Here is a 55,850-nt window from a genome sequence, read left to right on the forward strand (position 1 = left end):
GAAACATTTTGGGGAAAAACAAGGACTCCCGTTTTGTTCTGGCAAAGGAACAGCTAGACTTAATCAGACCACCTAATCTTTCTCAAGCTTGTCCACTGTCAGCTTTACAATAGTAACTGGTATCAGACACAATTTTGTAGAATCACTGAATGGTTTGCATTGGAAGGGAACTTTAAAGATCATTTAGTTTCAACTCCCCTGCCATGGGCAGGAACACCTTCCACTAGACAAGGTTGCTCAAAACCCTGTCCAACTTGGCCTTTAACACTTCTAGGGAATGAGGCAGCCACAGCTTCTCTGGGCAGCCTGCGCCAGTGCCTCACCATCCTCATAGTAAAGATTCTTTTCTTTAATGTCAATCTACCTTCTTTCAGTATAAAGCCATCCCCCTTGTCCTATCCCTACATGCCCTTGTAAAAAGTCCCTCGCCAGATTTCTTGCAGGCCCCCTTCAAGTACTGAAAGGTTGCTCTAAGGTCTCCCTGGAGCCTTCTGTTCTCCAGGCTGAGCAAGCCCAGCTTTCTTAACTGTCTCCACAGGAGAGGTGCTGCAGCCCTCTGATCATCTTCGTGGCCCTCCTCTGCACTCACTCCAACAGGTCCACATCTCTCTTGGGTTATGGTTGGAGTTCAGAGTTGAACGCAGTACTGTAGGTGCGTCTCATGAAAGCTGAGTAGAGGGGGAGAAACTTACACACAGCTTACACATCTTAACGATATGAATTAGCGATATTGTCTCTCCACTTTCCCATACGAGCATATTTTTTCCTGATAATTGCATTAATATTTTTTCCACCTAGAAATCTGTAAATGTGTCATGGAATTACTTCCAGGAAGGCAGTATCTCCCTTTGTTAGCTGAAGTTGTATTTTCAAAGATATGTTCAGGATCTCTACATCAAATCATCTGCCACTGGTCATGAGCTAGACCTCTGCATCAGCTGACTAAAAAGAAATGGGATTAAGTTCCATCCTTTTTTATTCATTATTTTTTGAAGTAGATCAAAGCTGAGGTAAGCTGAGGATAAGGCACCTGTCAAGAAAACATTACTACAGGATGTGATACTTGTGATTTGACAGGGTAGAGGAGGAGCACAGCTTGGTATTGGGACATACTGTGCTTCTGGAGTTGGTACCTATTGGAAGGCAAGCAGATGGGAACCTTGGCAAGTTGTGCCCATGACTGTCATGCCAAGTATTTTTAGGAATGTGGCTGGTTTAGTTACTGTAGCTAAATTTGTAGATAATGAAGTCCTGTAGACTAAATTCCCCCAAATCTCTTTTGGATAAATACATTTAATATTTTTTTAATGTTGCTAGTGTGCTATTCTACCTCAGCTATAGCTGTTTTTAGATAATGAGTATCTGAAATGTGTGTATGCATTCAGGAAACCATTTGGAATTCATGTGCATGATAAGACAGAAATGGTATGGTATTGATGTCAATGGTTTGAGGTTAATAGCAAAGCTTTTTTTTTTATAGTACTAGTAAAGAAAGAAAATTTGTTTTCAAAACTAATATTAAATATTTTGATTCAGTCTTTTAATCACTTGTTATGGCATATTTGAATTAGGAGATCTGTGAACAGTAGTATTAATGAAGCAAAACTTTCCTCTTGACCCTAGGTTCTGTCCCATGGGTACCTGAAGACCTGGTAGTTTGTTTCATTTCCTCATGGAGCATTTGAAAAACCAAAACAAAGCCCAAAACCAACAGACAAACTTCAGGAAAGATTGTAATAATAGACAGAACTGTACTGCAGGCTTTCCATACAGTTAGGGCATATCAGTGTTCATTCATAGAATCATAGAATCATAGAATCATAGAATAGTTAGGGTTGGAAAGGACCTTAAGATCATTTAGTTCCAACCCCCCTGCCATGGGCAGGGACACCTCACACCATCTCACCCAAGGCTCTGTCCAACCTGGCCTTGAACACCACCAGGGATGGAGCATTCACAACCTCCCTGGGCAACCCATTCCAGTGCCTCACCACCCTTACAGTAAAGAAATTCCTCCTTATATCCAATGTAAACTTCCCCTGTTTAAGTTTTAACCCGTTACCCCTTGTCCTATCACTACAGTCCCTAGTGAAGAGTCTCTCTCCAGCATTCTTGTAGGCCGCCTTCAGATACTGGAAGGCTGCTATGAGGTCTCCACGCAGCCTTCTCTTCTCCAGGCTGAACAGCCCCAACTTCCTCAGCCTGTCTTCATACAGGAGGTGCTCCAGTCCCCTGATCATCCTCGTGGCCCTCCTCTGGACTTGTTCCAACAGTTCCATGTCCTTTTTATGTTGAGGACACCAGAACTGCACACAATACTCCAGGTGAGGTCTCACGAGAGCAGAGGGGCCGGATCACCTCCTTTGACCTGCTGGTCACGCTCCTTTTGGTGCAGCCCAGGATATGGTTGGCTTTCTGGGCTGCGAGCACACACTGAAGGAGGCTCATGTTCAGTTTCTTATTGACCAACACCCCCAAGTCCTTCTCCGCAGGGCTGCTCTGAATCTCTTCTCTGCCCAACCTGTAGCTGTGCCTGGGATTGCTCTGACCCAGGTGTAGGACCTTGCACTTGTCATGGTTAAACTTCATAAGGTTGGCATCTGCCCACCTCACAAGCATGTCAAGGTCCCTCTGGATGGCATTCCTTCCCTCCAGGGTATCAACCAAACCACACAGCTTGGTGTCATTGATAAACTTGCTGGGGGCACACTCAATCACCAACAAAGATGTTGAACAAGACCGCTCCCAACACCGATCCCTGAGGGACACCACTTGTTACCAGTCTCCAGATGGACATTGAGCCATTGACCACAACTCTCTGTGTGCGGCCATCCAGTCCATTCTATGCTTGGCTGTCTGTGTTTCACAATATTTGCAGGAAATTAAGCATCATTCTGACTTAATCTGTGCTTGAGATTTGTCAGGGACTTGGAAAAAAATTCTTGAAGATGGAGACGCCTGCATGCTTAAAGACTGTGACTGCACTTGGTTCTTTTGAAATCAGTTTAAAAATACAAAACCAAAAAATGCATTTTTCCTTAGCGCTTTTGGTTGTTTTTTCCTTTTTTTTTTTAATTACTGAAAATCAAAAGCAATTCAAATTATAAAAAGATCTCACCTCTCACTTCTGTTACAGAAGGGAAAGGCTGTAGTAACTTTTTTTAATTATTCTGTTCTAAAAATTAGAGAGACTTAATTTGGTACATACATTCAAGAGAGTCCACATCATTCTTTGCTCAGAAAGGCTGAGCTGTTCATGTATTTTCTGTAACACAGCATGAAAATCTTATTCACAAAAAGGACTCCTTGAAATTATTTTTAAGTAAAAATCCCGAAGTAACCCTTCCTAAGTTCTTGTTTCCTGCCCCTGTTAAATAAAAAGTATCTTATCACAGGATGCTCACACTCAAAATTGCTTTAAGCTTCAGAGAGCTTTACCTGTAGTATTTAGCAAACAAGCTTAAAGCAATTTTAAGTGTGAGCATCCTGCAATAAGATACTTTTTTCTTAGACAAATGGTTTGAATAGTGGGTATTGCACCCCCTCAAACTGCCCCATTCTTTTTCAGTGTTATATGATATAACATGCATCAGTGGTATATGACATATCAGTACTATATGTTATACTGCTTTTCTTCATCTCTTTTTTTTCTTGTCTCTCTTGTTACTCTCACTTCAGTTCATCAGACTCAGTGGATTCTTTTGTTGTTTTTTTTTGTTTGTTTGTTTTTGTTTTGTTTTGTTTTGGTTTGGTTTTTTGTTTTTTGTTTTTTTTTTTTAAGGCCAAATAACTTTATAAATCTACTGTAAGAAACAGCTGTATAAGCTCTTTCCCCATCACCACGGGTGTAGAAGTGGCTGAAGTATAGCTCTTCAACCAGCAGTGTCACTGCAGGACTAGTGATGGGGAGGCGCGCTCAAGCATTTGCTGAAGAAAGGATAAAGTTTTACAAGCATTTAACCCTGCATCTGCACACTGTTCTGGTAGCTGGACAGATTAGGCTGTAGTCAGATGCTGGACAAACGCAGGATGATATTTTTGTCCCAGTTTGCAAAGGAAATTAAAACTTGTGCCAGATTTATGCTGATTTTATGTAAGACCGCCAGTACAAATTTAACCTGTCAAGAGTACTTAATAGATTTGAACTGCAGAACCTCACACTCCTATTGCAGTTGTGTCTTTCTCCAGTCTCTCTGCAAGATGGAGACCACTGGCTCCTACCACTGCTGCCATCTGCACTGCACAGCCTTAGCCTCATGCTGGTCTCCATTTCCCCTGATCTGTTCCTAGTACTGCTTCTGCATGTTAAGACATTTTCACCTTTCCTTTATGAGTTTCATGGCAGATTCCAGGTGAGGCATGGCATTCTCTAGCTCTGTGCTTTAAGCAATGCAGCATTTTAAAATGAATGATGATCCACACTGGAACCCCTCTGCTTGGGCAGAGGTCTTCTCTGTCCGTGGCAGCAGCAGTGAAATGGCATCATGTACACAGAGAGGAGGACAAAGTCCCCCCAGACAGTAGTATCCCTAGCTTTTCCATTTTCTTCACTGAAAAGCATGAATAAGTCAGTGTTCCTAGGAAAGGCAGGATACTTCTTGACTTGTGAGTACAGAAATGGTTCAAGATTGTACCATCCCCAGCAAATGATGCACAGCACCGACACACATGAAGGTTTAATTTTCTTTTACTGCTAGTTCCTCTCATCCCCTCTCAGCATAGAGGAGGAAGCAGTCCTGTTTTCAGCAGCAATCAAGGCAAGCTGCTTTCCCGGGCTCTGGGAGGTGCTGGTTTCACAAGTTCTGTGAGGAGAGAAGAAAACCCTGCAGGGGTCAGAGCATGCTGCTGTCCAAACCTCATCTGCTCTGCTTGCCTCTATTTTGATTCTTGTAAAGACAGTTCACCTTCGGGCTCTAAGCTCTGTTCCTCCATCCCTAACGAGGCTCCCCACTGCGAGCCCTGGGTTGAGGAGGCCGCAGGCCGCGCTGTTCACTTCCCGTTGCCAGGGGAACGGCGGCACCGCGGCTGCTGCCATGAGCGGCACCAGGGCAGGCCGGCAGCGGCGGCCCCAGAGCGGCCTCTCCGGCTAAAGGGGGCAGCGGCGCGGCGGCGGCAAAGGTACGGCTGCCGTGGAGACAGCGGAGGTTTCTGCGGGTGGGAGGCTGCAGCTCCGGCACCGCGTCCCCGGGAAAGAAAGAAGAGGAAGGCAGCCTGGACAAGGAGAAGGGGGTAGCTCCGGCGGCCGGGCCTGGCGGGCTGCCGCCGGCAGGGCCGCGTCAGGGCGCCCGCGGTCTCCCATGAGAGCCGTGGGGCTTGCGCCCCCGCTGCCCGGCATAGGGCAGACCTGGGCACTTATAGGGGTGCGGCGCAGGAGACAGAAAGGGTCTAGAGTTTTGTCAGGGTTGGGTTTTTTTTGCAGTTCTCCTACTATGGAATAAAACCCTGATTTTGCAAAAATACCCCCGTCCCTACTCTTGGCCTTCGGTAGCTGCCTGTAGGGTGTTTCTGTGGAGGCTGACTGCCATTGAGGCTGGCTATAACCCCCCCTTGCAAGTTATCTTTTCCATTTTAAATTTAATTTCACCTTTTTAAAACACCCCACACCTCCTGCAGCTGCAGAGCTCTACCTGATGGTAGGCATGTGCTTCAGTTGCAGCTCAGTGAGCTTCAGCTGATTATTATAGCTTATCTGTACAAATTCAAGGACAAAAGTTTTTACTTAAGTGCTGCAGAAGGGAGTTATCTTTCATGAAGCAGGAATTTATAGTTATCTAAGAATTTCTTCTTTGCACTTCCTTTGAAACTGGTTTGCTGGCTTTGATAGGAATTTAAAGGAGGTGCTTGAGCATATTGCTCAGAAGGATCAAACTATTTTGTACTATAGATATTGTAGAAAACTTGTAGCAGTTTTGTATTCCCAAGGGTAAATAATTCATTAGCGTGTGGACGGCTTGGTATCTCCTTAACAGCTGAACATCAATTTTGTCATTATGCTAATTTGTAGTTACCACAGAATTTTGTTAGTTTGTCATGGCAACTTTTTTGACCCATTAAAAAGTTTGTTAGCAGTGCTTAGCTACAGAGTTGACAGCAACCTGTTCCTTGTCCTAGTGACCTGAAATCAAGCAGTATGTGAATGTTACTTTTGGACTCAGAATCAGATTAGAAACTATGTGTTTATCAAATGTGGGTTACAAATGTTAAATCAAACTACAGCACTAGTCAGTCTGAATTATCTGTATACCAACAGACTTAAATATATCTGAAATATTTGTCTTTCACTGACTAGTATAGTAGGCACTGTAGACAAATTTTGCAAGAGTATTGGCGTTACTTTGTTGGTTGTTTTTTAAGCCTCTCATTTAATCTATTCTCTTACAAAAGTTATTTAACTCTATTCAGCACTGATAAAACCAGCAGAACAATGAGTAGGTTGCAAAAATCCCTGCATAAGTACTTAATTTTGTTACATTTTCCCCCTAAATTTTGCCTTAGCCTTGTTATTATTTTGAGATTAAACACAGCAGCACTTTCTTGTTATTCATTTTGGAAAAGCTGTGAGACAAAGCGTCAGGGGAGATCCAAGTTCCATAATTTTGCCATACAGCCAAAGTAAAATAAAAGACATGCAAAGTAATATTTACAGTAGGTGTTGTGTCTCCATAATTGCCTTGAGATGACTGCTGTCTTTCATTATATTAAATGCATTCATTGTATTTAGATGCAAAGTCACCTCATTATAACAGAGAGGAAAATGAAAGATGAAAATGCTTCAACTGCAGCTTGTAGTAGTAGAGGGTAAGACTAACATTATGATTGTCATGAAATTTTCGTTCGGGCCTACTAATCAAGCTTGAAATTGGCTGCTTCAGTAGACGAACAGCACCAGAGAATGATTTTTATCTTTCAGTAATACCTTTCAATGATTACTGCAAAAGGAGGGAGGGTAGAGCTAAGCAGTACCCTTCTGAAAGGAATTTAGAAAATCCCTTAGGTGATTTATTTGAGCTGTTTGGAACACTTGGTGCACTGTTCCAGAAATACTAATGCATAAAACCCTCCACAGTCATATAACAACAACAGAAAAATAACTTCAGAGTTACACGCACAAGCTGCAAGCAATGAGTTGGGCATAGTAACCAGCAGAAATCAGAGAGGTGAAAGAGGAATTCACTGAGCGAGAAGTGATCAAAAGTAATTGGGTATTGGGAAAGAGGAATTCAGTGAATGAGAAGTTATCAAAAGCAACTGCGTATTTCTGGCATTTTAAAATGTGGAAGGGGAACTGACAGGACTGAAATGGTTTTGAAATGTTACTTGCAAATTTTGATTTATGTTAATAAAGCATTGCCAATACATTCTGAGATCTCTGACAGACAAATTGGGCAAACTGTTATGTAGAAAGAAGACAACTTTACCAAAAATATACATGCAGGCTGGCTAATATGTGAACAGGTTTTTTCCCTCCAAAGTGACTCTGATTCACTTTAGTCTGCTTTCACACATTTAACAAAACCTGACTTACTGTGTAACAGTGGCTCACCCTTCTCACACTCATCGGTGTGTAGCTGCTGTGGCTATTCTGAAAGTGATGTGCACACTGGCTGGCTAGCTGCTGCTACCAAGAAAAATCTGCAATAGCCAAGTGCTACCTGCCTTCCCTCTCTTTGACTCAGAAAATATCTCTAAAAACTGTTCAGCGCCTGATTTTCATGAAACTTATAGTTATTTTTATAATATTTGCTTTTTAACCTGTTGATTTTATGAAAAGCAATACATTATAAAATTTATATTTTGTTATACTAGAATAGATTATTTTGCAAAATACAATAAAAATTTAATATCCTCTGCATGCTGAATAGAATTTCCTTTTAAAATCTATTTGCACAAGGTAGTTTTTCAAATGGCTTTGTAAGAACACGTCTTGATTGTTTAATCAGATTAAGCTAGTTAGGTTGTGGATGGCAACACACTTTTAACATCAAATTTCTAGCCCTAGTTAGAATAGTTACAAACAAAACATTATGTTTAAGCTCCCTTTCTCAGGAGTTCAGCCCATACACAAATTCCTCTTCATCCCTGTTGTCCTGAAAGGCACAGTATTCTGCTTTTATGCCTTTCTTTGTTGATGGTAACCTATAACACAGTTTAGTAAAGCAGTTCTGTGAAAAGTTACTGTCATGTGTCATCATACTGCCTCATACTGTTTAATTTTATACCTCTCTTTCCCTCTTCCCTCATTTGTTTTGTAGAAACAAAGGGAGAATGTAATCTACAAAGGTTTGTGAGTCATTATTTTTGGTAGGCCAACCCTAATGTGCTTAGACACTTTGGAAATGGAAAGAAGTAGTGTCCCTCTGCTATGGACAAGAGGCAATACATTGAGAAGTTACTCAGGGTAGTGCTCAGTGTTTAAATGCTTACTGACAGCTTTCTGTTTCATTAGAGTTTTTTTTAACATATATTTTGGGAAAGGGAGGCAGTAGTAGCAGCATTTGTCAGGGTTGAAATAAGAAATGTAGGCAGGAAATAAAAGTAAAGCTTTCAAGAGCAGAATGGGAGTGAGTGACTTAACAGTTGGCCAATTTCAAAGTACATGATGAGGTCTAAAACTACTGAATGTTGTTGGAGTTCTGTAAGCGCCGAGGAGAAGCAGACAGGCCAACCCAACATGGGTGATAAGCAAACTTCTACCCTATTTGTGACGCAGTTCACATATATATATAGGACTGGTATTCAGCCACTCCTCCTTGGCACAACAGTATTGGTTAGCCCCCACACAGCTTCCTCCACATTCTCCTCCCATGTCCGGTTTCCGGTTACCTGTGGGGGCCACCCCCTGCCTTGCTTGCACAGTCCTCCAGGGCTCTATGGTCCTGCTCTTAGGGTCATTCTGCAACAGAGTTCTGTTGTTTCCAAATCAGGTGAAGATTGCCAACTCTAGGCCAGATTACAGGGAGATGAAAGTAGTTACTTGGTAAAAGCTCAGAACAAAATCCCCCACAATAACAACATAAACCTTATGTTGTTAATCTTCTAAAGGAATCTTATTGCTAATAAAGCCACAGGTACAAATAGATATTACTGTTAAGTATTGAAAATATATATTCAGCTTCTTTATAGCTAAAATATAGATTTAGTTTCTTTAGATTTTAGCTAAATGCATTTGAAGTGAAATAGACACTTCATTTTCTTGCAAGTAAGTGGAAAGCGATCATGAAGTTAACAACGTCAACACTCAAAACCTTAATTATTTAGAGCTGATTGAGTGATAATATAATAAGGCTTTCCCTGTGTACTGCCTCTTATGAACTACACAGTACTCATGAAACATTACAAATCTGAATTTTTCTGGAGATACAAAAGTGCCACATCTGCATTACAAATTTCACCCCTATAGCAGAGTCATGCCAAATTAACTGCATTGCTATAAGTATGATTAATGATCAGACTTGTAAATGGCTGCTGGCAAAACATAGAAAACTACTTTCTTAAATATTAAATCGCGCACATTCCCTGACAAAAGTATGATAATCATACCAACTTCCCTTGTATCTGCTTCTGTAAATCTCACTAAGACAGTAAATGAGTGAAATGGTAATTCCCATTGACTTTTAAACCTGGCTTCATTTAAACCTCTTTTAAATGCTTCTAGGTATGTTTCTGCATCTTTGAAGTGCCCATCATTTTAAAATCTAAATTTGTATGACAATGTAGGTTTTGGAAGTTCCAGCTTTTTTCTTCAGCTATAATCTGAAGTATTTTTGAGATGTATTCTTTCTTTCTGTAAAATCATAAGTGGTTGTGTTTAGGGAAGAAAACATACGTCAATACAGTAATATAAATATAACAACATACGTAAATAACATACACAGTGGTAACTTTGCAAGCTCTATCCATGGCTTTGGAGCCCTGGTGTATTCCAGAATGAAAAAAAACAACAAACCTGTCAAAGAATTTCATGTGGTTGTACAATGTGAAACAAGTGGGATAAAGCAAAAAGTAAGACAAAGTAGCAAAGAGATGGCACATGTCTTCCCTCTCTCACTCAGAATGGTGATAAAGTGTTGAAAAAATTAGCAGCCCTTTTATCTGTGAGATTGTGCACTATGTTGTATGCGGTTGTGAGCTGTACTACATGTATCAGTTTGGCTTGATGAGTGGCAACTCCTTTGTGAAGGAGCACAGCTGAGTGTCTTTGAAGGAGATGAATGCGATTACACTTGATGGGTCTAATCCAGTGTGTACTTGAAGAAAGATTAAAGAAAAGTGTTGACAGTATTATAGAAACTAATCCAAGGTAATCTGTTTTCTGCTACAATCTGCAGTCTGAACCAGTAGTTTTGCCTTATTCCCCAGGGATTTCTGTGTGTGTTTCTTGGTAGAGGCTTATTTTACTGGATGTTCGCTTATTTAGAGAGGTCCTTGTGTGTTTTTTTTTTCTCTCTTTTTTTTTTCCTATTTAGAATGGATAGGAGCTGAACTTGTCATTCATCTTAGCCTGGAAGCCAATGCTGATGTAGAATAGTATGAAGTGAAGACATCTTGTCGCTGTCTGTTTCAACAGCAGTCATTAGCTAGGGGAGATTTGCATTTTGTAATACACACCTAAATGGTTGAGGTTTTGTTTCAGTCCTGTGTGGGAGCTGATGGAATACAAATCTCATGTTGTGTCCACTGCAGTATGTGTGCCCAGCATCACCTAAACACGATTCTGTTCTGAAGATGTTAAATTTCATAATTTCATCATTCTGTAGCCACTATTGATTGGGAAAAAAAAAGAAAAAGGTTTTAAGAAAACTTCTATGAAGACCTGAGGTCTGAATTTCCATACTGAAAGATTTAAGTAACAAAGACCAAGAAATTCAATGCATTTCTGCTCTACTATAGATAAGCAAAACCACACAATAGAAGAGAAAGCTTACTATGAAGAGTCTAAAAGGCACAGCTAAAAGAATTGCACAAGTAGTGTGAAGGAGACTGTGCTAGAAGCATAGAGCCAGTGCTTGCCATCGTTCAGAAGGGCTTGAAAAAGGGTGAAAAGAGTCAGTATGGTGATTGCTGGGAATAAGGAAGTACCGTTCAGAAAGCTGAAGTTATGTCCAAGTGAAGGAGTTTAAAAGGACCTTTAGCCTTGGCAGGTTATAAGTAACAGTCCAAATGGGCAAGCCAGAAAGCTACCTTAGAAGTGGGTAGGAGTGTCAGAGTAAGCATGGACTCTTTAATCTGGTAGGGAGACTGTGGAGGTGAGATGTGACAGAAATCTGCAAAACCATGAGTGGCATAGGGAAGACTGAGAGCCATTTCGTCCAAAATGAAAATGAGGAGGCATGTAAATGTAACTAAAGGCCAGGTTCAAGGCCAGGTTCGATGTGGTTTTGAGCAACCTGCTGTACTGGAAGTTGTCTCTGCCTATAGCAGGGGGGTTGGAACTAGGTGATCTTTAAGGTCCCTTCAACACAAACCATTATATGAAGTCTAAAAGCCAAAGCTGTTGTTTGCATAAGGAACACCTGAGCACTCTCTTTTGCTTAAAGTTTACATCAGTTGAAGAAGTGACAGGATAAGTTTGTAGAAGAGGGGCCTTTTGAATTTTGCTAAACCACATAGAAATTACTGGAAATAACCCGAAAATGGTGGGAGGCCAAGAGATTGTTGAGAAGGGTGTATCTTGCATGCTGATATACCTTAGCACTGGTGTTGGTGGCTGAACTTGCAGATGAAAGTGGTGACTGGTATAAAAGTGACTGTTTATCCTATTTTTCAGTAAGAATCTGAGAGAAAGTTACTCTGGGAATAACAGGTTTGGAACAAGTGCCCTTGAGCATCTTAATCAAGTGAAAAAGCACTGAAGGAAAAATGTTCAAAAAAAAAAGAAATGCGATGTCTAATGGTTTTGTTTTCATGCTGCCTTCCCAGGAATCTCATGATCACGTTCTGTTGGATATTCTTGTCACTGGAGAGCAGATGAATCACTATTGGGCTGCAGCTGAAACTGCTCAAAGTGAACTTGCAGCACTTTCAGTGAAGTATGGTTGTGCCCAGTCAGAGGTACATTTAAAAATACTTCCAAATCGTTCTCCAAACCTAAGGATTCTTTATGATCACTTTCTGCAAAGAATAGAAACCTTTGTTTAAATACAGAATGTCTTGTTTCTCATAACATTCTTTTTAGAATTTCAGTGTGAATTTCCCTCTCCTGGCTTCTGTGTTAATGAAATGATTATGAGTTCATACTAAAAATTAAAAAAGGCCCTATCAATGAAACAAAATTTCTTTAATTTTGGGAAACAGCAAGAACATGTAATATTGTAGGAGAATGAATTGTTACTACAGTATTCAGCCAGGACTATAGGGATAAGTGTCCATTGTCTGAGCTTGAATTTGACCAGTTGATCCTGGAATTACTGCAGAGTTCCCCTCCATTTAATAGTTACACAGGACCAGTACTTTAAATTTCAGTTTTATAAAGCCAGAGAGAATCCTGTGTTCTCATAGAAAGAATGCATTACTGGAAATGCTGAATGGCTTTTTTGCCAGCATGACTGATTGATTTATAGATTCTTCCAGCACTGTGCTTGCAAAAGCAAAAGGATAGTTAAGAAAGCAGCTTCATGCTCTTGTTAATAAAGACCTTCGTGACCCAGCTGAGGTCAGAGCCTTGTTCTGCTGAGTGCTCTGTAAAACTTATGATATGGGATTATTCTTGCTTTTTCTGCAGTTGGAACTGACCACAAGGACAATGGACAGAGGAAAAAATATCACATTTTGCAGATGGGGAGTTGAACCACAGAGAAATTTTAAGGTTATGGACACTTTAAGCTACCATAGCTTGGTCCAGCTGCCAAGCAAAGCAATCCTTTTGTTCCTTTAGCTGCTAATTTCCTTCCCTACACTGCCCCATCCCTAGTGCTGGCACAGATATATGTGTAGTTTTACAGTGCCCTTTTTTGTTGAGGAACTGATGCAACTGAAAAATAAAGTCTTCCTTATGGGTTGTTTTTTACCCAGACCAGTTTCCCAGTCTTGTTTCACCTTATGGCCATATCAATACCTCTGCTAGCACAAAGAGGGTGAAATATAGAAACAAAACCCATCAGGCTGGGAAAAGGCAGAGCTAATTTTCTTGAAGTCAGTGCTCCTTTATGTCAGCTCCAAAGTGTCTCTTGAACCAATGCTTGCAGGTGAAGCTTTTTGGAGATTATGTTGCTGCTGCAAGAGTGGTCCTCTTGCCTGACTCCTTGATGCTAGCCTTTTCCCTGTGGCGTGGCCAGCTCCCCTTCCTCTTCTTCCTCTGTAGAAAATGAATTCTTTTCTGCCAGCTGTGTTTTAAGTTGTTTGTGAAGGAGTCAGACAAATACCGGAGCTGGTGCAAGGGAGAGGACAAGCGTGTGGGCTGGGAGCAGGAGGAGCAGGAATTCTCTTTTCCAAGGCACTTGGCTCACTGGCTTCCTGGAATTTCTCTAAGTATCTTTGGTTTGGTCACATTGGAAGCCTCTGGCAGAGCCATGAATTTCCTGACATCCTGAATTGCAGCTTAATATCTTAAATATTTATTGCCTTAAAATATTTGCCATGAGTTAAAAGCCCTAGCACACGTCATAAGGAACAGTTAATGTGGCTTAATTATTTGTCTATAAATTTTACCTAGTAGGAGGTTAATGTTTCGTATTGCATCTTGCTGCTTTCTTCTGCAATCCAAAGCATTCAGGAAAGCTGAAACATGCATTAACCCTTACCGTGGAAAAAAAAAAAATCCGTTTTAAATGACTTGTTCATTTAAGCAAAATAAAACACACTGAAATTTTGTGTCCCTGGTGTGTCTGCCTCAAGCTCAGTCTTTCTGAAAAGCTTATAGCAGAAATAAGGCAGAAAATTGGTATTTTTAGCTAAAAGAGGGAGAGGAAAGTAAAAAACTCCACAAACTGTTGGGAAGTTCTAGCATCATCTCTGCAAGAGGTCCTTGACATTTGGTGGTGATGTCCCTCCTCCTACCCTTCCTTAAAAGGCTCTCTTGCTGTTTCTGTGTAAATCCAGCTGCATTTGATTGGATATTAGATCAAAAAATAACCGTGTGCCAAAGATAAGCCTACCACGTGTCTACAGCACAGATCTCCAAAAATTTGTTTGAATATGCTGCAAGCATCAACAGGCTCCACCCTCATACAACAGGATACTGTGCTGTTACAGCTCCCTCCAGGTATAGATTATCTCTGGAATTGTGCACCGGAACTGGGAGGAGGCAGGCAGAAAAGGGGGAATAGTGGTGTCAATATTTAATGTAGATGCATAAGGTAGGTGAGTTAAGGTGGACTGTTTTAAATTTTGAATTTGTAAATAAATTTATCTGCAAGAGATTACCTTGAAAATTTGTATTACACAACAGCAGCACTTGCTTATACAAACCTCTCCTATTGCTTTTTTCCTAGGTATATGAAAATAAAGTTGTGTACCTCCACTCAATCCTGTAGGGAGAGAAGACTCTGAGTCTTTCATTCCAATGTGCTTCTTGTCATATTATTAAACTTGTAGTTCAGTCACATATTTCAATCTTGGCAAAATTCTTCTTTCTTTCTTTTTTTAATGACATTTCTTCTTTTCTATCTGTAGCTTCTTAAACTCAGGTCCAGAATGGTCTCTAAAGAAGCCTCTTTTCAAGAGCTGAAGTCTGAAGCTGAAAGCTACAAGGAAAACAATGCTAGACAGATGTCTCGCCTCCTGTCTTTGCAAGCCCGAATTCAGGAGATGGAAGAAGAAGTGTATGTGCTTGCCAGTTCTAAAAACCAGTCTGAGCTGAAAGCTCAGGTGGCATTAAAGGAAAACTTGGAGCTGAAGGAGGAGCTTCATGAGCAAAATGCCAAACTTAAGTAAGATTCATGTGAGATAAGAAACAATTTTTGTTTGGGATGACAGAATCGTGCTGTTGCCAGGACAGAAAAATACATTGGTGGACAGGCTTTATTGCAGATCTGAATTCAGTTACAGTGTCTTGCACAACCATTGTACCTGAAAGCGTGGAAGGTATTGGAACTTGAATTTTGGTTTGAGTTGTTAGCCCATAAATGGCGTTTTGCATTGAGGCAGACCTTGTGCCTTTCATAGCACACTCACAATGAGCAGTACCTGGAAATACTGTGTAGTGCCCTGGTCCAGCTTTATCAAATGGCATCTTTTGCAGATGTTTACTTGTCACTTAACATGCTGCGTGGGCTGTGCAGTGGTGAGCGACTGTGCTGCTGCATTGCTCTGGTCTATTTTCCCCTCTTCTGCGTCACAGCTGGAACCAGAACAGTGTCAAGTATATTTCTTCCTTAATGTAAACCTGTCCATTAGGAGCAGAGTAATAAAGAAAACATGGTGTAATTCCTAGCTGTTAGCATCCTGAAGGGAGCGTGTTAATGTTTGTTAACATTACTGTGCAGCTTTCAGTAATGTTAGCTTTCTCTGACTTCTGCTTACTTCTGGACATTGTGTGCATTTTTTATTTTTTTAAACATGTATACTGATTGCATAAAACTTTTATTAAAATATAGTATCCTTAACTATGCTGTTGTTAGCATAGTGTGTCAGAGCACTGATATGTCAGTTCTGCATAAATACTAATATTTCAGGTCTGTGGGATGGAGACTGATAACAATGTTAGTCACAAAGAAAACTGAGTGGTATAAAAATATTCTGAGCTCTAAAATTCCAAAATCAGTGTCAGTCATATTATATTGACACCTTGTATACTTCTATAATGGATTTTTTTCCACCATTACAAGGCTTATATCCATTTCTCTCTCGATACTGTCTATTTAACAGCAAGGTGAGTGTTTACCAGATGTCTGCATTTCCCAACTCAGTACTCTGCACAGCTCTTTCAGGCTTTGTACATTAGAAGTGGATAATGAAGTTATTTTAAAATCTAGAGAAATCCATTGCAGTGCACTTGTCTATTACCAGATGATTTGACAAAAGCCCTGCATGGAGAGTAATGATGTTGATCACCAAAGATTTTAGGTATGACCCAAATATAAGTGAGGAGATAGTTAAGCCAAGAAGTGTATTATGCATCCTAGCAACATAGAGAATATCACAGTCTCTGACATATGGTTAAGGTTCTTTAAAGTGCTACTTCTTGCAGTAAAATAAATAGCTTAATTTCCAGCTCTGCAAATCCCAGGTCCAATTCACTGTGCACCTGGCAAAGAGTGCTGGCAAAAGGGAAAGAGAGGGTGAATGCACTCTGTTGGAAGGAACAAACATGTTGCACTGGCTGTAAATCCACAGTGTATGCTCTCAAAGGTTTTTCTCATCATCAGCTAATGGTTATATGTGCCACTTAATGCTAGTCAATATATGACTTAATGAGCTTTAGTCGCTTGGTCTGGCAAACGTAGTAGTACCTGGCACATGCCAAGTCCTGATTAGGTATTCAAGAAAGGCTTTCACTGAAAACCATTAATAAAAGGGAAGAGCAAGCCAGTAGGCATGAAATTCATGTTTACATCCTATACCTAGAGACATAGCAAAAAAAATGTTTAATGAATTGTGTGATTGGTTTCCAGGATTGTGTGATTGGTTTCAACACCTCTCCTGTTGAAAATAGTGCTTTTTTACTTAACAGGTCTATTGCCAAGGTATATTTAGAGCCTGAACTGTGAAAAGCTTTTTTTTTTTTTTGTCTCCCTTTCCTCCCTTTGTCTGTGCTCATTAGTTCTGAAGAGCTAGCAAAACTGTGAAAGTCCTGCCTTTCTACTTTTTTTGTACCTGATTCCCTATTTTCTAGGTGCTCACATCTTTATGGCCCTACTGAAGATAATTAGGTTATTTGTAGGGTTGTCAAGTATGTTCTTTGTACTTCAGATTGTTTATTTTTAGAAGGAGGCATGGTTCTGTGTGTGGTGTGCCTCAGTTTTTCAGAGCCACATAACAGCTTGCAGGGTTGGTGGTCAATCTTGTACAATATTCTAACATACAGGCATGCATGTTAGATGTTCTTGGAACCTTATAGCTTTTCACTTCCGACATACCCCTCATCAGGACAGCAGTTAAGTGGCATGTCACAGCTTAGTTTGGCTGGGACTACACAGGAGAGGAAGGTGCTCAGAGGTGAGGAAGCTGTGAGGCTCTTGTTTTCTGAGGGCCAGTGCCTGCTACAGAAGGCAGAGCTCTTTTGGCTCACCATGTGTGCCATGCAGTAGCACATGGAACTATCTTTGTCCTGTCAAGAGCAGTAATTGATGTTTTCCATTCCTCTCTGTTGTTATTCCACCTTCCTCCACTGGGCAGCATTGGAACAATTGTGCTGATCTTCCTCCTAAGGCAATAGCTTAATTTTTTTCATGGACCATCTCTTCTGCTCACTGTTCTATAGCTATTTAAAGTACTATGTATACACTCAATGTGCATTTTCTATAGGAGTCTCATGCTGCTTTTTGATTATGGAGTGATGCTCTGTTGATTGTTTGATTGCCAACCTAGAGAGTTAAAAATCAGATATGGAAAAGAATTAGTACAGAAATGACAAGCACACCCACCTTGAAAACTGACAATAATGCTATGTTCTTGATAAGCAAATGAGTTTCAATGAAATATTTGCTTCATGTGTTTGGTGATATCTCACATCTCTTTTTATTCTAGTGGTCAAATCTTTGTGAAGAACTTGCTTTAGAAAGTACCTTGTTTCTCAACTAGAAGCTCAGTAGTTTTGTCTCTTGCACTCTACCACTGATTACCTCTCTCATGGGTATTATCTGAGAGGTATTGGAGTTGATATCTGGGTTATCCTAATAGTCACTTTGAGCTTTGTTTGGCCTTTTTTGTTAACCTGTTTCTCTGTAGTTTTTCAGAATCAGAGAATCATAGAGTCAACTACATTGGAAAAGACCTTTCAGATTATCAATCCAACCTTTACCCCAGGATTACTAAGTCCATCACTAAACCATGTCACTGAGGGCCTCATCTGCACGGTGTTTGAATGCTTCCAGGGACAGCGATCTCACCACTTCCCTGGGCAGCCTGTTCCAATGCCTGATTACCTTTTCAGTGAAGAAATTTTTCCTAATATCCAGTCTAAACCTCTCCTGGCGCAGCTTGAAGTGATGCTCAGTGTTTCAGCATCATGAACAAGATTTTAATTTATATGTTTGCTACTCATGCAGACAGTGGCAATGCTTGTTTGCTGGGCTTGTCTTTGGTAACAGGAGGGATGTAACCACATTTTGCCAATGAGTTAAACTGACTGCTCTGTTATTTGGTTGTTCCTTCTTACAGAGCCTCTATAACCTGATACCTGCGGTTAAAGATGATAACATTATTTCATGTGGGATGTGTATCCCCATGATAGGCAACTTTTAAAGATGAAATTGATGACAAAGAGCTGCCTTTTCTTCATACTTTTGTCATAGTCCCTTGATATTTTCTGTTTTGATCCATCCCTTTCATGGGCAGTGTTACACTGCACAAGTCTGTATGTACAGTGAAATAGTCTCCCCCATCTCTGCTTCTGCTCGTAAATTTCCCTTAGCAGGTACTCTGGATGTCCTACAATTCCATTAGTGTAGTTAGAGAGGCTTTTTCTTCCCCAGAGCTTGTTGATCAGCACTATCAGCTTCTTTAGAGAGGGGATGAGAAGTGCTGTTAGCATGTTTTTATTGTAATTTGCTCATTCTTTTCTCCCTTACTTTTTCCTAAGCTTTCACTTGTAGCCCCCATTTCTAATATATTGAAAGCACTTTTTATTGATTTCTCCTGGTTCTTGTGTTTTATTGAAATCCTGTGCTGAGAATTAGGTTGGGATCACAGAATATTCTTTAAAATGTTAATCAAAATCCAAAATGAAGAAATGTTTGCACATAAGGTAACAAATAAAATTACATGTCTTTAAATAACAGATACAGAGAATTATACTCAACTTTTAAAATTCATTTTGTGGTATGCAGAAGCTAGCAATAAACCTGGGATAATGTCTTTTGCCTGGAATTTTGTTTCAGAGAACATTCATACTGATGTCTGTGTTTTTTTTTTCTGTCCAGTAAATATTTGAAAGAGTGTGAAGAAAGCATGACTCAAACTTCTAAAATCAGCAGAAAGTATGAAGAGCTTCTTACAGAGCTTTCTGGATTATTGGACACAGACATTAAAGAAAAAGAGAAACCACAGGAACATTTAATGTCAAAGGTGATTATGTGTAGGCAAGGGTTTCAGTATAGCAATTTAATAAAAAAATATTTGGTTGTCAAAGAAATAAAGTGATGAAGACAGGAATCTTTGTACTAAATAATGATCTGCAGATAATGCTGTCATTTAAGACATTTTTTTTCACATCGGGCTGATTTTCAAAGGTGCTGAACACTAATAGACCTCAATGAACTCAGTCTTCTCTTATTTGTATAAATATCTTATCAGCCTGTGGTTCCCAAGTACAGCCCTGGTTAGATACTTGTTTGAAAGCTTTCCTGAAAACATTAACACTGGGAGTCTCTAGGTGATGTGCAAACTCCGCCACTAGATCTTAACACTTGTCTCAAGCCAACATACCATAAATAGAAACATCTGAAATGGCATACCCTAAAACAATCTTAACTATGCCCTGTAACAAAAAGCTATAAATTACTGTGTGGTGGTTTTGAGACTTAATCATAAAACTTTATTATTTATCTATCTTCGGAATACTTCTGAAGTTCCAAAAACTAAGCTTCCAGAAAGGAAAATTATTTTTATGCTCTTTTAACATTTATCAATGCTGCTGAAGGGCATTTTATCCCAATTTTATGCTTCCCCCCCCCCATGTTCTGCTATTCTTTGCTGTCCCTATTTTTCTGCATTTGAGAGCATACTAGGTGTTTTGGGAAATTCTGTTTCATTATATTCATGTTATTATAAGAGTTCTGTCTATAAGGAATTCCTTAATATACTAAGATTTTCTAAGTACATATCATAGTTATTTGAGTACTTGCCCTTACAATATTACAGGCACATTGAAATTGTATTAGGTGCTCTAATAAAACTTGTCTAGTTGTCATTAGAGGCAAAAATGTTTGTAAGCTGTAACTCTTACATGCTTTAAGTTAAGGAAATAACTGCAGTTTAAAAGAGAAAAGTATATGTTGGTGTCTTGTTTTAACAATATAGTAATAAATCTAGTTGGGAAATCTAGTTTGTGCTGAAAACTCTGTGCATTAGGAAACCTTAGTCACTCGTTTGTTTGGGGTCATGGCACTTCTATTTTTTCCACATCATGGTTTTCTTTAAGGCTGAATTGATCTGTCTTAGTCTTAACAAACATCTTGCCAGTAGGAGTTAGGGTACATTTTTTACCTTATGCACTCTCTGAAGTGCCCACATTCATTTATTCCACTTAGAAATAGTGTAATGTATCAAAACAGCCCTAGAATCCTCCTGGAAATGACTCCTTTTTCCAAGGGGTCAGCTGCTTAGAACAGCAAGCCACCAGGTATTTGGCCCTGTCCTTGAATATGCTTATGAGATAGCTGTTACTAACTCAAATCTCCCCATGCCAAAAAAGTTCCAAGCATAAATGCAGCTTTCAGTTCCTCATTCCAAATGAGAGGCATATAAATCTTAACAATCCAAACTGAAACTGTCTGCTTTTCACATGAAGTTAGCTACATGATCTGTTTTCATTTTCTCATCTGCTTCATGTCAAGTGCAGATATGTAATGACAGTAACTTTCCACCTGTTTAATAGATCATGCAGGTTGTGTGGGAGTAAATCTGAACTACATTACACTAAGTTGTGGGTTTCTGGTGGGAATATATTTCTCTTTTTCAATGTCTTTCTACTCTTTTTAGAAAGGAATAATAGAGCACAATTATAAATCTGACCTAGGGGTCACCAATAACACCATGCCTTTGTTGAGATGATGAGGAGCATGTGTACTGGGATGAATATATGTAGCTTTAGGTGCTTTAAAAAACTTACTAATATTTGAATTATTTCTCTAGGTCTCTGAAATATGTAAAGAAAATCTGACCCTAAAAGACCAGGTTGCTTCTCTTCAAGAAGCTATCAACATCCATGAGATGGAGTCCAAAGCTAGTAGAGAAACTATCATGAGGCTTGCTTCAGAAGTGACTAAGGAACAGAAAAAGGCAGCAGTATGCTATCAAGACATGGAAAAACTTAGTAAGGTACATAATTGCATGATGTGTATGTTTGGTTTTCAAATGTTTTCTCAAAATTTCAAATTAATTTTCAGTAAGAGTTGTATGAGAAAAAAAGCTTCTGAGAGACTTCTGGTGATTATGGTCTTTCCTAAAAAGGACATTTTTCAACAGTTATTCTCAACTTTTTAAAAGCTTCAAAATATATGGAGATTAAGCAATAACATTGTGTAAAATAAATCTGTTGTAGATTTGATGTCATCCAATGATGCTTGCAAATTTCTATTTTTGCTTCGTTCATATTACTGTAAACTTTTCTGTGCTTGCACAAACATGTAAATAAACACATGTTTATAGAGTTAATGAGTGAGTATATCTGAGTCATGAGCATGGAACAATGAAAACATGCTTTTTTATATATATGTGATATTTCAAGTTTTGTGAGGATTCTTTTATTCAGTTTCTCTAACAAATTCTAATGACAAATTGAAAAGAATTGATAGGACACAATTTTATTCTTTCTCTTAAGGAACTGGAAGTAAAGTGTCTTGACTTCCAGACACCCTAGATTATCTTTTTATTATTATGAAGTTGTATTTCAGAACTGTAAATACTCAGTTGGCTTGTACTCAAAATGTTGCAGGCAGTAGCATGGCTCTTGCAGGTAAGCACAGTTTTTCTGTGGGGAATCCATAGAGGAAATCTGTGCAGGAGGAATGATGCTGAAATTAGAATTCTAAGTTAAATTGTAAGTCAAGTATTCACCAAATTCACCTAGATATGATTTGGAAAGAAAAAGGATATGATTTAAGGATTTAATTGCTCCAGGAATGCTTGTCATTAGGGGTTTTTGTATACTGCAGAGGATGGATGAATAAAGTTCTGTTGCAGTTTTCCTTATAACTTTGTACTTTGAGTGATAACTGTGGGAAATGAGCAGTTTAATAAAAATGTAAGGAAAATTTCCCACAGGTACTAGAGCCAGGGTGGTTAAATCTGATGGCCAGAACTTTAAGAAAATAAGAAACGTAGACTGAGTTGTGTGTGACTGAGTTTGTAGAATTTTTTAACATAAAGGCAACCTTGTGCAAATAAGTTTTCAAATGTAATGCAACATTTTCCCCACACCCCTAGCATTACTTTTTTCCTGAACAGACCACCACCACCATACACTTGGGATGCAGTGTTCTGATTTGGCTGTAGGCAAAATACTTAGGTGATGAGGAACAGCTGAGAGTGTGCTCTGGAGAAGAACAAATTTGTTGTGAAGAAGATAAATGTTAAGTACTACAAGGGTCACAAATTTTACTTACTGCTGAAAATATTTCTTACCAAGCTGTGCAAAAATTTCTCAGATTCAAAGGGGAGTAAGTGAAAACCTGCACCAAAAAGTTAAACAAGTCATTTTTGAGAACATTTTTTTTCTCATACTTCACTTCAGACACAGGTGTGTGAGTAAGAACAGAGAGTATTTTGCTCACTAAGTAAGCTGGAGTCAGGAGACGTTTTAAACCAAGACGAGAGCTTCAACTGTGACTTGTTTTGCAAGTTTGCTCTGACTGTCAAAACATTTCCAGAGTTGAGCTAGTCTTATGAAAAATATTTTCCTATCTTGCATATGCCAAATACATAATTTATTTAACACCATTTTACAGAAATGTCATACTAAATTATTAGTACTGCCTTTCAAATGAAATGTGTGCCATCAGTGCCTATGTAGAATCTGTAGATTTCTCTGTTGCTGTTTCAGCTACTTAAATTTACAGATACTGAGTAAACCTCTTGTGAAGATTTTGTATTCATAGAAGCATATTCAAAAATTCAGTATTGTAAAAGTAAGTAAAAAACCAAAAAATGCTTTAATTCCACATATGTAAAAGAGGGTATATGGCATCCCCTGTTACCCTGGTGGATTTATTACTACGTTACAGGAATGGCATCAGTGGGATAAAGTCAGTTTGACTTTGTCGTTTGACTTTGTTGTATACTTTGCTGCACAGTTTTAGCACATGAACTGTTGTGACATGTTCATCTGTGAAGGTAAAAAGCAGAGATCCATACTATTCCTGTACCAGAAGAAGCAGATGCAGAGGTGTGTTTCTGGACTGTTTTCTGGGCTTTAATTAATGGAATTGCCTGCAGCAGAGTTTACCCAGCACAGACCAAGTACAAGTGACTCTTGCCATCATTTGCCTGAAGCTTCCAGGGCCAAACATGTTGGCCATCTTCTGTATTACAGATTGAGATGGCAGCCTGTTTCCCCAGTTTTCTCTCAAAATTTTTCCTGAGTATAGAGGCCATCCCACAGTTTTGTCAGCCTTCTCCAGCAGGCCTCAGTCACCACGCTGTTCCCTGCCACCTCTGAATCATTTTTTTCTGGCCAGGTAGCTCTTCACTCCTGCTCCTTTGGATTTCTGTGAACTTTCTTTCTTGACCACATGCCTTTCTTTATGTCTAGGGTGGAGGCAGCTGTCTAAAGGTCTCCTAAACAGATTGTAGATTCTGAAATTCTCAATGAAGAAAATGAAAGCCAGTTGGTTATGTTTTAAGATTAGTAAGTGGGGGTAATTCCCTTTAGTCTCCTTTAGTGTATTTGATGCTTGAGCATTTGTTGCAGTTAGCTGGTTTTCATTTGAAGAACATTGACAAGTGAATGATAGTTTCACCTGTTCCCCTCTCAGCCTCACTGCATCACAGTAATGAACAGCAAAGAACAGAAACCAATGCAGTCTCAAAAGTCATATAAGTATCAAAAGCAAGCCACCAAGCTGTTTCATTGTAATATACTTTCTGTTAGCATTCTAAACGTCTCAGCTTTCTGACCAAATATTGCAAGAGCTTGCTTCTGGAATTCTGCAAATACTTTGCATACCTTTATTCTGGCAGTGCTGGGTATCAAATTTGCATTTGATATAAAAATAACTTTTGAATGCTGCTCAGTTTTCTAGACTCAGAATCAGAATACCTGTTCTTTCTTTCTGTATGTCCAGATAGTGATTAATAAGTGATTGATAAGTGATAATCATAATTACAGAATTATAACATTCTTTAAGTGTGTAGAGGCCATCACACTGTTCTGGCAGTCTTCTTCAGCAAGCTTCAGCCACCACAACGTACCCTGCCACATTTGAGAAAGCAGGTCCTTAAAAAACATTGTATTTATTTGCTCTAGCCAAGTTTCTTTCCAGTATTCCTAACTAATAGCCAGTCAAAACCTTTTGAGGTGCAACTTGAGGCCATTTCCTCTTCTTATTGCTTGTTACTTGGGAGAAGAGACTGACCCCCACCTCACTACAACCTCCTTTTGGGTAGTGGCAGTGAGTGATAAGGTCTCCCCCGAGCCTCCTTTTCCCCAGGCTAAACAACCCAGTTTCCCCAGCTACTCCTCGTAAGACTTGTGCTCAAGACCTTTCACGACTTCATTACTCTTCTTTGGATGTGTTCCAGCACCTCAGTGTCTTGTTGTGAGGGGCCCAAACCAACATCGTATTTGAGGTGCAGCCTCACCTGCACTGAGCACAGGAGGACAATCACTTCTCTAGTGCTGAACAGACACACTATTTCTGGTTGAGAAGAAGCTCAACATGACCCAGCGTATGCGCTTGCAGCCCAGAAAGCCATCTTGTATCCTGGGCTGCATCGAAAGAAGCATGTCCAGCAAGTCAAGGGAGGTGATTTTCCACTTCTACTCTACTCTCATGAGACCCCACCTGGAGTACTGCATCCAGCTCTGAGGCCCCCGATATAAGTGGGATCTAGACCTGCTGGAGAGAGTGCAGAGGAGGGCCACAGATGATCAGAGGGCTGGAGCACCTCTGCTATGGAGACAGGCTGAGAGAGCTGGGGTTGATCAGCCTGGAGAAGGCTTCAGGGAGACTTTAGAGCTGCCTCCTAGTACCTAAAGGGAGTCTACAGGAAATCTGGAGAGGGACTTTTTACAAGGGCATGTAGGTATGGGATAAGGGGGAATGGCTTTAACCTAAAAGAAAGCAGATTTAGGTTAGATATTAGGAAAAAATTCTTTCCTATGAGGATGGTGAGACACTGGACAGTTTGCCCAAGAGAAGTTGTGGATACCCCATCCCTGGCAGTGTTCAAGGCCAGGCTGGATGGGGCTTTGAGCAACCTGGTCTATTGGAAGATGTCCCTGCCCATGGCAAGGGGGTTGGAACTAGATGATCTTTAATGTCCCTTCCAACCCAAACCATTCTATGATTGTATGTATTATTATATAAAAGACCTTATCACTTCTTTTTTCATCTTTCATTTGCTTGCCTCTTTAATGCGGTCATCTCCCTCATTTTGTTTTGGAGTGTTAAATACAGCCCTCTTAGCCATCCCTTATTAAAGACTCCTCTCTGCTTAAAAGACAGAAGTAATTTTCCTCACCTGTTACAGCTTAAACACATTTTCTGTTAACACAGCTGTCCTAATATTGAACACATAATTTCTCATGAAAGAGGCCTTGCCAACATCCTGTGTAATGTTCCGGTTACTTCTATATCTTCTCTAGTCTAGAGCAGGTAGGGTGCCAGCAGGTGATCGTCCAAGATGCATACCAAAACCTTCATATAATTCAGAGCTGTGGGACTTTTGCCATAAATGTTGAGGAATGAAGGAAAAAACATGAACTGTCATGGTTTCACCCTCTCAGTCTTCTGTGGTGGAAGTTGTTTGCTTGCATTGATCACTTAGGCTCTTGGGTTTGCTTCTTGTTGGGACGCCATCTTTACATGTCACAGTCTCTAAATTTCTGGGAACTGTTCAATGATGCGGGTCTAGCTCTTTTGATTCAACTGTGTTTGTTTGCAGATGTTCATAATTTGAAACAAGATTATATAATTAGGTAAACTCCCTGGTACTTGCAACTACTCTTGCACAGCCTTTTTGAAAGGAAAAATGCACACTGCTGAAAACTGTAATTGAAATGAATGACTCTTTCTTCTTTGCTGTAATTACCATAATGTAATTCTGAGCACAGGTGGGAAATTGCTATTAATAGGACCAGTTTAGAATTTAAAAGGAGAAAATGGCAAGGAATCATGCCAAAATTTGTTCCCAAGAGAGTTCTGCAATTACTTTAGAAAGGGTTAGTAACGAATAATTTCCTAAATGGCAGGGTTTGTTTTGGTTCATTTTCACTTATGTGTTTGCATGTTTGCCTTTTTGAAGCTATTTTAAAAATCTAGTATTTTTAGTATTGTATATTTATATTTCATTTCCAAATGTACCACCCAAACTCCTTTTTTGTCCACCCTCACTGTTGATCTACATAAATACTCCCAGATTTACTACTTGATTGCCATGTATGCCATCAATACAAATGACTCACTATGCTACACAGCAAGCACATGTAGACCCTGAGAGATTGCCAATTGGTCACCATATTCACAATTGCACTGGGAACAATTCTTTAACACCAGTGTACTCAATCTTATTTCTTATCAATCCACTTACTGAGACACTGCTAAACAACTGCAGCTTTCAGAGAAATTCAATGGCTCTTTATAAATATGAGCTCCTCTGGCATAATTTTGTGTCTTGTGTGAGGTAATATTCTTTCCCGTTTGTTCCTAGCAATCAGGTAATAGCCTGAAGAATGAAGACAGTCTTTGCTGTAGTATTAGTTGCTTTCACCACAAATTTTATTCTTGCATATGAATGTGTAAGCACTCTTATTATTGGTTTTGTGGGGAAAGGAAAGAAGTTCACAAGTTGACTGCATGAGAGAGATTTTTTTTTTATGTTTACATGAGTTATTTTTCTTTAACTTTTCTACCATCATTTGCTTTTGTATCATGTGCTAGGATACACAGTTCTGTCTGTCTGCTCTGCCCTGTTTGGTCAATATTTCATATGCAACTGATGTAGATATATATGTGCTGGCTATTGTTTTTTTCTTTCCAAATGGAGTCTTGATTCATCAGAAGGTTTTAAAACCTCTGAGCTTAGGAAAAGAGGATCATGGATGTCAGGTGTTTTCCTGATGAGGACAATATTGTTTTTGAGTGTATTACTTCTGAAATGCAGGAGACTGACTTAAAAAAAACCACCAACTTACAAGGATACTAGGTAGAGACACCATCCCATTAGTCCTTCCCCAGTTGGCTTTTGCACACTGACAGTCCAGCTGACCAGCAGATGGGGGATGTTGTAGGCTCTGTAGGAAGACACGTAGCTCTTCACTGACTTTCTGCTATTCAACTCGGGCAAATTCAACCTTATGGTAATAGGGATTTTACTTTCTTCAGAAGATGACATAGGTCTGAATAATTCCATTTTTGAAATTTTTTCCAAGTGTTTCACAATTTAAGGATATCTTCTTTGAGGTGAAATTGGTATTTGAGCACTTGCACCCTCTTTTAGGCTGTCTTTAACATCATGATTGTTTTTTTTTTTTGGCCTCTCAGTCTCCATTTCTGTGTATAAATAATCTCAGGAGTTTTTGTCACATTCAGGTAAACTAATCTCTGAGATCACCTCTAATTCTTCTGTATTCAGTGAGCTCATTTGTGTTCTTTTGGTCAGCTATGAATTAGTCAGGCAGTTGGACTAGGTGATCATTGTAGGCCTATTCCAACTGAAAAATCCTATCCTATCCTATCCTATCCTATCCTATCCTATCCTATCCTATCCTATCCTATCCTATCCTATCCTATCCTATCCTATCCTATCCTATCCTATCCTATCCCTTCTGAGTTGTAGTACTTTATTTGCATTGCATCTTGTTCACCATTTGTTCTCTAAATCATATTATCTGAATGAAAAAATAAGATAGTAGTAGTTTTACAATAAAAACTTATTTTGTGTTTACCTGAAAATTTTACTCACGTATTCATTCTTGCAGGCCACAGCAAGGGGTTAGTCTATAGTGTGATTACAGTAGGCTTTGGGCTTTCATTAGTTTCAGTAGGAGTTCTCCTATGAAGCCCTGAGGCTGACCCATATGACCAGCATGGGTCTAAATTTCTCTGTCTACAGTACCTGCTTCTGAGTTATTCCCTGCTTTTATGGAGGGGGTTATAACAAATTTTAAAACACTGGTTTAACCTTTCATGTATTTTAGGATCTTGACAGTGCTATAACAGGGAGACAGAGTTTGGAGATGGAGATCAGAAACCTCCAAGATAAACTGACTGCTAACCAGAAAGCTTTAGATGCCTCAAAGTGGGAATTGCACAATCTGAAGAAATCTTCTAATGAGCTGGATGGAATCTTGAAGAGCAGCAGAGAAGAGGCCAGGACTGCTCAGAGCTCTTTGATGTCTTTTAAAGAGCAAATTGCTACCCTACTCAGTGGTGGATCTGCAGCAGTTAAACCTTCAGAGAAGTCCATTTTGGAGAGGATCCAAGAAATAAATTGCAAAGAGGAGAGCAAAGAAATAGTAAGTTAGCAACTGGTGTACTCACCCAACATGTGTATTTATTCTGTTTGGATCCTATTTAATTTTATTAATCTGTTAAAATGTTGGTTCCTTCAGTGCAGATTTTTGAATTACAGAAATCTTTAATTTTTGTTGTCTATTGATTTGAGATAATAGGTGAAAAACATCTATGTTTTATTAGATAGAAAGGAGTCAGAAATGAAATGAAATGAATAATAGATACTGCCAACAAGAAAAGACACAATAGTGACTTCAAGGACCGACTTGTTTCTCAAATTTGATACAATTGATGAGTTGCCCCAGGCATCTTCTTTCTCTTCAATCCTGAAAACCTGCACCTAAAAAGAAAAAAGTACTTTTACATTTAAACATTGTTGAAACCATAGCTGTTCACCATACAGGAGAAAGGCAAAAGGAAGGCAGGTGGGTATTATAATGCTTTGGCTCTAGGCATTCGGGCTTGTAGTGTTTGCAAAGATGTGTTTGCGTGTACAGGTAGAGAATGGACAGCTCAGGAGGAAGGCAAGCCAAAATGCAGTCTGACCAATGTCAGAATTCTGACACTGCACTGCACTTTCTCAAATGGGTATATATTAATTTTGTCAGTAAACCCTATTATGCAATTAAAAGTCACCCACTAAATCAAAAGTTGTTTTCACTGAGTCACCGAAAAACAATTTCTTTCTCCTTTACAGATTTTAAGATTCTAGCATCTCCTGCTGATGTGATAGTTTTTTATGTTAGCAAATGTTTTTTATTTTCTGTGCAAGAAGAAATAACTCTTGAAAATATCCCTGTGCAATTTGATTAGATATTTTATTAAAAAATACAAACCAGCTCCCCTATACCTTAGTTTGAGAGTCAGTATGCCAGATTTCAATGAAAGCAAGCTTTGTGAAATTTCTTGATATTTGAAAGAGATCCACTGAAGTAGAAGTGTGTCAGGAACTTTTTAATATGGAAGCTCTTTACATATGGTTTTGCTATATGTCAGGGACTGTTGTTTCCATAAGCAAAATGCTTTCAAATTGAAATCTAATAAGAATTTTATGTGCATTTGTGTTTGCACTGTTTGGTGTTTTGGCATATAATACACTCTGTTGAGATGTTGATTATGTTGAAGACTGCTGAGGACTGCTGAGAAGGGGAAATTTAAGTAGCTATTGACTAAAAAGGTTTTGCTTCTGGGAATACTTTCAGGTGACCTGCTGCTTTTGTAAGATTCAGTTGCAGCTAAGTCTGCATACCATATTGAGCAGCTGTTAGTCTTTTTATGGATATACTGCAGTACATGCATAGTGTGTGGTACTTATTTCAGTTCTTATTGTTCCTGATTTTGTTCCTTAATATTAGCTTATATTCTGGGTTGCCCATCCTGCAGATGGGTAGTATTGGGAGGATTGGTCTTTATTTTGTTGCAGTTATGGACTTTTTCAGCTGCTTGAGAAGAACTTGTCTTGTTCTCCAAGTAATAGCATTGATTTAAAAAGTTGTGTTCTGTGAGAGAGCTACTGTAAAACATACACTAATCAACAGATCCTTTTCTAAACAGCTGTGATTATTCTTATTTTAGAGGTAAAGAGACTAGTGTTCAGAAAACCAGGTATTCCTCCATAGCCGTATTAAAATTCATTTATTTGCTATAACCTGCTTCTCCTTCCACTGAAAGACCTGTTAACTTTTGCAATGGAAAATAACATTTTTTTTTGGGTGTGAGTGTGCGTGTCTGAGGATGAAGATAGATTTAGTTTTCAGTATTATTGCTATCAAAATTAAATTTATGTGCTAAAAGAAAGTCTTTATTACAAGACAGGGCAATTATCAACTGCAATCTGCTGCTGCCTAAATCTGTGCTTTGGAACAAAGATGCTGGTCTAACAGTTTCCACCTTTTTTTGATTTATTTTTATATAATAAAGGAGCTATGTCAGGTAGGTCTAGCATAGCATTCTGCCTCTGCTAGCAAATACAGCAATCACCTGCTATGCTTCTAGCAATGCTAACCCAAAATGCTAATTCTTCCTTAAAAAAAATAAAAGAAAATAATCGTAGCTCAGTTTCCTAAATGATAAATGTTAACTTTAAACTTAATATTGTTTGGTGATTTTGTTCATTGAAGCTGAATGGTGAAACTTTGTTGATCACTGTATTTGCTAAGTATGTTAAGTGATGAAGCTTTAATGTTTTACTGCTCTGTCTCATTTTGAAAAATATTTGCATGGCTCCAAAGGGAATTTTGTTACTAAAGCAATGTTGGCATCTATTCTCAGAAGAGTTTCTGTATTAAGATTAGGGGCTTTGAAATAACTAAGCTAAAATGCCAGTATTATGCATCTGTGAATCCGTTTCTAGTAGAGCATAGACTTTGTCATCAAAAAGCTGTTTTGCATTGAGCTAATTTCCCTTCTGCTAATCAGAACTAAAAAAACACAAACCCACTTCAACATATTCTGAGGTTCTATTTATAAGGAATATACATGCTGGTATATATTTGTAAATCAGATTCCTATTGCATCTCTGAGTGATTTTTTTTTTCCAGGATTTGGATGCAACATCAGTGTTAGGATATGTATGCTTTACTATCAATCAATCAAGAAAAAGATTAATTGTCTTCAGATAGGATTTCTTCCTTAGATAGATCTTTCAGAAAACTGAGCAACCTTAAGTAAAAGACGTACACAAGTGAGTCAAAAAACATCTTGGCAGGGTTAATCAGCCTGTAGTATTGCTGGTGCCCAAGCCAGCTTGTTTCAAAACAGTCCCTTTGTGGCTGAAATCCAGCAGCGATGCCAGGACAGCTAGGGTTACGAATCCAGCAGCTGGCTGCCTTGCTGTTGGAAATTAAACATGTGCTAATGAATGTGTTAATGTGTAACAGGAAGGGGGTTACAATTAGGTCTTCTCTTTCCCTGAGTAAAGATTGTATGGTTTCTGTCAGGACATTCTGCAGACAGCTTGCCTTTGCAATTTAGGTATGTGGGATCTGGAAAAGAGTGCAAGAGTATGGGAGAAAGAGAATCCTCTCTGAGTGTTTTGATGTCTTCTCTAAACAGGTTTTGGTTTATAATTTTTAAATCATCGTTGCATCTCCTCTGGGAATTTTGTACAGAGGACTGCATACTAGATGAACTGACAAAATGTTCATCTTTACATCCAAACCTGGGCAGATATGTCTGGTTCACCTCTGCACATGCACCTGTCAGAATAAGCTGTGAAAAATATTTCAAAAGGCCTTTGAGAAAATAATTCACTGCAACTGCTGTAGTCATATTTTCTATGAAACTGCTATAGTCAGAATTTCTGTGAAATCTGAAATGCTCTTGAAGATTATGTCTCCTAATAACAATGATTTTGGTATCTGAAGGGCATTTGAGTTAGTTGTAGTGTGTACACTAGCCCTTAGCATTAACATTAAAAAAATAAATCACATCTACTCTCACAATGTCCAGTGACAGGTATTCTGCTTCAGGGTTGAGTAAATGCTTTGTATCAGTGTCCTAATGGTCTTTTCAGCAGTTATTGTAAGACGTGTATCATTGGAATATGTTTGGACAGCTCTTGGGTATGTTGGTCATTTATCATTTGTAACATAGTGGAAGGATTCACAGGCACCTGGAGTCCAAGGCAAGCAAATGTTCTCAGTTCATACAGAGCATGGTCCTGGTTATGAGGGTCAGGTTCAGGTCCTTTCTGTTTGACAAGTTTTGTTGCAGACCTGTGGCAGCACCTAAAATTCATATAGCTTAAAGTGTTTGTTTCTCTTAACTACCTGCAGCTGATTGTACATTGCCTTAATTTTATCAGGTTTTGTCATTGCATATTGATGTACAGACTCTTAATGCAAAATTGACTAGGCTACACTACTAAAAGCTTATTATGAGAGAAAAAGGTCAGCAAGATTTTAGTGAGGGTTATTTAGTTGCAGCAGGGTGGTGTTGAAGGGAGGACCTGCCTCTGGAAAAGAGCATTCGCAGCTTCTTATAATACAAGAAATAAAAGGTGTTAGTTCATCTGCTAGCCATATTAAAACAAAAAGCAGGCAGTGTTTGTTTGCAGGCTGGCTGATCAAACTGCACAAGTCATAGGCACAGAAAATCATGGGGGTGAGTACTGCAGGACCAAAAATGCAGCCTTTGTAAGTCTTTGGATACAGGTATGGATGGATAATAACAGTGCAACTCTGTTTTAGGAAATCCATAAGCTCTTGATTGTCCCTTAGCCAAGGATGAAGGATATTCCAGGATGCTCTGGAAGATAAACTGACAGTCTGGTGGTTTTGTGGTCTCACCTCCTGTGGTATGATGCCTCACCTTCTCATGTTTATGGATCTTTAAAGCCTGTCAAAGACCCATGCGGCTGGGCTGTTCCCAGGGCTGCTTTGCAGCCTGGTAAAGGGACTCTGGGCTCTCTGGCAGCAGCACAAGACTTGTGGATTACTGAAGGTTTTTTATTTCTTTTTTTTTTCTTTCCCCTGCTGAGAGATATATCATGCAGAAAAGCACAAAATATGTGTGTTCTTGCAGCATTATTATTGTTCAGTGTTTCTACCACTGTGTGAGCAGCAGTAATCTCTCAGTGTTTTTTTAGGCGGACTGGGTGCAAACTATTGTTCATATTTAATTGCAGTCTAAGTGGGAAACTTTTTTTGCCATTAAAATTAATGGGAGTTTTGTATGCCTATTGTTTATTTTATTAACAGGAGGCAAACAGATGTGTAAAATGAAGAGACTGCATGGAGATGAGTGTTTGAACACTGAGTTACAAATGCAACGTAATTAATTGCATAACCCAATAATTATGTGACAGTAAGAAGAGGAGAAAGGGGAAAGAGGGAAGGAAGCAAGCAACTTTTTTGATAGAATTGTCTTTCAGAATTCGCTAATCATATGCTTTAAAGCATTTAATTTAGAAATAGTTTACAATTTAACAACCATGGCATTATGTGTAGGTGTTGCAAAGTTAACACTGTAGAGCTAGAAATGTTTTCAGACATTAGTTGTGAATCTAGTTTTGTGTTGTGGGATTTTATCCTTTAGCCTTGGGCTCTTGCTAGATTACAGAAATTAATATTAATGTATTTTTTTTTTCTGGCAAAATCTTTCAGTTAAACATCCCTTAACAGTTAATGACTCCTCTGAGACTTAGTTATCCATATCTACAGTCTACCTACATACTGCATATATTTTCTAAACCACTTAACTGTTTTTTTCCATTCAGCTCCTAGATAGACTAGTGATTTTATTGGCTTATTTTGAAGAGTGTTAGTTGACTGCCAGGTGTGCCTGTTTTGCTATCATCTCTGGAAAGTTTGTGTATAAATTAGCTTGTATTATCTTTTTATGGATATTAGACCCTTTTAGTCAGTTGTCTTAAGTGTGTTTTTTGAGGTTCACTTTTGGGTGTCTCACATGTTATCACTTCTGCCATTTTCTCCTTGCTGTTACAGCAGATTTAAATGCTTGCATTTTAAATGCTTGTATTTTAAAGACAGGTATTTTACCCTCTTTTTAACAATTTGAAGATGCATCTTTCATATCTTTCTAACCTTTCCATACTTACCTAGCTGCATATATTTTGTTGGTTTCCTTACTCCCTAGGTGGTATCTCAGCTTGAAACCCAAATAGCTAAATTGACTGAAGCTCTGGAAAATCAAACCAGATTGTACCAAGAAGCTATGGAGCAGAGCCGGAAAGCTGAGAAACGTTCTGAGACTTTCCAGGATCAACTGAAACACTTGGAAGAGGAATTACTCTCTGTAGATCTGATGCAGGATGGCTTGAAGCTTGAGAAACAAAAAGTAGTTGCATGCATTATTTTCTTTGACACAAAAGTCACTAAAGACAGAGACACAGCTAATTGCATTGCATTGATCTGCAGGAATATTACTCAAAGTACTGCAAGTAATATGAATTAGCAAAGTCAGGCATCATGTAGGGTGTATAATATCTTTTTTTTAACCAGCAGTTTTAGTTAGAAAAGTAGCTAAGCTTCTGAGTTCAAAGTTCATTTAAATGTGAAAAAATCCCAACTGGATTAAAAGAAGTTTCTGTGAAGATATCAGAGGTCCTCCAAAGTTCCTCTGATCTCAAAGCTTTTTCTGATGTCTCAGTTTTTGTCTAATATATCATCTGGCCTGCACTCTTTCAAGGTCTTTCAATCCTTGATTCTTTTATATCCTTAGACTATCAAGACTACCAGGATTTTTTTACTAATTGTAAGAATCAACACACTGTTAGTCTGTAACACATCCACATACCAAGACTGTGAAAATGACATAGTACCTGGAAAGCTAAACCAGCAATCCCATATAGCGAAGAAAGACAAACTTGTAGCATGTTACCAGGCCAAGATCAATGCTTAGAAAGTTGAATTTTCAAAGAACCAACAATTTGGTGCTGGCTGTTTTGCATTTGTCTATAATACAATTACTTTTATGAATGAAACACCCACCACATCGGAAGCAAATCAGAAAATGGAGCTGATCCTTCCCTTCTGCCCCCTCTGTAAAGAAAGTGTGATCCTGGCTTCTTAATTTCTCACTAGATTTTGCTGCAATAGAGAAATTTTTGTAATGATTTTTTTTTTTCTGTTAATGAACAACCTTAGTGCTTTCTTCTTCTGCTGCTGTTTTTAACTTTTTGAACCAGAAGCATAATGAAGCAGAAAAGAGATTCTCGCTATTTTTTTTTTGTCTTGGGCTCTAGCAACAATTATGGAAATAGTTTGTAGTGTTGTTTTTTTGATTATGGGCTGCAACAAAAGTAGGCAAACATAATTCTTAGTGAGAAAGACAGCTTTGGGTTTTGCAAAAGAGGCTAATTGAGACCAGGGAATGAATATAATTTTTAAAGAGCTAGTAGGGCAGGACAAAATAAGGAAAAAACCAGATTAAATAGTATTTTATATCTGTATGTATTCACATCAGTAAACCAAATGGAGATGCAATTAAAATAATCTCTAAAGCAATTTGAAAACCATTAACTGTTATCTTTAAAACTTGATATTCCAAAGAAGGGCAAAAGACTGACCATGTTGACATTCCTGTGTCTCCTCAGACTACATTGTATCTCACCCATGGCATCCCTGGTGCCAGTTTTATCTGTTTTAATGCTCACAGCAGTGAGCAGCCACAGCACTTGTAACTGGTTAGGATGTGCCTGTCCTTAAAAACTTCCCCCTGCCAATGGCCATGTACAGCATCAGAGCCACAGACAGGAACTGGAGCCAAAAGCAGACACACATACCTAGTGCTCTTACTGCAGAGGAGCAAAAAAAAGAATCTGGTCTTGCTAACAACATAAATACAGTAGGTCCGGGGATTTATGAACAAAATAATTGTTGACTAAAAAAGGAAAAATGGAGAATTTGCAGTTGTGTTGGGAGTGTGTACTATAAACATACCATTTCAGCATCCTATTTCTTGTGGATAGTAGACTTAGCTATAGTTGGTTGCTACTGTAAGGGGAACTGCTTTTAAATTGTACTTCAGGACTTTTAATGAAGTTATTCTTTTACCCACTTTTCCACATCTTATCTTAGTACCTGAAATTTCTGGAACAACTTAATGAGAAGATGAAGCTGGATAGCCTAGCAGCAGAAGTTGGATTTGATATGAATGTGGACACAATTCTAGCCCGGGTAGAACAGTTAGTGAAACTGGAAGGTGATGCAGTGATTGAAAACAAGACTATGGCGTATAGCCTAAGAAGGAAGGTAAGCAAAAAAGGCATGTTATTACTGTTTGTTTCAAAGATAAGCATTGTTACGGTTATATTTTTATGGTGGCTTGCTAGAGGAAGTAGGTTGGTGTTTCATGTATGTACAAGGAATTTCAGAGATGTCCATTCCATTAAAAAAAAACCCAAACATTTGCAAACTGTGCAGAGAGTATATTAAACCAACTAAAACCACAAATCAGTTAAATACATAATACTGTTTTTCACAACTTATATAAATGTGTGAATTTACGCATATTCATGTGTATATATATATACTTTTTAATACACATTTATAATATATTTCTTTAAACAACTACCATTGACATTTAAATATAAAAGGATTATCTGGGAAGGGGGGCATCTTACACAAACTTCTCTAGAATCTGGTAGGTTGTACTTCACCAGGAATTTCAACATTTTCAACAAGACTGTGCCCCTTTGTCATGAAAAAGTGAAAACTTCAGGTTTTAGGTTTGTCAGATTGTTTTAGAGCTTAGAATTAGGTCTGTTTAAGGTTTAAAACAACACTGTGTTTTCTCTGGATGCAACTGGCTCTTTAGGAGGGGTATAGTATGTATGTTAATACTCCTCAGAAGTTCTAGAGTAAAGCCCGACAGCTCAGCTCAGGCTTTTTTGAAAATGGGTAGCTCCCTGAGCACCATAGTTACAAAATTAAGCTGCTGGACCTTGTGTTGTATCCACCAGTGGATGAGAGCAGTGGATTAGAGATTTTCTGTTTCTGTATGTTGATTCTCCTTCTTGCACACTAGCATTAATTAAGTGATTAAAGATGGAAATATCTTAAACTGCCACCACTGAAACCACTATTTCTTTAATCAGTCTCTCTTACCTCTTGCTTTTGACTAGCATCCTATACTTCAGGCCATGTCAGATGTTATAAATGATGCACAATGATCGAATAGGGTGCAGTCCATAAATAAATTCATTCTAAAAGGTAGTGCACAAATTCAGGGATAGAGAAGCACAATAAATTGGTAATATAAAAGGTATCAAGTTTTGTATATGTGTTTATACTGCTTTACAGGGTTTTCAAGAGAGGAATAGGAGTTCAAGTTAAATATACAAGACAGGGATTAAATTTACAAAGTGATCTGTGTAGTACCATTGTCTTTCACATCTATCTTTTCAAATATCCTTGTGTTTGGAAAATTAGTTGAAGACTCAGAAAGAAAAACTTGAAAGCAAAGAGCTGCACATGAACATTCTGCGGCAGAAAATAACCCAGTTGGAAGAGGAGAAGCAAGTAAGGACCGCCTTAGCTGTAGAGAGGGATGAGGCCAATCTCACTGTCAGAAAGTTACATAAGATGATAGAGAAGTTACAGAAGCAGCTTGATCTGGCAAGGGAAACGAACACTGATCTCAAAGCCAAGCTCTCTGAAACCAATGAACTTAAGGTGAGTTAAAAGATTACTTTTGTGATTCAGTTCATTTTTCTATTCCAGTTAGATACAGCTGGAGTTCATTTAAAGTAAGTGTGTTCATGGAACACGGCTCAAAACCATGTAGGTGGAGAAAGCAAATACAATATTAAATATTAATATTTTTAATATTTTTTCTTATTTTGCAATTTGTCTTGTTATACTAAGTAGAATCTATAAAGCACAATGTCAATTTTTGGGCTTGCATAAGAAAAATACATTACATGCATCCCTTTCTGTCCTGTTGATATGACTATAATCCTACATTTTCCCATACATTGCTCACAGAAGATCTACTCTGATAAGTATGGAGGGAAGGGGGAAGAGGTTTTCCTGCATAAAACAAGGTGCTAAATTTTCATTGTTCTTGTGTTCAAGAACACAAGTAGTGTTCAGTCATTGGTAGCTTGCCACTGCTGGAAGAAAAGAATATTGATTTTATGTGAGTTTGTGTCTTGTGGCTGATGGAATGAAATGGATAATTAGGTGCATGTTCCAAGAATTTTTACCAGCAAAACATTTGGCAACTCTTTTTCATACTAGCAGAGTGTGAACTCTCACTGTGGGTTATTGTGTGTCTAGTTACTGCTTTTCACAAAACCTTCAGAGAATTAACTGTTTTTGAATTGAAAATCTGTTGAGTTAAAATTGACCAGTCTCCTCTAACAGCTTTTCAGTACACACATACATGTGATTTCAACAAGAACCCATAAGAAACTGCATTAAAATGCTTATTCATAACTACTCCTGAAGTTTTTATTATATGCTTGTGGTAGGTGGAAAAGTTTGACAAATTTGACAGTACTTTATGTTACTGCAGATTAAAACTTTGGAGCAGAACAGAACAATAGAAGAACTCAATAAATCTCAAGGCAAATTGGAAAGAATGAAAGAAAAGGCTGAGAAACAACTCACCTCTGTCAAATCAGAACTTCTTTTAAAGGAGCGTAAAGCTACTGAAGATAAAGAAAAAAACAAAAATATGTTAGAAGCGGTTACCAGTGAGATAAAGGTGCTTAAAACAGCCCTTGCAGAATTAGCAAAAAGGGAGAGACAGGTAGGTGTATAAGTATTTGACAAGTGCTAGCTGTCATAGAATATAAGAATGTGGTGGTATAGGCGGAGCAGCTATCCAGCTGTGCTGAAAACTTTTGTGAAGGAAATTTTAGCTCATGCTTATGAGCCAGAATGACAGCCTGCTTTAGGACTAATGGTCAGCTCTGGTGGCTGTAGCGAATAGCAGCCAAGTGTGCATATTCTTGAGCAGACATATAAAACCAATAAAACCCCCTGTGTTGAAAGCATTATTAAATCATACTGCAGAGTGAAAAACAGAGAAGTGAAGCTATACATGAAGAGTCAAAAAAGTAGAGATTGCTAGAAGGGATATATGGTGGGGAAATAGTGGATATATTGAAATTTTGCAAGAGTAACTGTAAGTTTACAGATATTCATACTGGATGTCCTCTGTCTGTGGGGTGAACAGAAAACTTTCCTGACTTCATATATCCTTGTTGCATATTTCTGGATATAAATAAATATCAGCATAACCAGCATTCATTTTAATAAGCCTAGATAAAGAGTATATATAATGACTTATGACAAAAGGATGTTCACAGAGATTGGTAACATCATTATATGACCACCACAGTCAACTGCTGATTAAAATCTGAATATATTTTGTTTGTATGAAATTAACTCAAGTCCTTATTTTCAGTAGTACTTGGAATATGAATGTTAATGTTTTGGTTGAGTTTTAATGGTTTTGTTATAAGGACTTTTTCCATTCCTAGCCCCCACCCTCCCTTATTTTTTATTTCTTTCTATTGGAATGAGACCCCTTTTATTTTTCTGTAGGTGCAGCATGAAAACTAAACGTTAGTGTGTGTTTTTGGCTTCTGCTCCACCTCCTAATATCTTGGGTTAATGCTTTAAATTGCATTAATTTCCAATTTTACTTCAGATAGTTTTGCTCACTGGATGGAAGGTGCAAAGAAAATGGAGTGCTTACTGCCATAGCAAACCTCTGGTTTTGAATCTTTACTGATGTTTATCTTTTATTATTTTTCTCATTTGCTTTAAGTTGTGCCTATCTTGGGAAGTATTAACTGTTATTGAAGAAAGTCTTATATAGAGAGTTAGGTGGTATTTATATTAGCTTCTAGTATTTCAGGAGAACTGTTGTGTTCTTAATACCTATGTTGCATTGTTTTTAAAGCTGAAATACATTTTTCATCTATTTTTTTTCCCTACATCTTATATGTTTTAGTGCAGGATTTTAAAAAGTTGTTGTCATGAGGCTCTGGCATGGGCTGCCCAAGGAAGTTGTGAATTCTTCCTCTCTGGCAGTGTTCTAAGCCAGGTCAGACAGAGCCTTGCGTGACATGGTTTAGTGTGAGGTGTCCCTAGGGGGTTGGAACTAGATGATCTTAAGGTCCTTTCCAACCTTAACTATTCCATGGTTCTATGACTCTATGTGCTTGCAGTACTATATCCGCACTTAGCAGTCTAATCATGTATGGAGCACCTTGCCCCATGTGAGACATGCAAAGGCGTCTTGCAGTGTGTATTGTCTGTTGCTTTTTTTTGGAGTTTTAAAAGCCAGTTTGATGTCTGCTAGTGGGGCATTTTTTGCATCCAAGAGTGATGGCTCTCTTTGTCAGGTTATGGGGAAGAATTTATTTTTGTTGTCAATCTTTTATCCGCATTTTCACTGAAATACAGCGTTGCCTGTACTGGACTTTATATACCACAATATAACAGTTAGAAAAGTTTTTTGTCTAAGTGTTATTCCATTAAAATGGGGAAAAAAAATCCAGAATTTAAAATTGCAATAAATGAGTGATTTTAAGGATTTCTTTAAGGGCTCTTTGTGTTTTCCAGTTTAGGTTATTTGCTGATGAAAGTTACTCAATTCTTAACATATATATTATTCATTCAGCATAGCTATGACCTGCTTTTCCTATCAGAAATAAAGCATGAGATGATTGTGTGTAGGCTTTAATTTGTATCCCCTCTGGCAAAATCCTGTCAGATCAATAAACTGTGTCAGTCCATCAAGTTTAATTTGACTGCATTTGATACATTGTTGTAGTGTTTGGTTTGCTCACAGTTGCTCTAATTAAGTTGAACAGATACTAGAGAAAGAAATTTGGTGCAAAGCACAGGCCCTAATGTGCTCCCAGGGGATCAGTTAGATTTGCTGTATAAACGTCTTGTATAAATTCATCCCAAGACTGGTTCTTTGCAGAGGGCTGCCTTGATATTTTAACAATAAGTTTCTATGGAAAAAAATCCAGCTTTGCTGCCTGCTCATTCTGTCTGTGATCCAGATGTTTAAAAAAATCTTTAGCTTCTGCCAAATTGTACTTACTAGCACACTGCCAGAGTCCCATATCAGTGATCTTCTGACTGTGTTTTGAAGACAATACATGGGAGCGCGGGGGTTTCTGGTGTTACATTGTTCCAACAGTTCATCCAAGACATAGCACTGCTTTGGTTAAGCCAGATAGCTGGGTCTGAATTCTCAAATCCTTCTGTCCTGTCTGGGTTTCCATATGTTTTTCTGAACTCATGATAGCTCCTCAGGGTTTGTATTGTGATTGAAAAAGTCTTTGTCAAAGTCTTGAAACAGACCTTGTTTTCCGGGGGTTGCCTCACAGATGTTGCAACTGCTTTAGAGTTCTGCATGGTATTCTTGAGGTTGGACACATATGTTGGGAGTACTTTTATCTCCCTTTCAGGAATGTATGTATCTCCTCCTTACCATTAACTGTCAGCATGATTGGTGGAGTGAGGGTGCTGCCACACCAGAGCTCTAGCCTGGCTTCTTGATGGTTTTGATGTTTCTGTGACATTTCAAGTCTCTCTCATGCTTGGGAATAGGGATCTTGACACTCAAATAGACAGCAAGACAAGCATATTTCCTCAAATAGGAACATTTTCCTCTTTCAGTTGTGTATTGATGATATGGGGTATTAAGGCATTGTCCATTGAAGAGGCATTGAAGTTTGATTTATTATGATCCATACTGTGAATTGAAAAGAGTAAATCAGCATTCATGTTCATCTGACCTTAAGCTTTTAATTTAGTTGCTGAATGAGTCTGATGACAATTACTTGTGTATAACTGTCCATTTGGAACTGGAGAAAAAGCTGGTTTCTTGAATTACTTTGCCAAATACCTTTCATAAGACATATTTTCAGCAGTTATGCGCAGAAGAAAAATGAGTGTTTCCCAGGCTGCATCTTGAATTTTGGCTGCATCCTGATTCCAAGTCAGGGTCAGACCAAAGGATGTGCCAAACCTCCACCTATCTTCTAACTTCCTCCTTTCTGCTGTGGTTTTCACAAAAAAAACAGAGTGGAGGAGAATGGTGGCAGGCTGTGGTCAGGAGCTTGAGGTCAGCACCAGCACTTCAGCCTGTGCTGTGAGATGTGCCCACTGGAGTTTCCAGTTGTCTGTTAGAACCTCAGCTGTTTACGTGTTTTGTTACTTGATACATGTCCCAAAAGGCTGTTTCCGCCCTCTTCAGCTCTCTGTATTGAGCAACAGCAGAAATTCCTGTAATTCCTGATGATTCCTGCTATTTCTGCTAATACAAATGCTTGTGTATATGTATATATACGTGTATGTATATATATATATGTATATATATTTGTATGTGTATATATACACATATACATGTATATATCTGTATATATATGTATATGTTCTTCTAGGCATCCCCTTTGCTTGGTATTTAATGTATTAGTAATTCCTTTCTGTTTGATCTTGCAGCTGACAGATTTCCGAGAGGTGGTCTCGCGGATGCTGGGCCTCAACATTGCCAGCCTGGCTCTTCCTGACTATGAAATCATTACACGTCTCGAAGGGTTGATTCACTCTCATCAGCACCACTACTTCCCCTGTGTCTGCCTCAAAGAAATGGCAAGGGCACCAGAGGAACACTCCCAAAGAAACATACAGCTTCTTCACTGACACACACAAATTTTGTTAGGAGACAGAACAAAGTAAAATTTGCTTTGCCTCCCTACCTGCTAGATATGTGTAGAAAGCAGATATTTATTTCTGTTCCCTATGCTACAGACACTAATTTGGGCTGATTTTTAGTGTTTCGATAGGGAGACTTAGTTGAATGGATCAAGTAAACCCAGCAGCCTAGAGACAGCAAACAGAAAATCCTTGGGCAGCATAACACTGAAGTTATAAAAATGATAGGTAGTATGTGAACAAGTATAGCCCTCCAGTTTCATTGTAGAGGTGTTGAAGGCATGGGACACTAGAGGTGGTCCGTTTTGGGAAGTGCTTGCTAATAAATGGCAGCTTCAGTGACATTCCTTGTGCTTTATCTTTGAGTGACAGGAATGAAATGAAGTGGGGGTTGTCCTGCTGCTGTTCTTTTTGCAAAATGGGATGTCTCTGCATTTTTACTCATAAGGGACTTCATCTTCAAGACAGCTGGAAGCTAGACAGAGGACTATCACCATTTTGGAGCAAGAGTATTTTGTTTTTAACTTTTTCTTCTGTTGTTTCCTTAGTCTGCTCTCATGCCAAAACAAAAAATTATGTGTTTTCAGCAAAGGGTCTTTCACAGAGCCCAGTCATGCACCTAGTGGAGATACATTTGGTAAAATAGCATGTTGTCCCGGGCCATGATGCCTTGAAAAGTTTTCTTCTGGCTGCTGTGTTCCTTGGGCATTAATCCATACTCCAAATAAGTGGCAGTTCTCCTGAGCTAATGAAAAGTTATTTTAGAATGCTTACCTGCTACAGAAAATAGCAGAATTACTAAAGTCTTTATTTTCAGAAAAGCAGTCCAGAACTAATCTTAATCATAAAAGCTTCTTGTCTATCGTGCTGAGTGTTGTTAAAATAAATGATTTTTTTTAAAAAAGAAACTTGAACAATAAATCTGTTTTAACAGCACACACAAACATGGTTCTGTGGTTTTAGTTGTCTCTTCCAATTATATATTTTGTATGGATGTGTAAAAAAGATGTGCTTATTTATGTCTGACCATTTGTGGACTTTCTACAGTATCTCAGCAAATGATAGCAAGCTCACAAAAACTGAGCACACTATTTTAAGAGAAATGAGACTTTTTCAAGTAAGTGTGGTAATTTTGGTGTCTGGGTAGGGATTCAAAGTGTTATAGGTTGCTTTTATTTCACTTGCTTCTGAAGAATCATTTCCCAGTGACTTGGTAGTAAAAAATCAAAAAACACCTAAGCTTTTGCGAAATAAATCATTTGAGGAGATATAGCAAATCATATATCCTTATGCTCCTGTGGACACTTGGATTAAAATAAATTTCCTAACTTGTTTGATAATGAAATGTTGCTCTTTTGGGATAAAATTTAGTAAATGGAATTAAGGGAAAAAGCTAAAATTAAATTATATAGACTTAAACTTAGGAAAGCACCACAATTTCAAAGTCAAGATTGAAATGTAAATATTTTTAGGCATGATATGTTGGTTGGGAATTTAGAGGGTAGAAAACAATGTAATAATTTTCAAATCCTTTATGAGAGTACAAGTAGTTTCAGTTTGTGTTTTGCTGGCTCTATGGGCAATTTTTTCCTGCTTGAGTTATTACTAAATAAGAAAAAGCTATTTTCTTGGTCTAAATTAATAAATATTATAAAAAGCATATTTTACCTTATTTTGCAAGTTAAATATATTGCATTACAAAATTAGGTCCACTAAACCCAGACAGTACATTCATAACTTTAAGAAATAATCTCTGAGAGTGCCAGTCATAAAGTAAGTTTGCATATTTGGCTGTATTTTATGATTGTGAGGTGATTTCTTGACATCTGCCAGGACACTTAAAATCTCCTTCCTGTATCCTGCTGCCCATGATCAGCCATTGCACCAACAGTGAAGTTCCAGTTCCACAGCAGAAGTCACCAGCAAAGTTCTCCAAATTATTTCAGAGGAAGCAGATTTTCGTGTGAAGTTGGTAGCTAGCAAAGCTTAATTACTGTTTTGCATGTTAAACCAACAGAGACAACAGGGAGTAGAATAAGGGGTTTCTAACGATGTTCTTCAAGGAATATGACTTCGTAGCTCACTATTAATATTCCCTGAATCTGCTTTACTTTTGGAATAGTACTGATATCTTTCTTTGTCCATTTAACCAAGGCAAATAAATAAACAAAAATGTAAAGAAGTAATTTGACATGAACAAACCTCAAGTGATTTTTGACCCACTGAGTTGCAATCTTTTTTTAAGGTTTGTTTCATGCAGCATTGAATATAGTTTTTTCCTTATGGAAAAAACTCAACCCAAACAAACCCAAAATAGAACAGGTTTATGAATGTTTTCAAAGTTTGTTTCAAATGCTTTCTTCTTTCTTAAACCAAGTTGCATTCAACACAAGACAGATATGATAGAGACCTAAAAGTGTGTATTAAGGCTGTGTTGGCAGACATCCCATCTTCATCAGTTTGTTTTTACAAGGTTTATTTGTTTTAATAAAAGGTATGGAATGAAGACGTTGCTATCTGTTCATAATTACTCTTTTACGGTGGTAAAATATTTATATTAAAAAGGTAATATGTGTGAAATCGCAGAATAGTACAGATGCAGGGCTAGATTATTCTCCAAATAAAAGCTGAACCAACTTCAATGAAGAAAACTTCATCATTTCAGATATTTCATTTATTTCAGTGTTTAAAAAGGCAAAACAACAAATTAAAATGTTGTGATTGTAGATATTGAAATGAATTAATTTACATGCCTTAAACACTGCAATAATAAAATAACGATACAAACAAAAAAATAAGCATTATACCATTGTATTAAAATATATGCAACTGGATTTTTGCTTGTACATTGTATTGCTGATAATACAGTCTGTGAAACACAGTAGAACCATGATTCCTCAAAGAAATTAAGTGCAAAAGCATCTAAATGTTTTTCTGAATTAGAATAGGAAGCATAAAGGCAGATCACATCGATTATTCTTGATTTTCTGTTGCTCTAGACTTTATTATTACTGTATTAAGCAGTTTTCTTTCTTTGCCACATGTTCATTCTTTGGATGGTGTGTGAATCATCCACATTTTCCTAGGACTGTTCAGTTAATGGAATATTTTGTGCATTATGATGGTGCAGGGGAGGGAAAATACAGATGACCCAAGTCATAATAGATTTTCACTTAATTAAGATAAAAAAAAGCACGTGAGGAATCAGGCACATTTCTAGAGAAAGAGGCTAGACTGGATCATGTATTCTCTCAAACTTTTTCATATGAAATAGGTGTATTTTTTAAGACTACAGGTGCTGACCATTTCTCTTGACCATTAAAGAGAAAAAGGGGGAGGAATGGAATAAAATGAAGTGAAATTCTCTATGAGGTTGGAGAAAATGTATCTTTGATATTAGTGAAGCAGAAAACAAGTGGTTAACTATATGGAAAATTAAAAAAAAATATGATAGCTGCCAGAATAGAAATTGGAAAGAATGTTCAAACATGATCCTTTTCAAATGGAAGATTTCAGTTTAGTTTGTTCTTCTGTCAAAACAAGTAAGAATCCTCTATGACAGTGTTTCCTTATTTTCCTGGTAGAAAAAGATTAGTTTATTAGACTGTACTCGTAATTAGTCAGGAATAACTGAGTCAGAAATGAAAGAACTACGAAACAACAATTGGCTTGAACAAAATAGATTACTTTTCTGACAGTTTTAAAGTCAGCTAACGAGCCCTGAGCCAAAGAAGAACACATCTTTTCAGAAGGAAATAAGTAAACCAGTTATGTTTTCTTGTTTGTCCCTCTCATACTTCCATTAAGTAGAAGGAACAAGAAAAAGAAGGTTTCAGTGTGAGCAAATATTCGTTTCCAGGAGTTCCCAAACAGCGAAACCACCTGTCAGATGGCTTTTGGTAATGCTGGGGATGGGACTGGAGAGCAGGAAATCTGACTAAGTCCAAGGGGAGCTGAATAGGATCAGGCCCCTGGGTATGCATGTGTACACAGGTGTTTTTATAAAATGGTGACTTTGGATCCTTTTTTTTTTTTTGGAAATGGCACGATAGTGTGTTGGGTGGGGAAGATGTATGCTTGGTTATAAACTAAATATTCAATTTATTGGTAATATTGTTTTAAAATGCAACTTAATCTGAAAAAGAACCTTATTCTACAAAATACTCCTACTATGACATTTTAGTACTGAGAAATGCGCTTTAGGGCTCTGATTAAGAGGACTGAATTAATTCCGAAAAGGATAAGCTTAATTTCCCCTTCCAAAATCAGGACATTGCCTGCTGGGGGCCATCGCTCCTGCCAGACAGTACAGCCAACCACTGCCCACGGCATGAGAGCAGCCCTGCAGGTAGCAGAGCCATCACCAAGAGCTGCCTGGCGCTGGGTGTCTTTGTGCCGCTGCAGGCTGCCTGTCTCCCCATCAGCTGCCATGTCCCTTCCTCAGCCATGACCCTGGCTGGCTGGGATGCTGTGCTGCTTGTCAGACTGTGCACTGGGAGCTCGGACTACAAAACAAATATGCGGTGGTAGCTGCAGGATTCTGAGAGACCTTCCCCAGTATTGCTAGGAAGGCAGCAATACGCCAGCAGAGCTGACTCAGCCCTTTCCCCAGTGGAGAAATGGAGAAGTAAGAAGACAAGTGTTTCAAGGCATTTCTTCTGTATATCCTTCCTACTGTAGTAACGGTGCAAAACTATGCAGCATAAATTATGAAGTAGCAGCATCAATTGATATGAGCAGCCACTTTCACTGCCTTCTTGCCCTTAGGGGTTGGTCAGAGACAACTTACTCAACAAGCATCCCAAAGGACAAGCAGAAGTACACTACTGGCAGACAACTCTGTCTTTTCTTCGAAGTCATTTGTTGGTTTTTATTAGCCTCCACATGCTTTGTTAAATTTGCTGTCATTAACAATATCTTTGTGACCTTGATCTTTCACAGATCATCTATCTGCAGTGAAATCTCTGCGGCCAGCCCAGTTCTTTATCCAGTGAGGTTTCAAGTCCCTTTGCAGGGAGCCCTGTTGTAGGTTGTGTAGGGCTGCTGGAGAAACCTGTTCATGCTCTTGCTCTCCTGTCACTTTCTGTCCCTCAGCACTAGCAGCCTCTTCCTGTGCTATGCACCTCACCTCTAGCCAGGGTGGCATCAGACCTTTACAGCATTGTGTGGCGTTCAGCAGACACCAAGATACAGTTCTCCTCCTTCTGTAAGGCTGCAGAGTCTTTTAGACTGCAACTATTCATCTCAACAGTTTAAGGCAGCAGGCCACGGAGAGCATAGGAATCAAAAAAAAAAAGAATATCTATTTGAGAAAGCAATCAGTAAACAGAGATGGATTTAGACTAATGACCTAAACAAAAATTAATGTCATGGGTTCAGAGCTGTGCAGAATAATTCTCTAGTGATAAATCTTAACTGCAAGGCTTTGTAAGCTTCTCCTGACTTGTGGATGAGCTTCAGGATAGAAACAAGATGAGGCAGTTTCCCTTGGAAATCTGCCCATGACTTGGAGGGGAAAAAAGGAAGCTGGAGCATGAGGAAGGGCTGATGATGAAGTGCCTGGGGACTGCTGCCCAGCTGGTTTTTGAATCGTGGTAGGTAAGCTTCCTTTCAGTCTCATGAAGCTCTACAAATGGCAGCAGTTGCTGTGCCAGCGAGAGAGATCCAAAATCTGCCCAGTTAGGATAACATTTTTTATAAGAGCTTTTTATTTTATTCTTAAGCAGTGTGCTTTAAAATACTCCTAATACAGTTCTTTATAGTGGCTTGCTGGCCTCAAAGTCAAAGCAGAGGTTGTATTTCTCAAAAAATGTTCCCTCTGTGGTTTTCCCAAGAAACCGTTGACTGGTTTGGAAGTTCAGTTTATATATGTGTCTGTCACTGGTATCATTCATTGCCTGTAGTTCAGTGTGATGCTTTGCTTTTACTTACAGGAGAAGTGAAGTCTTCCATGCCAGCTGACAGAATTTATTCATTTGAAAATCCAAGCCAAAATGGTTCAGTCCTTCCTGAAAACAAGACTAATGGAAAAAACATAATTTGCCTATACCCATAAATAAAAATCTGGCCATTTGGAGTAATTCAGGTTGGAGTAAAAAATTACCTTCTGTGTAATGAGTGTTCCTGGCTGCTCTGGGATGGAGCAAAGGTCTCCGCTCAGTGTTTTTTTCACTAGAAACAAGTGGGAATAGAAGGAGTGGCCCAGCTTAAAGCTACAGGGAGAAGACAGACTTAGGAAGGAGCTCGTTATGGCAGGTTTCACAGCGAAGGGAAGAGAAAGGAGGCTTCATGGCAGAGACAGAGGAAAGGTGAGCTGTGATGTTAAAAAAAGAGGGAGAGGTGTGAGTACTTGGGTAGGGAATTGGGAAAGAGTGTGAGAAACTCAGCACTCACCTCTCCAAATGAAGGAGGAAGAATGGGCGGAAGTAAGGTGACATAGGATGGAAATATCTATACAAAACAGTGATTTGTTGTGCAGGGACTCTCTTGTTTCATGTGCATCACTGTGGTTGCCACATGTGCTTTTATTACAGAAGCATGTTGTTGGACTGCAGTTTGGCAAGGGCTTTTTGCTTCCTTATCCACCTCTCAAAAGGACTGTCTTGAGTCAAATCTGTTCAAACAGCACTACTTCCAGCATTTCACACCAGCAGGAGATTGGACATGAAGTCTTTGTGAAGCTTTTCCACTGTGCTTATGTACATGCATTCTGCATATTGGAAGGGCTTTAACATCTGGGTTCTGGAGGTGCAGGGAACCCAGGATGGCTGTTAAAGATCAGCTGGATTCATGATAGCGAATGTTCTCTGAAACTCAGGGATGTGAGTTTGAAAAACAGATACGACCAGAACTAAAATAATCTGCTTCCTGACACTGGCAGAATTCAGCAATACTGAATGAAATGTGAATACTGAATGAATAGAATGAAAAATGAAGGAGGAAAAGAGTAAAAAGTATGAACAAAATGTTGGTTTGCGAATGGTCTAAATGCAACGGTGAAAAATAAGTTTTTGAAATGTAGGAATTCCAAGACAGAAATAATTCTCTTTCTCCCACTTAGCACTTTTCAGTTTATTGCTTACTGTAACGGCAACTGGTGCTTCATTTTGAGAAAGAGAGAAATCAGTGGGAAACCCCTCCTGTTTCTCACTTCCACCATCAGATCCTTTCCCCCATTAATACTGATCAGTTTCACCTCCTGGTGGCAGGGTGCTGTGGTTTGACTCTCCCCAGCAAGGCTTCTGGTCCCTGTCTGCCCTCCACTTCTTGGCCCTTGCAGGATATGAGTTTCCCAAGAATACAGCTGAAATATTAGTGAATCTGGAAAGATGCAAAATGTTCAGAAGGTGGCCGTTTCCAAGGAGAAGAGTTATAATGAGGAAAAGTCCCCTGGTAGAGTTCCTGACCCTTTCCTTTCCCAGTGGCAGGAGAATGTGGGGAAAAACAAGAGCAGAAGGATGACACTTTTGACTCATGTCCAGTGTCTCAATGAGTTTGCCCTATTTCAGCTGGATGAAACAGTTCATCAAAGGGTCTCTGCTCAGTACGTTATTAAACCCAGAAGATCAGAGGAACAGAAGCTTTGGATAGCAGCTGTGAATCCTGTGTCTCCTCCATATGATAGAGAAATTGGAATTATAGTTTCTAAATGAAACAGAATTTTAAAAGTCTTTTCCATGTGTATTCAATAAAGGATCATTACGGTTATACCATCCCCAACACTTAAGAAAAAAAGTAGTCAATTTAATAAATTAATGAAAAGAAGAAATAAAATTGCTGGTGATTGCCACACATCCTTAAAAGCATCCATGGTGCAGTTCACAAAATATACAATTACTGTTTGCACTACTGTTTTGAAAGGGGAAATTTCATGAATGATAAGTATTTCATTGTTCCATTTTACAATTCCCAGTGCTCTATTAACTACATATGTTTCAGTTGCCACCTTGCAAGTTTGACGGCTGTTGTTTAGTTACAAACATGTTTTATAACTTAACACTTTTATAAATCAGATTCTGCAAAACTCTCTGAATATCAGAGGTATTTTACATTTTAGAATGTGTAAAAGTACGGGGGGGTATGTACTTTGGCCTTTATCACTGTCATAGATAAACCCCCAAAATACATTGTAAACATTTTTTTTCCCCTAGAGAAAAATGTGGTTTTTTTAATAGCAGGAGAACATTCCTTTCTGCTCCTTGGCCCAAGTCTCCAGTTCCAGAAAGGTTAAGCACCAAAGTATTTATTCTCCATTTGAAAGAGAAGTAATCACAGTTGCCAATCCCCCTTGAGAAAGTTCTTTAAAATGTTCATAAATTAAGCACTAGTGTATTATGAGTTTATCTTTGGTTACATAAAAGACTCCCTATAATCTGCTGGGCTTTTTCTTTAGAAAAAAATGGAAATATTTTATGTTATTTGCTTCTATTTTTGCTTTTAGTTTACAATAAACTGTATTGACATTTATATCTAAGATAAGACTATAATTTTCACATCCCCCAAATTGCAGCCTTTTAATGTTAAAAGAATCTTTGCTTAAGCTGTTCGAAAAAGTCTCTTACAGATAACCGCTTTCAGTGGCAAGTTGAGCTACTTTGGAGAATAAATTTCTCAACACAATACACTTTAAATAAATATTCCACAAATGAGACAACGCTTGCCTTTACATTTGCACTCAGAAATTAACACTTTCTTAGTTTTACCACTTTGCCATTCCCCAGCTGGGCATGTGTTAGTGACCTTGTTACTTGATGTTAAACAGAAAAAGCTTTCTCACAATAACATTCATATGTGATCATGAGAGTGAAATACATGATAACGTGTTCATGACATTTGTGAGTGAAAAATTGCAGCAGCAGGGCAGCTTCCCAAACCTCTGCTATTCTCTCTTGTCCTTTGGGAAGCTGTAATAGTGTTCCTGGAGAAGAATAAAGGTTTATAAGGGACTGAGATGTGACACTAGCCGACATGTTTCTCTTAACCATCTTGATTACTTTTTGAGTACCTACTGTGAGAGCAACTCTCTAACTAATGAACACCATAGTAATGCACTCTGTTAATCAGTGCCTATCCTGTAGACCTTAAGTGCAGATTTAGCACCATAGCCCATATAAAAATTAAATTAACATTGTAAAGAAAAGTATCAGAATACAAAAATACTATGATAAGACGAACAGAAAATACACCGCATGTGTCTATCAAATAATAGTAATAATAAAACAGCAATGCTGACTTATTTCCAATAAACACATTTCTTTCCAAAAGTTTTAATAACTTTCTAATAGCTGCAAATATAATTAGACTATATTAAATGCCAATAAAATAAATAATTAATATTTACTTGTGATTTATTAATTATTAATAATAAGACTATGCTCTGACATAGTACTTTCTATGGCAGGATCTCAAAGTGCTTAACAAAGCTGGCCCATTGTTTCTGCTTTTACAGACAGAGAAACCACAACAAAGTGAAGCAACTTGCTGAAAAATGCAGCAAAGCTCAAGGCAGATGGATCTCCACATCCTCTGATTCTGTGCTGCTGAGCCACACATCTGCACTGCATCTGGACATGATACTTCACTGCTTTTCCTGGGCTCCTTTTGCAGTTGCATTTCCTGAGATGAAATTATCACAGATCACAGATCTTCCTGCAGTACAATAAAACCTCCAATTTAACAATTTCTAAAGGAGCTACAAGTTTGCTCCACTGAAACGAGACGCAGTTCTTCATGAAACATGAGAAAAGCAGTTCAGCTCAGTTGCATTCTGAATGCCAACACTTAAACTCTGGTCTGTCTGGTAGACCACATAGTAAGGGGATTGGAATTACACAGGGATTGCATTTAGCAAATTAATATTGTTTAATTATCCCTTGTAAAATATCTGAACACCATTACCACAAATGTTTGTAAATAATCCTAAAGAGAGGGTGTTTATTGACCTCAGTAGGCCCAGAAGAATTAGAACTAAGAGCAGGATATGATAAAATTCAGTTTATTAAAAAAAAAAAAAAAAGTATTTATGCTTCTAAGAGAAGAAAACTGAAACAGGATTCACAGTTTGCTGAAAAGAGATTTTCTGCCACAAGCAAGAAATCAGAGACCAAATGATAGAGGAATATAATTTCTAGAAAAGCAAATATGTGTTGGTGAGTTGATACTATGTGACTCAGTAAGTATTTGTAAGTGTAAAGAGTCTGCAATACATCTGAAATGAGTACACGCTTGTATAAGGGATTCGCAGATGAATATTACAAAAAAAAATTTTTAAATTTGTGATTTAATTTTTAAATTATAATTTTTTTTAAAGCTTCATATTTAATATACAGGAGTGCCTTTGAAAGAAGCAGAAGCAACTTACATTTCAAAGAGGAGTTTACAGGCTCTGTCTGGCAAAGAAGGGGTTAATTCAGGAAGCAATTAATGACGAGCTGATAATGGGCCAAGCAGCTGTGTACAAGAGAATCAGAAGAGGAGAGTGAAGAAGTAAAAGCTAAATGCGTTAGGAGAGGTGAAAAGCAAGGGGACCTGATCTTTGGTGGGAAGGGGAAGATGCTCTGGGAGGGCAGTGCTTTGCTCCCATGCCTGGCAGTGTCCACTGACAGCCAGTGCTGCTGCATGGCACCCTGGCAGAGAAGAGAAAACTTTCCTGTCTTAGCTGGAGCCACCTGCTTATGACCTATATTATTGAGGGTCTTTGAATTTATAATTTAGAGTAGTCAAAATATCAAAATCTCAGATCTCCTGATTACCTCAGTGCATATTTGGTTTTGTCTCTCTCAGAAGCTTACCATGATTTTCCAGCTGGACATGTTGGCTTTCACAGTTCCACATGAAAGCCAATGTAATTTTAGTATATGAACACTGAAAAGAAAACAAAAAAATGCCAAAGGCCCAACAACTTCAATTTAAAGAAAGGGTTACGTTGTTCTGCACAAAATATGTCTATAAGAAGAAAAAAAGAAGAGTTGTAAAATCCCTGAAGTATCAGCAAGCAGGAGGTAAGCGAATACTGGTTTCTCTAATAAGTGCTGTGGGATGGGGAGAATGGTTGGCCTGAGGAATCAGGGTGTCGGTGGCATAGACATGTGTGGTGAGGGAATGGGGTCAGACTGCAGAATGATAAGTTGATGCTGGTGTAGAACACCCACCTTAATTACTGAAGATTCCACATGGATATAAAGTATATTCCTTACATATATCCAGTTATGTGATGATCATTCTTTTCTACAAGTTATGATTCCCAGTCATAAGACTGTGGTGTGTGCTTATTGAATAGGGTAAGGGGATGTTTGCCATATTGAACTTGTTTATAGTCAATTCACATGTAAAATCAATTATATGGTGTCGTATTATTTCTGAAACCCAGATAAATTGCCTGCTTGAAACAAATTACACTCTTCAGTAATCTGTGATGCCTTAAAATTCTAAAGCCAATTCATTTAGGAATGGTCAATTCTTGTTTCTCTTTAAAAGGCTAGTGGTAGAGGAATGGTAACAGCTTGCAGAAAGATTGGCAAAGAACATACTGTTAGGCCAGTGACAAACAGGCAGAAGAGGAGGGGCTTATTTACTGAGATGGTCGTTAGGCTGGAGAAATCTGTCACATGAACTCATCATAGTGGCTGTGATCAAGATGTGACAGGACCTTCAGTGGGACAGATGTGTAGATGCCTGGAGAGGATCTGATCATTCCTGTTACAAGAAAGGGACTGGAGTAGATGGATTTCAGGTTTCTGTTTTCTATCCAGACACATATAATTATGTATTAGAGATCTGTCTAAGGTTGGTAATATTTTCAACAATATAAATAGCCATAGCAGTGGTTTTGCCATATTGTTTTTATCCTCAGTTTTGCAGTTAGAAGCTATAGTTTACTGTTTTATTTATTGTTATTTTAAAGTTCTAACCCATAACAAAGTAACACTTCAGCTTTTTAAAAATCCACAAAACAAGCTGACAAAATGAATGAATGAAGTTATATTCCAGCAGTAAGTTGAATTGTTTGGCTGTTGTGGAATTTCTTATTTAACTGCTTCTAAATATTCTTTCCTTTGCTAGCAGCCTAGGTAGTCCAAAATAAGTGGAATACAAAATCCCTTAGATTTTCAAGTGTGGTTTCTTTAACAGATTGCATTATACGTGTACTTGTATGTTTTAGGCAGTACTAAATACTAGCAGGAAACTAAAATCGGTGCTTACTGCAAATGTCACGTTTTCCTAACTAGGCTAGTGTAAAGAGCTGTTTTGGAACAGGGAAATATGTTACTAATGTAAGAAATAATGTGGGAAGATAAATGCAGTGCATAATGCAATTTAGCAGTTGGCTGTGTAGGAAAAAGCCTGAGAAGTCTTTTACCTGATATGATTTCAGGGGTGATGCACGCATGTGTGGGATTTTTCAACCCTAATAAACCAGCTGACAGGTACAAAGTCAACATGATGCTACTATGTGGGGAACAGGCAGCAGCTGTCAGGGACACAATGCAAGTTCAGAACAAGTGTCAGGAAAATACTGACTGCGTAAAGAATAACCAGAAGAATCAGGAGACAAAATGACAATGCTCTCTATCATGCAGAGAGACTTGGAGGCTGGTGCCTGATAGTCTCGTGTCGGTACGCCGAAGGGTGCCTAGTTGGTGCTTCAAAAGGTTGCTGAACTAATTCAATCAGTTGGTCACTATCAAAGAACTACAGGATCAGCATATACTACATGATACATCATCTAGCAGCTTTTTCCACTTTCATTAGACTGCATATCAGGTGCAAAGAACTGAGCCCAGCATCATTAGCCAGCAGTGGCTGGACACTTAGTGCATGTGTCTCTGGAAAGAGCAACATCCTGAAGAGCTGAAGGGATTCAATCCCAAGGGTACCAGCAGTTGCCCTATTAAGGCCAGGTGAGTTTAACCTGTTGAAAACATTAAACTAGGTAGGCATCAAAAAGAATTCAGTTGTGGAGTCTCATTCTGTGTGCTAAAAAGTGTGGGCATTAATAAGAATAGAGTAAGAATAACGCACTTATTAGTGGAGTAGAGATTTTCTTTGTGTAGCCTGCACTTTTTAGTCCCTTTTGGAAATAGGAAAACAGATGCCCATAGGACTGGGCTCTATTTATAGCTTTGGTATAATCTTCTGATTTAAATCTACTTTATCGCTAGAAATTTAGCTAAATGCTGAGATCAAGAAACTATTCTAACAGCAG

The 55,850-nt window shown here is 38.4% G+C and overlaps 1 protein-coding gene across 2 annotated transcripts; it reads left to right on the forward strand.

The window, feature by feature from the left end:
• Positions 1–11,702: 11,702 nt before the first annotated feature.
• CCDC170 (coiled-coil domain containing 170) lies at positions 11,703–43,467 on the forward strand. Of its 2 annotated transcripts, XM_057405846.1 has the most exons (10): positions 11,710–12,051; positions 14,611–14,867; positions 19,020–19,164; positions 20,953–21,138; positions 28,178–28,495; positions 34,092–34,292; positions 36,035–36,208; positions 37,388–37,630; positions 38,475–38,711; positions 42,434–43,467. In XM_057405846.1, exons 1-10 carry the CDS (start codon positions 11,860–11,862, stop codon positions 42,632–42,634), a joined length of 2,154 nt encoding a protein of 717 aa, XP_057261829.1. In that variant the 5' UTR covers positions 11,710–11,859; the 3' UTR covers positions 42,635–43,467. The 2 variants fall into 2 exon arrangements, with proteins under 2 accessions (XP_057261838.1, XP_057261829.1); XM_057405855.1 differs by lacking the exon at positions 38,475–38,711 and having other exon boundaries at positions 11,703–12,051.
• The last annotated feature ends 12,383 nt before the right edge of the window (positions 43,468–55,850 follow it).

The sequence above is a fragment of the Pezoporus wallicus genome, unplaced genomic scaffold, assembly GCF_028554395.1.
Source record: "Pezoporus wallicus isolate ANWC-B61680 ecotype Strahan unplaced genomic scaffold, APGP_CSIRO_Pwel_v1 contig_3817, whole genome shotgun sequence".
Lineage (NCBI taxonomy): Eukaryota > Metazoa > Chordata > Aves > Psittaciformes > Psittacidae > Pezoporus > Pezoporus wallicus.

Excerpts from the sequence above, each read along its gene's own strand:
- CCDC170 (XM_057405846.1), top strand. The coding sequence starts at position 11,860 with ATGTTCAAAAAAAAAAGAAATGCGATGTCTAATGGTTTTGTTTTCATG. Across the intron at positions 28,496-34,091 it reads AAGAGGAGAGCAAAGAAATA|GTGGTATCTCAGCTTGAAAC; the intron begins GTAAGTTAGCAA and ends CTTACTCCCTAG. Across the intron at positions 37,631-38,474 it reads CTGAAACCAATGAACTTAAG|ATTAAAACTTTGGAGCAGAA; the intron begins GTGAGTTAAAAG and ends ATGTTACTGCAG.